We start from the raw sequence: 60,948 nt of genomic DNA, 5'->3' as shown, positions 1-60,948 counted from the left end.
TTGCCATGACTCTTCCAAAGGAAGTGCATCATAAAACACACTTCCATTTAAAAAAAAAAATTCTACCCAAACTAAACTTTTGCTTATGTAATAAGAAAACCAGCTTGTATTATTTTCTGTAAAATTGCCATCTGGGGGCTTCTCATAATATATTTTTGTTTGAAGTGGTGACCATGGATATATTTATGAATGTTCATTTCTGATCTGGGAAGAGGTGAGAAGCAGGAAGGCAAAACTTGCAGACTACTCAGTATTATTTAAGGGAGGAAAGACCTGGAGAGAGAGCAGAGAGTTTTTGAGGGAATATTCTGAAATAATGTGCTCAGCTTGGCCATTGGGTCTAATAAAGGATATAGTTAAAAGAAAAAGGTTGAGAGGTGGGCAGTAAGACTCATGTAAGAATGGAAAACCATGGGTATTAAAGGAAAAATACTGAAACTTAATTTTAGTAGCAGGACAACAAGGGGAGACTATGATGAATTGCATGAAATGAACACTTAAAAGACGCACATTGGGATTCGTCCATTCATGTGCTTTTCACAAGAAGCCATTCACAGAAACAGAATAGCAGTGAGCATGAAAGGAAGGAGGGAAATATTATTTTAAACACTGTATAACCTCCACTGAATTACAAGGTATTAGAGTGAGAGATTAGCTGGTCTTAAAAGAGTATTTTTAATTTTTTAGTTAGTATTTTCTGTATATATTCTCATGAGAAATGGAAACAATCTCATTTAAAGGAATAGTGATGAAACTGTGGTATGGAAGAGATATAAACTCTTATATAAATATAAAGAGATATAAAGAGATATAAAATTCCATGGCATGAATGCAGCCAAACTGTGAGTGAAACAAGGTAAGTAACTCTGTTTTGTTTGTTTGTGGCAGCTGCCTCTATTTCAACATCTATTTAAAAAATAAAGCATGCCAATATAGCTATAATAATTCCTGGGATTAGATTAGAAAACAGAGCTATGCAAATTGTTTTTTTTTACTCAACACCTTTTGAGACTTCTTCTGGTAAATGTTACACTAGCTTTTGGTAAGGAATTTATTACTTTACAAATGACAATGAATCAGAACTACAGTGAATATGAAATGAACACGCACAAGGGGAAGACAGATGATCATAACCAGTAGTCTGATGGCCAGTGCCCGTTTAGCTGCTGTGGGAATCTATGTATGAGCATGAGTATCATTAAGATACTACATTTTCTTTAAATGTGTCCCTGGGCAAAACAAAACAAAGGCTAGACTAAGCAATCACCATTGTTAACAGCTCTTAAACAAAAACAAGGCACTCTTTCTTTTCTTTTCCAGTATTTAAACATCTCATTGTTGAGCCAGGAGTGAAATAATGCTGTTCTGAAGAAACTTATACATTATCCTGATGTACAGCAGCTGAAAATTTAATCAAGGTTGCTGACTGGGACCTTCTCCCTAAACCTGTGGTCTCCTGTTCAGGTAATTAACACACTGAGTATCTTCAGGCAGCTCGAAAATATGCTGATCTCCAGCTTTCTTTGTGGTCTGTAGTCCAAGAAGTAGGCAGGGCTCATTCCAATGACAATTTGAAAATGCAGGCCTAGTATTACCTTTTCCATGTGTCTGTATTGTTTTGAAATTTGACTTTATATATAAGATGGCCAGCTTTAAGTGGGTTTAGATCTACAGATGAATTGTGAGGATGGTGTTAACTGTGGCATTTTGCTATGAGGTCAGAGAAAGTTTGAGTTGTGACTCATGGGCACAGGCAGATGAAAAACGGCTGTGGGGGCTGACACCTATAATATGAACACAGATTTCAATGTCTTCCATTGTGCTGACACTGGAATATCCCCAGTCCCTTGATGAGCTGATTCTGGGCACCTAGTGCTAGGAAGCTACTTCAGTGGAATAAGTGAAAGTTTTCTGTGGATTTATTGTCTTGGAATGGGGTCCTTGAGGGTCATATAAACATGAGAGTTGGCACTAGGAACAAGATGAGATGATTTGGGCAGGGACTAATCAGGCTGGTTTAAATTGTCACCCACTTGTGACCAAAGGTGGAGAACCATGTCTGCAGATGGACTGTGCTCAGCAGTGTTTGCTGTGCTCAGCAGTGTTTGCTGCTGCTTCCAGACTCCTCCTCCCGACACAAGGCGCTGCTGCCCAACATCTGTTTGCAAAGCTGCCCTGTAGGGTCCCAGGGAGCCAGGACACTTCCCATTAAAGTAATTAAGAAACTGAGATATTTGTGCCTGAAATGGGCTGGGAGACAGGTCTGACAGCAGAAAGAGACAGGCAGCTCCAGAGGAGAAATACGGCAAGAGCTGTGATGGGCTGGGCACACAGGATACTGGCAGCAAGTACACTTGTGGTCGTGGCTGTTTAACATAGGCATGCTGATTTCTACATTTAAAAAGTTTTTTATCTCCAAAAAAAAAATATAAATTAAAAAATAGGAAAAAAACCCCCCCAAAACCAAACAAAACAATCCCCATAAAAGCCAAAGATAAATTAGGAGGTAGCTTGATAATAAAACTTATTCTTACAGGGAAGAAATACCAGGTGCCCCTTAATGTCACTAATGGTGGGGGCCAGGCACATTTCACAAGAGAAACAAGGCACAATTGTTCAGCTGTGAGAGTGATTAACCAGTGGAACAGACTACCATGGGAAGCAGCAGATTTTCCATTTCTTCAAGTCTTCAGCTCAGGACTGGATGCCTTTGTGGAAAATACTTTTAATAAACATGAGATTTTGGGCCCAACACTAACTAATTCAGTAAAACTCAGTTGTGCTTATTAAACAGGAGGTCAAGCTGGATGATATAATACCCTTTCTACTCTTAAAAATCAATGAAGTGTAAATGAAGCAGCTATTGAACTCCACTATGGAACTGGTTAGGGAACACATTCCTATGCTTTCCTTGTCAGTGGCAATGTTTTGGCTGGAACATTGCAGCCTCTGGTGTCCAGGACAGCATCTTGCTTCTGCTTAACCCTCCTCTGAGGTCAGCCTGTCTCTGTCTGAAGCCCTTCAGCTATGATTATCTCCAATTCAAAGTTCTTTGTGTCTAGTTCACGTTGTGTTACATAAAAGCAGAACTACAATATTATGGGGAAAAGAAGTATGCTTAGTATCATGTGAAAGGTAAATAGAAAGAAGCTAATTTAGTTAGATACAACAGATGCTACACATGAATGGAGTCTGAGTAACAAGGTTTTCATGCAGTCTTAAGGCTGCAATTCTCTCAGCAACTCATCTCAAAAGTCCCTAAAAAAGCTGGGTTTTTTCCTCCTGAAAGTAATAAAACAATACATAAAAGTTAACTTTTCCTCAAAGTTCATTACTGAGGAAATCTTCATTATTATTTGCTTCAGATTTATAGTTGAAAATGAAAAAAAGTGAGTTACCCATAGGTAGTCAGAAGCTAGTGAGCATGATACTGGTGTCTGTATCTCAGATAAGTGTCTGACAAGATTAGAAGTGTATACATATCTGTATTTTATTGCAAGAAACCAAATCTATTTTCCTAAAGGGTTTTTCTGTGGCTATCTTGACAATAGTCCTGAAGGAAGTGGGTAAAGGGATGCTCTTGATCATAACTGGATCTGATGATTTCCGTCAAATACAGTTGCACACAAGATAATGTATAGCTCAAGCTGTAGGCATTTCTGGTACCCTCTGGAGTGACATTTCCAATCATTTAACATGTTCTTTGGATGCAGTTAAGATGTTCAGAGTCAATCCACATCCAGCAGTGTGGGTAATGTGCATCCCAATGGCAAATGAGTGATACCACAGGTGGGAGAGGAGTAGATGCTAAGTGCCTGGTGTTTAGCCTGAAATTCAGCACACAACTGCACAGCTGCTCTGCATGCACAGAGCTGGTGCCTGTGTGCCACCCACATATTTACATGGAATCATCGTTAGGAACAGTTAGCTTGTACAGACTTGGGTTGTCTGTGCACTTAAAAGCAAGCCTTCAGTCTGAGGATGTAAAACCACACTGCTGTCACCCATGAAAGAGTCACAGCAAATGGGAAAGCACAGGCCATAGTACACAGTAAAGAACTTGAAAGCTTCACAGGTTTCAAAGTAACTTTTTTCCTACCAGTCAACTTTAGAAACCCCTTTCCAGCAATAAACCAACAGGCACACTCTGCAAATATTACCTCTTTAGTCTCTTAAAGATTATTAGAAATACGTAGCTACCCTGAGCCCAAATCTTACCTTGGCACTAAGGGTGAAGGAAATAGGCCAACAAGACTTTCCTCTGATTCTGCTGCAGTGTAATCTGTTAGACTATTTTGTTCTCTACTAATCCCTGTTAATTCTGTGCTTTCTCCTTGTCTGCCCTGCATCTGGAACAGGCCTGTACAGAAGGGAATTCAAGAGGCCATTGGCCTCACTGGCCTTATGTAGGATCAGTTATGCCTAAAATGCTCATGACTGACATTTCTCTAATATTAAAGATTCCATATACTATCCTTCACAACAACCTAATTTTATTAATTATCTATTAGTATATTTTCCCTATTCATAAACTGAATCTTCTTTACTGCAATTAAAGCCCATTGCTTCTTCTTCTGTAGAAAAGAATTTATTTCTTCCATGACCTTTCCCTTTTTTCATGTCTGTTATCGCATCTCTTCTCAGTTTTCTGTAATTAAGGGTAAGAAGTTCACAGTTTGTTCTGTTTATCCATTGCAGGTCATGGTTTCAAACCTATAATTATTCCTGCTGGTTCTTCTCTGGACACTTTCCAACAGAGCCAAATTATTCTTGAAGTGTAGTGCCTGGAGCTGGAGATACAGATAAGATCTTAGCAGCAGTAGTTGACATTATTCAAGTCTTTATCTGTTATAATCCCCTCAGCTTCCTTCTTGAGGCCTGGTCTTTACTTCTATGTTGTCTGTCCCATGCTTGTGCAGTTGAACATTTCTGCCCAAGTGCAATACCTCAAATTATTACCCTCCATTAAAAAGCTATTTTCAGACCCTTCTATAAATATGTCAAAAGTGTTTGGAATTCTAATCCTATACCCCAGTATTTTTTCAGTCTCCTCCCACCTCTTTGTCATTTCCATGTGGAATGTGCCCATTTTCCATTCCAGCAGTTGAACTATTATTGAATAGATTGAAAAAGACTTAACAAGGGAGAGTTCCACGTGCTAATGCTGCTACACTAATAAAGGGTGGCAGCAAGGAACAGTGCAGTGCAGCAATGCAGTTGGGACAGCGCTGCCTAGTCTGGTAATACCCACCACAGAGACAGACCAAGTTTTTCTTCTCCAACCTTATAAGGTCTTCAAGTGAAAAAGTGATGCAAAGACATCTTGGGCCATAGTTTAACCTGTTACTTTTTCAAGCAGCAAAAGTTCATATTTTCTGTTTCCTACCTTCCTTTTGGCACTTGTACCCTGCACAGCCTTTTTGTCAGGTCAACCCAATTATTTGTGTGGCCAAGTGGTAAACCAGGCCGGGGGAAAACTAAGACAGCAGAAAGAGAAGAAACACAGCTCATGGATAGATGTCTGCTCTGAACCAGGTCACTGTGGAGATTGTGCCCATAGAAGAAAAGGGACAGGAAAGCATGACTGGAAGTATATGCTCACAATGGGTTTAAGTAAGACTCAGCCCTTGCTGCTGCTTGGAGAAACTGCCCATGCACCTCTCTGCTCTTGCTCTCTCTCTGCTGCTGGCTTTAATATTTCAAAATATTCTGTTCTTTTTGGCTCTGTTAATTTTGGCTTTGGTTGGATTTCTGAGCTGACTGACCATGAGACAGGTGTTAGACATAGGAGAGAGGCTCCTGAAAATGACTTTCATCGAGCTGAAGTGATGTTTTGGCCCAGAAGCATTTTCTTTACTGTGCCTTCCACCAGCTCAGTGTGACTGACAAAAGGGCACAGCAAGCACCAGCAGTGTGTCCTGGGTTGTTTCACCTGTACCTCAGGCACCTGAGCCTTCTGTATTGCTAAGGCCCTTCCATCTGCAACTCCAAACCTGCCTCCCAGAGCAGTGTCCTCTCACCCTGGCTGCCTTGGCAATGTTCCCCAGAGCTCCTGGGGCAGTATCTTTCCCTTGTTTTTCTCATGCTGTTGGTCTCATGCTGTTATCCTGTTGCTCTCCTGTTGTTATTCTTATGACCTTGCACCTGCAAGCCCCTGATACTGTTCTCAGCAGGTTCTCATGGGAAGTGATTGCCACCAGTGTGGGAATCACCCCTACTTTCCCTCTTTTCCTACCCTTTTGCTTCTGGTTTACATTTTAGAGGGCACAAAGCTTATCAACCACACAGCATGTGACACCCACAACACAAGTGGTTTCAAGCAATAACATTTGAGTGGGTCCCAATAACCATTGTATCATTGCTATGGTAAAAGCACTACAGGGCAGCCTGGAGAGAAGTCCAGGAGACGATGCTCTCTGAGGGCCCTCTCCCCACTTTTTTTTTTTAACAGTCCAAGTGGAAGAACTCTGCCTTTCCTTTCTCTTTCTCAATCTCTCTAGTTATTTTTTGCACTCTTAATTGCAATGTCTGTCCTCAGCCTTGAGCCCCACTAATAAATCTTTGTGCATGTGAACTTGTCGGCACACCCTGTGTGCATCAAAGGAAAGGCTTGTAAGGCAGGAACGCCTCCGACAGTCCCCTTGCAACAGCACCTCCTATACCACTTCTGCAGCATCGTGCAGGGAAGAGTGCAGCTCCATGCAGTTTAAACGAATGGGTTTAGCTGACGGGTTTGCCATCACATGCAATGGAGAGGAGAGAAAATACGGCTGAGACAAGACAGAAAGTGACAGCGGAATGGCAGCTGCATTGCACTTGGAATAGAGTGAAAACATATTCTAAGTAAGGAATAAATATTAATACCCAGGACGTTCCTCTTTGTAGAGAGATAACAAGTTTACATGACCAGAGGAATGGTTCTGGCACTGAAGGCTGCCTGTCACCACAGAGACAGGCAGACCCTGGGGAGCAGAGTTCTTGGGAAAAGAAGCAGCAAAAGAAAAGTGATGAGGTGATAGGACACAGGAGCTGTTCCAGCAGCTGCTGGTGTGGACTGTTGCCCTCTTAAGCACTGCTGGCAAATCTGCCTGCACCCTGTTATGAGGTTTCACAGTTACTTTGGCGTTTTTCCAGTACAACTACTGGAAAATGAAACTGAAATACGAGCTGAGAGAATAGCGCATTTATTTAAATACAGATTAACCCTAGGTGTTGGACCATTTTCCCCAGCAAACAACTCCTGCACCATGCAGCTAAAGAAAGCCTGAATTACAATGCGTAACTGTCTCTAAGGCATTTCTAAATTATCACATTTTGCTGCAGCGAATCATTGCACTGAAGTTTTAGCATTGTGAGGAGCTTCTGAAGGTGATGTCAACACAGTCATCAAGACTGTGTGTGTTTCAGTGGAAAACACTTGGGATCAGCCTTGTTCATAGCTATTTCAATAGAAAAATATTTAAGGGAAAGTGTATTGCCATGGTGAACTACACAGAAAAACTAGGGTGTGGCATGGGAAAAGAGGCAAAAGTTACATACAGAGGCAAAGGCAAAAGCTGCATTTTTGAAAATTTTATTCATTTATCCATATATTTTTTTGCATTAGCTGCTCCTTTGGTGAATGATGCTGTCACAGAACAGATAAGGTAGCACAAGGCTTGAGTCTGTGCTATCTTCTCTAAGACTGGCTGTGTAGCAGAGTGGCTTTTCTAAGAGTATTCCCTGGTATTAAGGAAACACCCAGACCAAGAACTGCCTGCCAAAGGGGCTCCAAGTGGTAATGGAAGCATGGGGTTTCCCTGGATGCTCCTGACCTCTTGTACCTTTCCCAAGTTGAATGCAAATTTTTGTGGGGATCATCCTTGTAGTGTTTTTGGGAAGATGGGGAGAGAATCTTAGGGAGGTAGCTGCACATACTTCTGTGCACTTACAGATGGCAAGTGAAATAATTTAGCTGAATTTTAGTTTTTTATCCTGGCCTTTCAGAATCCTCAGCATTATGGTGATTTAGTGGTTTAATACTCACACTTCTATGGACTAGTTCTGGGATGGCAAATAGGATGGACAGCAGCCCTTAGCATTTAGGGCATTTTTAACTGCTGCTGTTACAGGCCATACCAGCAGCTGATTTCCTGTTGATGGCAGAGGTTGCATCACAGAATCTTTATTGTACTTTGTCACTGTGCCAGTCTGTGGGACTGTAGGTCCCCCCATTTCTTCTGTAAACTGGGCTCCAAAGCCCCTTTGCAAATATGGTTCATGTAGTGCAATGTGCCCGTCTGGTTCAGTGAGAGCTCCTTCACATACACAACAAGCTATTCTGGAAGAAAGGTCACTTTAAACCAGACTAAAGGTTCTACTCACATGGGCTGTGGGTCCATGAAGATTTATTTGGTGACAATACTGGCTTAAGTAATTCTGTTTTTTTTTTTTTCCTGACACCTCCCTTACTTCCCACCAATTGTTCTTGCACCACTCCCTGCACTGTGACAGCAGAGCTGTTTGTGTACTACATAGTGAACAAACAAGGAAACTGACCTAACACAACAAAATAGAGATGTGCTCCTTGTTTCCTTCTGCCAGTTCACTTGACGTGTGTGATTTTTTTACACAGCCATGTAAGTCTTGGCAGAAAATAGAAAGGCAGGTGGAAACAGGAGAAATTATGTGGATAGGGTGGATGGGACTGTCTGAGCCACGCTGTTGCTGATCATGAAGCCACAGACTGAGACGATACTTTAGTGACACAAAACTGCATGTTGTCCCTCTGTCATCATGGCAGGAGAGCTGTTAGAGCAGCACAGAGAATCCTACACCTTGGATCAAACCCTTTCAATGTTGAAGATAAACCATGAACTAAAGTGGCACACAGGCAGATTTCAGGACATTGCTGAGCTGCAGCTCACCACTACCATTGGGATGAGATCTTGTTTCTCTGCCGTCTTTCACCCTTGGCTGCAGCTTCCTTTCTGGTGGTCATCAGAGAATTTGCATTTGTCTGGTTTTGCTCATTAACTAAAGACAAAGGATCAAGTAAGTTACTTCGTGCTTGATCCATTTTCTTCTGGGTTAGTGAGCTGAGTCGGCTCATGGAGAGCATTTTGAAAAGCAAAGCCCATGAAAGAGCAATGGTGGAAAACCAGAATTAGGAACATGAAGAAGGTTTGGAAAGGCGGGTGGGTGAGATATCCTTCCTTTAGTATCACTGAGCTGTCAGATCAACTCAGCTGTCTTGTCTTCTGATTCAGATACATCTTCCATTTTTATGCAGGTTGTTAGCTCTAGCAGATGGATAACGTATGTAAGTTTTATCCATATAATCTTGAACTTCTGCAGCAAGATTTAAATGTGTGAGCTGTTCCTGGCTTTCAGAGTATGAGTCAGCCAAAGGTTTGACCCATTAATCTTTGAAAAGCGAGAAGGGGGAAAAGAACTGCAGCCTTTTCTGTCTGTTGCACTCCCATTACACAAAAGGGATGCTATGGTTTTCCGTGTGGATGCTTTTCCAATTGGTTTCTAATGTTGCTGTTTTCATAAGGCAAAAACTATGTTAGCTGTCAGACTTAAAAACTCAAGTGGTGTTCTGAAAATCCAGCCACGTTTTCAGACTCTCAATAAAAATACCAGTAAAACAGCCTCTTTAATTGAGGATGGACTGACAGGGCTATTGACAATACATGGAGCAAAACAAAATCCACCTCAGTTGCCATGGCTTTATTTTCCCATTGAGCTAAAACCATTTTAAAAATTACCTTTTTTCCAGTTAATTTGGTAGTTTTGATCTGTAGACACATAAAAATCAGTTAACAACAATAATGAGAAGCACTTTTTATAGTGCAGGTCCTGGTGTCAGGTAATTCAGCTGTGGGGCTATCTGCACAGAGGTAAAATAACTGCTACCTAAGGTAGTGTAGTCTCGGGGCAGCACAAAGGCCAGGGTCCCTCTCTTAATGCAGCAGCTCTAAAAAGCCAGATGCTTCACTGAGTAACAGGAGAGGTTGGTAGAAAACAGGTATTCCCTGGGTAAAACACCTCTCCATGCTTCCTGTGTCAGTGGGAACAAGAAGCTTGTTATCCAGGCTTCTACTCCTTGATGTCTGCCCACTAGCTCCCTATTCCATGTATCTTCCTTTCCCAGAATAGCACAGTCTCTTTATCTTTAGGATGGCAAAATTAAGGGCTACCCACATATTTAGAAACCCTGAGCTAATTCTAAGTCTCTTTAGAACACCACTATCTTTTAAATTCTTTCTTACATATCATCTACTGCCTACTCTTGGAGACAAAAATTCTCAGCTACCTGGAGCAGCTGGTTGCCAAAATCACCACTAGAAGAAGGCAGAAGGTATGTGGACTACCTGAAGCATATCAAGGAAGAAAGATGCCAGGGGAGATATCTTGCTGGACCTGCCACAAACAAAAGTGAGCTGGTCAAAGATGTGGCAGCAGCAAACACAAGACGGTAGAAATGAGGAAGCCAAGTAGTAGAATCACAACCCTGGACTTCACGAAAGCAGGTTTTGGCCTACTTGGGAATCTTTTAGGCAGGATCCAATTGGAAGGGGCTCAGGACAGCTGGTTAATCTTCAAGGAGAAGCTCTTCTAAGAAATAAAGAGCAGTCCATTCCAATGTGCAGAAAACCAAGCAAGTGTAGCAGAAGACAAGCACAAATGTATAAGGGACTCCCAGCTGAGCTCCAACACAAAAAGGAAGAGCATGGAAAGTGGAAGCACAGATGGACTGCCCAAGAATACAGAGACATTGCTTCAGTGTGTAGGGCTGGTGTTAGTAAAGACAAAGCTCATCTGGGAGATGAAACCAGACAGAGAGGGAAAGGTTACCAGGAAAGGTTTCTGTACGTAGGGTGGCAGCAAGAGGAAGGCTGAGGAACATATGATCTGCTGCTCCATGGGCAGACATAGTCACAAAGGACACGGAAAACACAAAGGACACAAATTGAAGCATGCACATTTCTGACTAATTACAACTTAAAAAAAAAGAAGATTACGATGGGGGCAATTAAATACTGAACGCAGGAGACCACAGTGGCTGCAAAGTATCTTGCATTGAAGGAATTCGTAACTGGGCTCAATGAGGCCTTGAGGAACTGGCTTTAACCAACCCTACTTTGAGCAGGAGTTAGACATGATGAGCTGTGGAGGTTCCTTCCAACCTCCATGATCCCATGATTCTGTGAAGAAGCTTGCCTGGTAGAGAATGAATGAAAAGGGTGAGACTAGTTTACTTTCAACCCATGTATATAAAAAGTATTTCAATGTCCCTGAATAATCCAGAAATACTGTGGTATGTATTGAAAAAACAACAAACCAAACCAGACTATCTATTAAGACCCCATGTCTTCAATGCACTCCAGAGTTCTTTTGACATTTATTATTGCAATCCTATGAGAACTCATATTTGGCAGAATCTTTGCATATATATTAAATCCAGCCTCCCAAGTACTCATCATGTGTTTTTAAAACATGATTAAATCACTACTTAAAACTGACTGCAGATTAAAAAAAAATTGTTCTCCTGTTTTCCTCTGTGTACTATATCAAGGGCCATATTACTTCTTAGTTAATATATGTATGGTATTTATATAGCAGTATGATACTAATTAAACAAATAATGAACTATAATATATTTTTTCATAGTATGCTCCTGGGATATAAGAAATGCTTCTCCCATAGCACTGTTGAGAAACTGAGTCAGAGAAAAGCAGGGAGGCTTTCCAAAGAGGATCTCAGCAGAGCACAAATTCAAACAAATTCCTTGAACTTTCAAGCTTGTGTTTAAGCACACAACTAATTCTTTAAATAGAAGCTAGATGAAATGTACTATGACATTTGGAAACTGGGCTCCCCGGTACACCAGCCTGTCACGTCTTCTAGGAAAATGAAAGAAAAGCAAGTGGTTTAGACTAAAAAGGGTCTCCAGAGGGAAGCAGAGCTATCACTTTGAGAAGGAAGTTCCCCAGCATCTAGAAGATAGGAGAAGGCATGGACCTGCCAGGACACAGCAGTTTGTAAGGGAGATGAACTGATAGATTCTGGGAGCGGGTGAGGAACCTGTCTGACTGCTGGCCATGAAGCACAGGCTAACTGAGGCTTCCACTTTCCTCCTGGGCTGGTGAAATGTGGTGGAGTTGAACACGCAGCTCAGCTGGCCATCTGGAGCATGTCAGCTGACAGCTGCAGGACAAAGGGGAGCTGTCTTCTCCCCAGTAGCTCAAGGGCACCCACAGGGAGAAGTTAAAAATCCTCTCTGCTCAAAACTTTGTGCCTGCCCTTCTTTCAACAAATCTGCAGCACAGTTGTAATTTAGTCTGAATTACAAGACACCAGTCTAAAAGAAATCCGGCTGAATTTTCGAAACAAGCCTGTATATTTTCCCAACAAACACTTCTATCAAAACCTCAATCCTACAGCACAGACCTATGCAGGGTTTTTACCTGTAAACTACCACCTTTTGCTATATGTTGTGTAATGCTTCATTGGAGCCTACAGTTCTGAACAGAGACTGTTTATTGCTAAAAACACTATAGTACATGCACCATTTGAAGTATGTATCTTCCTCTTTATCTCTGAAGTTCACGCGAGATTAAATTTTATATACAAGGCACGGCTCACTTCTGTCACTGCCCTCAAAGCTTTCTTGAGACTGGAATGTCTCCCTCAGGGAGAAAAGACTGGTTTCTGCCTCTACAAGAACAGAGATAAGATGCTGTGCCTGTGGGCAGATTACTTTCCCCCTTTGTTAAAAGCTTACTTTTTAAAATTATTATTATTTTTTTAACTGTTCATAATTATTATAACTCTGGGACCTGTGGTTTACGAATAAATAAACAAAAAGAACAAACAAAAGCCTGGCAACTGCAGTTATTTAATTGATAGCGGCAAGAGGAGCTTGCCAGGGAGTACAGAAGTAGGAAGTGGAGAAGAGCCTATCTTTCTTATCCGGAAACACTATTTGCAGAACGAAGGACTTTTGTGGAGTAAGAAAACACACAAAAAAATCCCAAATAAACCCTTTGGGCACAAGAAAAGACGGAGAGAGGGGCTGGTAACTCCCGCGGCCAGAGGGGCTGTTTGTTTCTCCATCACCGCGTGTCGGGCCACAGGCAGCGCTGGGCTGGTGCCACCAGGCTGCCGCGCTGCGAACACGCGGCTCACTCTCCGCTCGGCCCCACAAGACCAGCGGGGTCCCCGCGGCCCGCTCAGCCCCTCAGGCGGCGGGCAGGGCGCTTTTCCAGCGCCGGGCAGGGCGCTTTTCCAGCGGCGGCACAGGCGCTCCGCCGCCGGCCCCGGCCCGGGCAGCGGGGCCGCTTTACGGCACAGCCGTTCCCCCCGCGCCGTCCGCGCTTTGCGGCTGCGTGGCGGTGGGTGGGGGGCGGGGAAGATGTCTGAGCGGGGAGAAGCCCCGGCGGCGGCGGCACCGGCGGGAGAGATGCCGGCGAAGAAGCAGAAGCTGAGCAGCGACGAGAACAGTAACCCCGGGGACCTGTCCGGCGACGAGAACGTGAGGCCGGGCGAGGGGGAGGCGGCGCGGGTGGGGGGCCGGTGTGGCGGGAGCGCGCGCGCGCGCGGCGGGCACGGGGCCTCGCGCCGGGGGCGGGCGGGCGCGCGGGGAGGAGGGGGAGGGGGCGGCCCCGGCGTGAGGGGACATCGCCCGCCGGGACCCCTCGGGTGTATCCCGGACCGGAGGGAGAAGGGGGTCTCAACCCGCCCGTCTCGGCTCGGGGGCCGCCCCTCGGGGCCGCGGGAGGGAGGCCCGGTGGGAGAGACCGGGAGGGTCCGGAGGAGAGACTCCCGCTTTGCCTCCACGTGGGTGAAGGTGGATTTGAGGCCCAGACTGTGAGCGGGCTCTGTCTCGAACTTTGCTTCAAAACGTCAGACCTGTTTTAAAATTTTATTTTCCCTGCAAAGCAGCAGCATTTTCCCTCTTTCTTGCAGTTTTGCATCATGCGTCTTCATTGTCACATTGTAGAATAACATGCAGCACAAGTTTATGTGTGCAGCCTCTTGGCGAATGAGAAGTAGGAGATGGTGCTCGTAAACTACTGTCAGCAGAAGGCAGCAGGGATGGGGTCTGTAATCTAAGTTAGGTGAAACTCTAGTGTTCAGAGCAAAGGTAATGTGATTGGTGTAGAATAACTTTATGCCAGAAAGGTAAACTTAATCTAAGGTATTGAACTTTAACCACACTTTATGTGGTTACTGCTGTGGAGGGGGGTCGTGTAGTTACTATGTTTGTGTTTTATAGTGTGCGGAAGTTTTTCTTCTGCACTTGTCCAGCAAGTGAGGAATCTGGACCACATCCTCCACAGCCTTTGGAAGTGGTGTTTGTGAAGTGACAGGCAGGTTTGAGATGTTCCACACCACTGCTCTTGTTTTTTTTTTTAATTGCTCAGCAGCAGTTGTGGATCCAAGTGTAATTTGGTGAAAGACCTTCGGCTTAATTTGCTGTCAGTTGTAGGCTGTCCCTGACTATGGAATAGGTTGTCCAGATGTGTGGATGCCCCATCTCTGGAGATGTTTAAGGCCGGGCTGGGTGTGGCTCTACACAGTTTGGTCTAGTGAAAGGTGTCCCTGCCCATGGCGGTGAGTTAGACTAGATGATCATTAAGGTCCCTTCCAACACAAACCACTCTGTGATTCTCTGATTCTCTGATGTGATGCCTCAGTGGTGAAGGGATTCCTTTTTCAAGAGTTTATTACTGGGCTCCACTACTCCTGCAAGTTGGGTGATTCTGTTTAAAAGTTGACATAATAGTGTGGACTTGGAGAAAGGGTGTGTTTTGCTCCACAGGTGTTCTGTGTGCACGTTTGTTGGTTATGCCGTAGTTGCAGATACCCGGTGTAGTAGCACACACCAGCTGCCCAGTGTTCTCACAGCCAGTACCTGTGTAGTGCAGAGAAAACTTCAACTTGTCAAGTATTAAAATTCTGGCAGGTGAGCTTGGGAGATGAGAATTCAGCCAACTCTGAAGTTTTTTAGGGTAAAGGAGAAGAAACAGGAAAACTTAAAAATTGTTAAACTTGGTTATGAATATTAGTGGAGAGTTGGCTCTTTTAGGGGTCCAATGTGAATGGACTGACTCCAGATTTGGATGGGCAGTACACTTACTTGTATGGTATCTTTCCTCTTGTGTGGCCTCTGTGGTATCTTTCCTCCTTTTCGTCCTCTGAATGTCCCGTTTATCAGAGTTGTTGGGCAAATAAAGACTAGTACACCTCTACAGGCTTCTGAGAATACAGACATGAAACTGCGACAAAGAATAAATGCTTGGTGGGAATTGGTGTATCAATGTTTATAGTTGACCTCATTCCATATTCCTGGTGGAGTTCCTAAATGCAGCTTTGTGAATCTCCTCCAGTGACAGGCTGTTGACTACCTCCCTTAGTTCAGCTCTGGAAAATACCAGACCTGGGATGAGTTGGTTTTGCCCCAGTAGTCTGGTGGAAAGTGAATGGACTATCTTGCCAGAAAAAAATGGGAAAAGTTGATTTTTAACAAGCTGAACATACTTATAGGGAAGCACAGGTGAAGGTGAGGTGCTTTGTGACGGGTGATGCAAGGAAATGTCCTTTTAAACAGTGCCCTGCAGTCAGGCCACATGTGAAATTCTAGTTTCTGCTGATTGTCCAAAGCCAATTTAAAATCTCTCAGCAGCTGGATGGGGTGTTTTGTGTGTCCCTTTTTTTTTTTTCAATCTTCCCCATTCTTATCTCATGCTAAAGATTGGAGGGCCAGTTGGATTAGTTAGCTGATCAGAATTTAGCTTTTAGTGGAAACAAGTAGGTATCTGTGGGGAAGAGCAGGAGGGAGAGGTGGGGCTTTGTCTTCTGATGTCGATGCTGACCCACTGCAGAGCCGTGCTGTGAGTGGTGCTGCTGAGGGTCTACAGAAGCCTCAGAATGGCTTGGTACTTGGTAAGGTCAGGTCTCATGTTTTAACACAAGCAGCTCTTCTTCAGTGCTTCAGAAATGCTCGTTTCATCTGGATCAAAGATGTTTTCTCGAGGAAGCAGCTGCTTTTTATCTCTAGACATTCTCTTAAGAGCAGCTACCAGTATTCAGAAGAAATGTCACTAGATCACAGTTCATATCTCTCCCTCTTGGATTAGTCCTCATGTGATTCATGTTCTGTTTCAAGAGAGGAATGCTATTATGCTGCCATTAGATTTAAATACATGAATCTACATAACACCGAGTCCTGGGAGATCTATTCTTATGAATGGCAAGAAAAAGTGAAAAGGCCAGGTGCTGCCAGATTAGTTGAATTTATCCAGCAGTTAACGATCTCTTGGTGACATTCTTGGTATAATTTGGAATGTTTTCAGGATGATGCCGTTAGTATTGAAAGCGGGACTAACACGGAACGCCCCGATACGCCAACAAACACTCCTAATGCACCAGGAAGAAAAAGCTGGGGGAAAGGAAAATGGAAGTCAAAGAAGTGCAAATATTCCTTCAAATGTGTAAATAGCCTAAAGGTAGGTATGTGTGAGCTTCAGGGAATGCTGAGCACCACTTACTGGCAGCAGTGTTCACGATTGCTGTGACAGTGTCAAGGTAGATCCTTTTAAATATCTTTAAACATTTATGTTCCCTGCTGATTTGAAGCAATTACCTTTCTTACTTGTAATAGCCAAAGTTTTGAAGAAAGAGGATGCTGAGAGATAGGAGGCAGTAGGTAGTGCTGCAATTAACCCTGTTTTTGTAAAGTTTGCAAAGTTTTGTGTGATGCTATGATTGTGTATTTCATTGAAGCTGTGGTTGCTAGAGATAAATATGAGAAGTCGGATAAACAAATTGAACTAAACAAAACCTGTGACAACTCCATGCAAAGCACAGAACCTGCACAGATTATTTTTTTTTCTATGTATTGAAGAAAAACCCCAAACAAATCAACCCAACAATTTTCAAGTAGCTTTTTCCTCACACCAGATCAGGTATTTTCTGTCCTCTGGTAGTATCATAACTAGCATGTAGTGCAATTTGGTTAATTCATTGAGAGTGTTGGGATCACATGTTAGCTCCCGACTTAAGCAGTATGTATCTTCCCATAAAACACCTGTTTTAAGAGATGTGGATTCATGGTCTTTAATCCCTGTTCTGCTGTTTTAGCATAGTGCTGTTTTCTTCTGCACTGGTGACAGACTATGGTGGACTGAACGAGTTTTCTCATTCATGACTATTTTACTCTTTCAGGATGTTCTTCTTTGTCTCATTCCTCAGCCTCATGTGGGATAGTTATGTGGCAAAAACTGTAAATAGGCCTTATGATTTGATTTTTATAAGATTTCTAAATTATGAATGATTGTGTCTGGAACAAGATGGGAGTTATGACAAACTCTGTGAGGATCTGTGTGGCTCAGTAGTGGATATTTCCTGCAGAATTGCTCTAAGACTATTTTTTCCTTCCCTCATGCTTAACTGTGGAGCTGTGCTGATGTGGCTGTTTCTGAGCTTTGTCTTCAGGCTGCCTTGGTGAAACACTGGGTGGGCAGGAATAAAAGGTTTGGAGCATGGAAACCATCTAAACGAGCTTTGCCGCTGGAGAAATTGTGATACGAAGTTACACTGACAAAAGTAGCTGGGAAACAAATTGATCTTATTGTGTTCTTGACGTATAAAAATTATCTCCAGGCCTTTGAGGGTGTAGGAGGAAGGGAAGTTGTTTCATTTCACCAAGGTAGGCAGCAGTTCCTGTGATGCTGGTGAGTCGCCCCCGCGGATGGTGCTATTTGTGGCTCCTATCACACTTCAAACACAGACATGGGGCCTTTGGACACCCAAGCTTTTAACAACTCCTGAGCTTTGTTACTCATATGTGTTTCTGTCTGCAGAAAAAAGGGGTTAATACTTTCCAAGTGTCTTCTGGGAAAACAAAACTTTCCCTCACCCCGGTGTCAATCCAGACCCCACTGTAGGGTGGTCCAAAAGAGCAAGCTATGAAACTGAGCAATCCCTGACTTCTTTGGATTTCAATCAGGGCCTGGGAACAGACTCCTGTGCAAGTGGAATTAAGCTGTGAGGGAGTAAATGTAGCATTTCAATCAAGTGGGGTACTTTTATGAGCTTTTTTCCCCATTTCTCTTTGATCTGAAATTATATAATATGGTAAATATTATATATAAATATATAAAAAAATGGTAATAATAAGAGATGTGCATGTTAAGACGAAGACCAGGTAGCAGCCAAATTTGATGTTTTACTTCATGGTTGAAAAATCCTCTCTTCTTTTCCTTTTCTTTCATACTAACTTTGCAGATACTCTGGAGAAAACCCTAATGATTGAATATTGTATGTGGGTTTAGAAAGACACTTGTGACTCTGAGTAGTACTGTGTCATATATCCCCTAGTTTATGTTTTTGAACTAGGCTGTAAGATGCAGGTATTGAAGTTAATGAAGGCTCAACATGATTTAAAGATCATAGAAATTAATAATCTTTAGGGGTGTATAAATTACGTGTTTTTCCACTTTTGTATGTTTGGTTTTCCCCTCTTATTTTGTTTTTTTGTTTTTTTCCATGGGGAACCAAAAAATACGGCCATTACTGTCTGCTTTGAGTATTAAATGGTTATGACTCAGCCTGAAAAACTCAGTACTTGCTAAATATGCTTTTTAAACACTACTTTGGGAGTTATTTTGGATGAAATTTAAGCATCAGGCAAACAAAAATACAACTTGGAAAATGACAGGAAATAAAAAACTGCCTTTTTTCTTTTTAGAGTAGTAAGTTACTTGTAAGATGTACTGAAAAATCTTCACTTTCTGTGGGTTGAATGGAAATAGGGTTTATAAATGAATGTATACAGCTAACCCAGCTAGCACAGTTGCACATCCTCATATATCCATATATGTTTTACTGATAGATCTTTTAGCAGAAAATCATGTATGTTTTGCTTTGTTGTGCTCCCTTTAAAGCAATGCAATTATTTTCCTTACTGTTTACTTTTGCTTAGGGTGTGTGCTTGAGTTGTAAGCAGCCTGATGTTTTCTAAGCTTCTGCTTGCTGTCCCCTGACCTGGGAACCAGTATCCGATGCCATGCAGAATTCTAGAATTGTGATATGTAATGGAGACTAAATGTGACTAAAGCCACTGCCCATAATGGCTTACTTCCACTTCTGGGAACTGGAAATGCACCTGTGGGCTGTTGGTTCCCCACTGGCAGTGTGGGTGACACAGATTAAAAGGCATTCATGCAGGTGATTATTTTTGGCATAGTATTGACTTCACTGCTTTCTGTCTAAAACCAGGTCTAATGTTACTTTTTGATTGAACCCAAGTTGGCATTGAGTGAGTAAGGCTCACCACTGACTATTTATTTGCTTTTGTAGCAATAGGTCAGTTTTCTTCTCTGCCTTCTTTCTCTAGTGCACGAAGAGCTTGGGTACTTTGGGTTTCGTGCCCTTTATTCACAGCAGGGACAAGGTGGCATTTCACAATTGTACTTTTGGACGGGTATCTGGGTCACCTCTGTCTGTACAAACCAGTGTCAGATTTGTGTCACGTACTTGGCGTCGGAGCACAACCATCGTGTACGGCACCTAGGAGTACAATGTCTTGGAAAACCTCCTTCATTGTTTAGCACCTGGGACAAAAATTAGAGCAGACAAGTATTTCTGAAACAGCTGTGTGCTGTCTCTGACCACTGGGGATATTGGGAGTTTAAACAGGAACAGACCTTCTGCAGATACCCTGGTATCTTCCTGCAGGAGCCTCTGCCTGGCTGCTTCATCCATCAAACACCAGCAAAACTGCAATATGTACAGTCAGGCTCTTGGAGATTGTAGCACTTGGTGTGAGAAATGTAGTGTGGGTGAAGTAAGTGGACTAAATACATTTGTCTTGCAGAGTAATTTTTTCCAGGGAAATAGGTTTTCTTTGAAAAGGCTTGCAAAATACTTTAGGTATGTACTCAAATATAAAAATATGGAAACAGTATAGCACTCTGCTATATATCTCTACTTATCACCTTAGTCTGGGTCCTACCTAGAAAATCAGAAACTTATTGCAACTTATGCTGGAAAAATAGCTCATCTGGAGGGCGAAAAACAAACTGCTTTTCACTGTCTGTATTTTCTTAAATTTATCAGAAACAGGGCATATGACAGAGAGCAAGGTTGTTCCAGAAAAACAAATGCAAAACTCGCTAATATGTCTCTGTAATAAAGCAGTGGGAATCCATGCATTTTACCTGTGTTATCTTCATGTGATATGTCAGAAGTACTCACTATTCAGCAGCAGGAAGTCCTTCAAGCAAAAATTTGAAAACGAGTTATTATTAGTGGAAAAACTTTATTAAGCATTCCGAATTTGATCTCTCAGCCATTCTCTTCAAGACTTAAATAGACTCAAAAATTAAGGCTACCAAGTAAAATTAACAAATGCATTGCAACACAAAAAATCATGGCCTCGTGTATGCAATTTTATGGCTTACAGTTTCCCTCATTCTTCATTTCTAGTTCAGTTGTAATGCTTTACAGATACTGAATACCTGCTTTTCCCTTCTGCCCTGGGGTTACTAATAACTTTGCTACTTTTCCCTTTCCTAATATTCTATATCCCTCATCTCATAAAGCCATTAGTTTGTTCTTTGGTCTTATGATGGTTTATATTTTGAGTTAAGCTTTGAACAATTCTTTTTAATCTATATTGAGCTTTGAAAGTTTTTACCTCTCTTAAGAATTGCAGGAGGGCCTTCATCTCTGAAAGATTTTCTACTTTCTCTTTCTAGATCTTCTAGTTATTTCTGTTAATAACAGATACTGCCTTTCTCAGTAAATAATTCTATTTAAAAATCTTTCCAGACTTCCTTTACTTTTCTTTTTCTAAGGAGTGTTAGACTCCCTGCTCACACCCCCTCCTCGAATTTATTCTTTGGTTTTGGATAGGCCAGAGCTGCCAGGGCTGGTGTCGTGTTGTCTCTGAAGTGCTGCCATTTGAAGGCTGCTGAACAGCCATCATGAGACACTTCCTTCCTGCCTGCACTGTCCCAGACAGTCCCCTGTGGGGAGGCACTTTAGTGAACATTATTCTTGCTGAAAACATCCTGTCAGGACAGGCCAAAATACTGTTATCAATTATTAACAAGCACCACCATATTCATCACAATTCATAAACATACCTGCTTTTTTTTTTTTTTTTCTTTTTTTTTTTCCCTCAAACTGAAGTAAATTGTATAAAAATAGAACTTGGCATTTCTCTGGTAACTATAAAGGCGATCTGAAAACATTTTGTAGACATGAACTTTATAGCAGTATTGTGACATGCTGGAGAGAGTTCCTTGTGTCTGTGACAAAGTTACAAGACCTAACCCTAATGTAAAAGTTAAATGTGGCCCTTCTCCATCCTTACACCGGTATAATTCTTCTCTCTCATGCTAATTCTTCCCTGTGAAGTTGCAAATCCTTATGTATAAGTAATTATGATAGAAAATGCATATAGGTATGACCTTAGATGCAGAGGTTGCCTTATTGAAAATTGTGAAATGAAATAGTAGAGCTGCAAATACAACTTGGGAGTTCTGCCGGCTTCTAGGCATAACTGAGACAACAGTTCTTCCTCTTAACTTTTTAAAAGCTTGATGGAGAAAGAAAAGAGTGGGGTGTGTTTGTTAGAATATTCCTTTAACCTCCCATTAAGACAGCCAAGTTAAAATGTGAAGTTACAAAACTATGCTTGTTAACTGTTCACTATCTAAAATTATACTGGCTGTGAACCCATTAGTTTGAGGAGGGAAACTTGTCAATTAAACTATTGAATTTCACAGCAATGATATGCCTGTGGGTTTTGTTGGGTGTTTTATCTCTAACCTTACTTTACACCTGCAGGAGGACCATGGGCAGCCTCTGTTTGGAGTCCAGTTTAACTGGCACAGTAAAGAAGGTGATCCTCTTGTTTTTGCCACTGTAGGCAGCAACAGAGTGAGTAATGTGTTTTTCATCACACACCCTTCTGTGTGGTTCTGCATGTGTTCCTGTTTTCAAGCAATCCTTTTACCTGTGTTTGGTATGGACACACAATACTTAATATAAACAGATGTATTTCTAAGATGTGTAGCATCTGTTATCTGGGAGAGCTGTATCCTTTGGATTGTTTTATGAAGTCATGTTAGCTATTTGGTAATTAGGCTACGTAGTAAAGAAAAAAGTCCTTCAGTAATAGGCAAGTTGGATAAGGAAGAGAGGTGCTTAAATGTATCTTCTCAATAAAATGACTCTTCATAAATGTTATTATTTTCTAAAGGTCACGTACTCATATATGCAGGATGAGAACCATCTGCAGTTACGCCAGCCAGCTCAGTAGCTAAATTAATGGCCTGTGTGGAGTGAATTTATAGACTTCCTCTGAACAAGGATCAATGTCATTTCAGTCTTGAAAACAACCCCTGAGAAATGTGTTTTATGCAAGTGTTGTGAATAAATAAGAAGTGTTTAATTTCTAGGTTTGTTCTGCCTGGCAAGTCACCAGAAACACTAAACCGAATTTAAGCAAGGTTTCAATGACTCATTACAAGACCGGGTCATGTTAGAGATGACTGCAGTAATTAATTCCAACAAGGGTTTATCTTATTAAGGCAATTCATATAATAGACTTCAATATCTGGGAAGGACAGCTGACAAGTCCTGGAATGGTGCTTTACTGAAACTGCTGTGAGCATTCTTTTATCAAACCATTTCCACCTGTTAAACAAATGGACGATGGATGAAATCTAGACCACAGAGGCACTCTACCTCTCCCCATCAGGCAGTCAATAGATGGATGCATGTGATTTCCTTTTGAAATGTCACACCTAAGCAGCTGTCTCTCCCACTAATTTCTGTTTTTTTTTTTTTTTTCTCCAGGTTACTTTATATGAATGTCATTCCCAAGGAGAAATCCGTCTGTTGCAGTCTTACGTGGATGCAGATGTATCCTTCAAGTTAAATACCCTCGTGTTTGCTTCTTCTTTATGAAAAATCAAGAGGCTTTGTAGGAAAAAGCATGAAAATATTTTGTCTGTGATTTAATTCTTTGCTCATGTGGTGCATTCTTTATGTTAGGTCCAAGTCTTGCCTCTTTCCCACATCCGAAAATTCCTCTTGTTGAAAAAATGTTAAAAACGCAGACTCAGAGACCAGACTGTATTAAAATACTTGAAAACTGATTTTCTGTCAGTTTAATCTTCCCAACACTAATATTTTTGTAATGTTTCCCTGCTTTACAGTGGTCTCAGTTTCCCTGTGAATTGGAACTGGCTTTAAAGCCTAAGAATTGTGTTTCATGCTCTGAAGCATTAATAATCTGTGTTGATCATTTGCAATACACAAGTCATTAACTTGTGAATTCGGTCGTGATTCATTATTCCCAATCAAAGGTGATGCATGGAAGAGAAGTTCCTCCTTGTATGTTATGAAACAGAAGTGGGGAGATCAACATCTGTAGAAAAGGTGATGTTGCTGGTATTTGCAGATGTATAACTAAATATGTGTCTTTTTCTTATGACGTCCAGCAGGCACTTGGCTAAAATAACAACAGGTCTGTTTAAAATAAAATGTTGCTGGAAAAAAAAAAAGAAAAAAAAAAGATTCCTGTTTGTTCTGTGATCCTTAACTTAAGGCATTGTAGGCAGATGAAAATTTCTATACCTGTGCGTGGACATATGATAGCAATACAAGCCATCCTCTTCTGGCTGTGGCAGGATCCAGGGGTATTATTAGGATAATTAATCCTATTACAATGCAGTGCATAAAGGTGAGTGTTCAGAACTTTGAGATACAGCTTGTGTTTCAGTAAGGCATGACACTTTTTTCTTCTAAGTACATGTAAACATGAGAGGAAACAGTAACCTGGTCTCTTAATTCTATCCCAGCACTACGTGGGCCATGGAAATGCAATCAATGAACTGAAGTTCCATCCAAGAGATCCAAATCTTCTTTTATCTGTAAGCAAAGGTGAGGAAAAACCTCTGTTGTTTTTGTATACATGAGGACACTTTGGATTGGAGTTTGGTCTTGAATATGGCCAAGAACCTTCATGGGGTTTTTTTATGAATGGCACTGAACAAGTTCACCTTGAAAGCTGAGGGCAAATCATGCATTTACATGACTATATATTTCATATTTACTAACTCCATCGCCTACAGCCATAACTCTAGCTATGGTGCAAAGGGATTGTGAATAGTGCTGCTTTTTAGGAAAGAAGAATCATGAGCCTTGGGTTTGCTCTTTACTTTCTGACAATTGAATTAAATTTTTTTCAGTTATTGAATCACGTTGCCATCTGGTGGGGACTCCTTAATGTTGCAGACAGCATTCACCATCATGTTCACGGGGAAAACCTTGGCTGTTGCGTGGGAACTTTATTTGGACTTTCTGTAAAAAGCATATTAGTGAAGGGAGTTTTTTGCCTTGTCCAAAAAATTCTAACAGTCATAATTTCCTGATCTTGACTGTTTTGCTAAGTAAGCGAGTGATCTGTCACCAGGAGCTAGCATTCAGGAATGCTTGAGTTGGAAACATACACTTGAGGAGACTTTTGACTTTAGTATATTTGGACTTACTGATGAAGCTTCATGAGAACAGGAGTAGGGAAGCTTTCTGATGTTTGCAACGGTCAAGTTGGTGCTGTGGGTCTGTAAACATCTAGTTTCTGTATATTTTGTAGGTTCTCTTTGTAACAATGTTTTGACATCAGCCCGAGTTACTGCAAGTTTTAGTGTGCAATCTCTGGACCAGGTGCTGTTACTGAGGCAGGAGAATGTTTGAGACAAGGACTGCTTGGCTGAGAGATTAATAAAAAAAGGAAAATATTTGGGACTAGGTGACCATCTATGTCCGTTCTGGGATTTTGGGTGTTTACTGTAATGCAGTGTGATGTACTTGTGGAATCCAAAAGGGAAATACATTAGAGGTTCCCCTTACCAAATGGGAGATACACTAGAGGTTCATCATTAGAAATTGTTAAAACTTTCTTTAAGTAAGTGTATTTAGTCTGATTGATTTTGGAAGACATATTGTTTATATAAACAGTTTTTCCCTTCCTTACTGACCGTGGTTCATAAAGAATAATGTTCTGAAGGTTAAAAAATGGAAGATCACAACTTTTCTGAATGTTGATGTTAGAAAAGCAGAAAGGAATTCTAGAATTTTTTGATACATAAAATTGTTTGACTGACTAAAAGCATATTTGTCTGAGATCAGACTTTTCTTTACTTTTTGGATGATCTAAAGGTCCAAGAGTGTTTTTGCTAGAAACTGTCCCTAGGCGATGGGGTGGGTACACTTTTTCAATTACAGAATTACTTTGAACAGTAAGCTAGTTATAATAGTAATTTTAGTAAATGCAGTTCTGTTGTTTCTAGCAAGAGAAGAAGAATTAAGTGCTTTTTTTGATGTTGACCTAAATACCTGTTACTCAAAGTGGTTAAGCTGAAATATATTACTCAAATGTATAAAAAGCAGCATGTAATTCTATTTGTTCTTTATAGATCATGCATTGAGACTGTGGAACATCCAGACAGACACGCTGGTTGCAATATTTGGAGGAGTAGAAGGGCACAGGGATGAGGTGTTAAGTGCAGTAAGTGGAAGACCGTGGGGCAGTGATTTAGATTTACAAAGGGTAGCAAGCAACTTTTTATCCTCTTGTGCACTGTCTTGATATTATAGGTACTTAAAAATAACCACCTGGAAGTGCATAAATACTGTTTTAAGGGGATAGACAACTTTAAATGTCAGGTGGTTTGATTGATGTGGCCTCCTCTTACAGACAGGATCTGTGTCTTTCAGTAGCTGGTTTTCTTGGGGTGCAGCCAAGAAGTGAGCAAAATAGGGCTCAGTGGGGCTAGAAAGAGTAAAAACATTTCGTGATGGTCCCACTTTTGAAATTCTTGAGTTCTCATCAAGTCAAAGCAGCATATAAGCAAATAAACCTGGAGAGATATGGTAGTGAAAGCAAGAAGTTCTTGGAGTTAAATTGTTTTTCAGTGGCTGTGAACAGACACTGGTACCCAGCAAATATCAGCTAGAATAGTTAACTTTTAATATGATGTTCTTAAGAACTCTTTCCATTCTTGTTGTGTGACCTGTTGTGAAAGGTGAGGGGTGCATCTCTAGGAAACTTGACTGTATTTATTATAAATGTATTTATAAACTGTATTTATTATTCACCCATGTCATTGCCCTGGAATTCTGCCTAAGCTGCTCCTAGGGAACTTAGTGACGGAGGAGAACTAGCTGTAGAGTCACTGTCTGTCAGTGCTGTTGAATATGTCTCTCTTTCTTGAGAGAGATTAAATATAATTACTAAGATGTTGTGCTGCTTTGCAGTGAGCTGGATTCTGTTCTTAGTGTTTTTCTGTTGTAAACATTCAGTTTTATTGCATGCTCTATGTATAAAATGCTGTTTTGATGGAAACGATGGAATAAAATCTGAGTTGATACAATACAGCTTAGGATAGGAGTGCTCAAAATTATTTTATATACATAGGATTACGATCTTCTTGGTGAAAAAATCATGTCCTGTGGGATGGATCACTCTCTAAAACTCTGGAGAATTAATTCCAAGAGAATGATTAATGCTATCAAAGACTCTTATGAGTACAACCCAAATAAAACCAACAGGTATGTAGTCTTCCTCTCCTTATCTGTCTTTGCAACACATGAATACTCCTATCAATGGTCCAGGTTAATTCCTTTCCATATTGGGAGTTTTTGGGGAGTGACCTGAATGTTGTGCTGGGCACTAAATCTCACTAGATTGTGTGTTTGACTGATGTTTGCTTCACTGGAATTGTGTTGAATTCTTATTCAAAGTCCTGTTTTTTTTTATTTTTAAATATCTCAATTATTTCTTCTTTGCTTGACTAGAAAATGTCTAGAATTATTATCTTAAAGCTTGTATTTAATGCACTTCAAGATGTCACTATCTTTCTTCATCTCATCTCATCTCAAAATTTCTAGAAGGGAATTAAATCTATGTAATTAAATTATCTTATATTGAGTAGTTAATTTTTGTGTATTACTTGACTTTGGGGTGGGGACAAAACTGTTCACGCAGTAATAACTTTAATTTTCATCATCCTCTGATTTGACCTCAGATATGAGTAAATTATCAAGTAAACATAGCAATTAGATACATGATAGATAAATCCTCCTTTATGAAGTTCTTCAACTTTTTGATCTTAACTTCCAGTTAAACCATTGAGAGAATTGAAGAGTCTAAAACACAGTGAACATGTTCAGCAATGAGCCTAGCTGTGAAAATACTCTCGCTTTTTTTGGTAATGTTACCAAATATTAAATGATGCTTTTTAGCGTGCTTTTTTTTAAATGATGATTTTTTAAAGTGTGCATTTCGATATAACAATTTAGATGTTGCAGAAGCAGCATCAGGAAGACTGAGCTTTAATTAGTTCTTGAAGTATTTGATGACAGCTGTTGTATTCAGCATCTGAAGGAGTAGTTTTACTCAGCACAGTCTTTTATGTGGGAAACTTAAGTTATTTCATTAGGAATGAAGATGAAAACAGGGATGCTTCCTAGTACTATTAAAAAGAAAAACAAGCTGCATACAAAATCTACTTTGTTATAAAACTGTTAAAAAGTTGGGCTTGTTCTTTTAACATGGAAACATGTTAAAACTGCTTATTAAAAATTACACTTGTGCTTCTGTGTTTGTTTTTCTGAACCTCACTTGGCAATTTTCTCCATAGGCCTTTTGTTTCCCAGAAAATTCACTTTCCTGACTTCTCTACAAGAGACATACATAGAAACTATGTTGACTGTGTGCGGTGGCTGGGAGACTTAATTCTTTCCAAGGTAATGCTGCAGCTTTTTCAGCTACATGGCATTGATTTGCTGGTCCTGAGGATCCTAAACCTTAGAAATTTTATTATTATTTGGGTCTTAGGTTAAATTACTATCTTGTGTCAAATGATTTTGTGGAGTGTGCTGTGAATTTTATCGCCTGTCAGCCTGTGTGGGTAAGCAGCTTATACCTAAAAAGCAAAAATTTTACTACAGCTGGACTCTGCTACAAGTAAAAGGTTTCTGGCTAACCAGAATCTGCACAGAACATATGGAAGGGGAATCTCTAAACACTGATTAGGGATCCTGCTGCTACAGGGTGAGATGAGGGTTACCATATGGAGTAACTTTGATTAACGTGTTGTGCCCACTAGTAACATTGGCTTGCAGATATTAAACCGGGCAGCCCAACTGCCTTGATGCCACCAACTGGTGAGTGCACCATCCTGTTAGTCAAAGAGATTGGGTAAACAATCCTCAAAGTAAAGTAAGGTTTAGCTGCTTATGAAATTGTGTTTGAGCACCCCTGATTGACTTCATCTGAAGCAGGTGAGGGAGGGCTCCTGCGGTCCCATTACTTGGCAAAGCTGTGAAGGCATCGGGTTGCCAGCAGTGGACAGTGATTATTGATGGTGATGTGGCTGTGATCTAAGACCAGATTTTCAGTTCTGCTTTTTGTAGTGTCATTGGGGAAGCTGTGAGACTAAGTGTTTGCTTATAGTTATATAAGTTATACTGATTCTGCAGTATAAATTACAGGTGATTTTTCTTTTCATTGTCTCATTCCAGTCTTGTGAGAATGCCATTGTTTGCTGGAAGCCTGGCAAGATGGAAGATGATATAGATAAAATCAAGCCCAGCGAGTCAAACGTGACCATTCTTGGGAGATTTGATTATAGCCAGTGTGACATATGGTACATGAGATTTTCAATGGATTTCTGGCAAAAGGTACGTGCCTGACTTGTCTGTATTTAAAAATGTGTGGCTTTTCATTGATTTCATGTTTATGGGCATAGGAAGGGTCTTGGTTCACGTCATGTTTGAGAAACAGAGTGGTTTGCTGTAAGGGGCTTTATATGAACCTGCAGGAGCTCCAGATTTTTCATTCTGGGTTCTGCCTTTGGAAAAAAAAATCCATCAAATAAATATTTATTTTCCTTCAGGAATATGTTTTCTGATGTCTTCATCCCCTGTCTGTAGATAGTGATAAAACGGAAGAAAGGAGGCAAATTCTACAGCCTTTTTGACTCCTCCAACAAACTCATTAAGTCATTCTTGTTTAAATATTCACACACAATTTATCAGCTCTAGAGCTTTTATAAAATTCTGACTTAATTCTTTGAGGGAGTACTTTAAAAGTTTTTTATCCTCTGCTTTCTTTTTAAGATGCTTGCTCTGGGCAATCAGGTTGGCAAACTTTATGTTTGGGATTTAGAAATAGAGGATCCACATAAGGCCAAGTGAGTATTTTGTTTTGTTTTTGCTAAGACGGGGAGTTGGGGTACTTCTCCTTATCCTTTCCTGATAACTGGAGAAATTCTTTACAGTACTACTTTCCATTATAACTACTAGGGAAATAAACACAGTGAGCCCCCAAAGGTTAATGTTTATTATATCTCACTGATTTATAATTTATATTATAGTAGTGCCAAGAGGGCCCAGTTGGATTGTGCTGACTACCATGTGTAGATATAGTAAAAGGCAATTTGTTTCTCACAGAGTTTTTGCTAATTGGGTGGAAATTTTGGAAAGCCATTAGGAGAAGCTGTGCTAGGTGGGTGTAGCACATCACACAGGCAAGGTGGGTGACAGGACAGGAGTAAAAAAAGGAGAGTGTAAAGATGAGGTATGGGCACAGTGTGGAGAAAACACTTCCTCACCTGTGTTGCCAGGCAATTTCACAGCATGTCTCTTAGATACATGTGTATGTGTGTAAACAGACAAATGCAAAAAGACCCTGAACACAAAAAAAGGCTCCAAACAAACCCATTCCCAAAACCCAATGTTTATAAAATGGATATACACTGTATATATAAATACTTAATGCATTTTATTTTTATATGCCCAGTAGTTATTATACATATCTTATATATTTATATATATAATCCATGTAAATATGTAGCTATGAATACATTAATGTATGAAATTCCTGGAAGTGCTGCAGTCTTTATAATCACATGATTCTGATATTTTATTCCTAACCCTGGGAAATAACATTGATTATGAAGTCTTAAATAATGTGATTCAATAAGCATTCAATTTTTGCTTCAATAAAAACTGAGTGGATGAGCCACAACTGTGGGTGAACAGGAAACTGCTTTCCCAAGTCCTCAAAAAAATACACCATGAAGGCCATAATCCTGTTGCCTTCACTTCCTCCTGGATCACATAAATAAGGGATTGCTGAAACAGTGCTCCATGATGTAATAGGAAGATTTAACATTGCAGCTGAATAATTTCTTTTTTCTTTCTTTTCCTAGGTGTACAACTCTTACTCATCCTAAATGCGTTGCTGCCATCCGACAGACCAGTTTTAGCAGGGATAGCAGTATCCTTATAGCGGTGTGTGATGATGCCAGTATCTGGCGCTGGGACAGATTACGATAAAAGTACTTTTTCTTAATTCATAGAAGAAAATATATTTTCAAATTATAATATAGTCTGGTAACCTGCTAGCACAGTAGATGCATTTAGTGTAGACTTTCTCGAAGGTTCGGCAAGCTGGAGCTGGACTTTAGTGATGTTTACATTCTGTGTATTGTTCTGCTTGGAATTGCTGCTTTTAATAAAAAGAAGTATTTTTGTAAAGTTTTCTGAATTGTCCACTTTAATTATTTCCCACAAGAAGTTTTCCCTTACAGCCTAGGAAATTTCTTTGTGTAGAGCTATCACATGAGTGTACGACAACTTGCTAGAAATTTGGTATATTTATGCTTGCAGTTGTATTTTCTGTCTTTTGAAAACCTAATGAAGCTTTTATTCAGGGACAACACAAAGGAAATGCTACTCTTAAGAATATAATATAAATAATGGTTAAACAATTTCTAGAAATATTTTGAACTCATTCCTTAAGTTAGTTGCAGATTGAAATTGATTTAATTTTTTAGTAATGTCCAATTGAAATTTCCTTTTCACCATATCTGTTAATGACTAGGAGAAAAAATATAACTGGCTTTGTTTTGTGCATCACATTGTTCTGTTGTTTGAATTCTGCCTGTCTAGTTACTGCATTTATCTAAAAGTTAGGTTTTGGAAACATTTTTAAATTGCCTCTATTATCAGTATTCCCAAATAGCCTCCTCAATGTTTTTACTTGCCTTAGGAATAATAAATTCTAAAATCAATCATATTTCATATAGATTTAAAATGTGTACAGTTAATAAAAATGAAGGGGAAAATGGACAAGATGGCAGAAATTATTAGCAGTGATAATCTGTGTTTGAAACAGTTGTGTTTTATCTGGTCAGCAGGTAGCTGAAATGCGGATGTCTGTATTAAGAAAATGGTCCAGGACATTTCTCAGTAGCAGTGTGTACCTAAATGAGGAAGAAAGCAAATAACATTTATTGAGGCTGAACCATTTACATACTTTTTTTCCCTTTCCCTGCCCTTATCCTTCAACATGTTACCTGAGAAGAATGTTTTATGATGTAAATACAAGTGCATAGTAATTGTCAATATTATGGTGCCTTTCTGATCAGTAGATTAAGTAGTCTTGTCTGCTACTGACTTCTTAAATGCATATCTCTCTTTTCAGCTTTCAGAATGTTGCTTTTTTCTGTTTGTTTGGGAAGCTTGTAAATGCTCTGGTTAGATACTACCTGTTCAGTCGGAAGTTATATGACCAAACCAGTTTTGATTTGTGTCCTTGGGAACCTGAAAAAAAATGAAGCCCAGAACCGACAAGCAGTTTACAAATTTTAGTCTGTAATACATAGTTGTTTTCCTTTTTTTTTTTTTTTTTTTTTTTTCGCCCTCTTTTAAATCCTTGTTCTTACCACTGGGAAAAGTTCAGTAGTACTATGGGTCTGTTCAAAATTAGTGTTTAATTGAACTGGATTTTGGACCTTGTTTTTCTTGTGCAAGCCAAATGGCCAGTATGGTCTTTCTTGTGCCCCTCTCTGGTCAAGAGAGGTGATCAGGAAGCCAAGTGTAAACCCACAGAGTTGGGCAGAACCATGTGGAAGCCTGAGTTTCCTCCAGAGGGAGGAAACTGAAATTTCTGCAGAATTGAACACAGATCAGCTGCAGAGGGAGACAGGTGGGACTGGGAGCTTGGGGAAAGTTTAACTTCCTGCATCTACAGAACTGCTGTCATAGTGTGAGCCAGTGTTTACACAACAGCAATGGCCCATAGACCTCATAGATCATTCTGTGGAAAATGTATGAGGTTGGTAGAATCTGAACAATTATGGGGCTGGGGTGTGGTTGGGAGAGCACTCCAGAAAAGCACTGGGAGTGCTCAGGCTTCCTCAAGGAAAGAGCTTTGATTGAATTAGCTATCCTAAGAACACTTGGGTTGGAGGCTGGTGCCATTTAGCCTTTGCAAATGCTTTCCAGTAGCATTCAGAAACTAAGAAATTGCATAAATGGTAGGCTAAGACTACAGTTCTAACTTTAGGCAGAGACTTTGCCCAGAGACAGCAAGAAGGTTTGTACCACAGCTGGACGTAGAAATAGAAAACAGGTTCCTGATTGTTAAACCACTGGTTCACTTAAAAGGTCTCTGTTCTCAGAGCATGGTCCTGTTTCCTGGGGTGCTGCTGCTCCATCTGGTGGTGAATGAATAAAGAACGCTACCACAATGCAATTTTAAATCAGGTTCTCCTTGAGGTTTTTTAACGTTAGGCCAAAAAAATTTTATGCAAATACAGATGAAATTTGCCCTTCCTAGTATAGGCAGGAGTGCTGGTTTTCTCTGGTGCATTTCATGCTCATGTTTCACCACTGTTTGTATTAGGGAGCTCTGGTTCTGTGGCTGAAAGTCAAGGAATTAACTTCCTCTCCAAGTGCTACAAGCACAGTTAGGTTCACCTGGGAATACTTCGCTGTCACCATGAGCTGTGTCAGGAAAATACTGTCAATAAAGAAATGAAGGCACTTTTTAAAAACAAATAAATCCTTTGCATAATTAGAATTTTGACTGCTTGCCATAAATCTTGCATCTGTTTCTGATAAGCCAGCAGCAATATATGCACTTTGTTGCTTCCTGTATTTTTAAATTTTTCTCTGGGCATGGCGGTGAGGTGAGGGCAGATTGTGAAAAGAATCCACTCTACTTAGCAATTTCTGTTGGCTTGGGAAGGAAAACAATTGGGAAAATATCCCAAAATCAAGGGAAATATATCTATCCCTGTCATGGTTATGAGTTTGGCATGGAAGGGTATGTTTAGCCTCAAAACTGAATGATCAGTAGACAGGTTTTTTTTTTTTTTTTTTTTTTTTTTTTTTTTTTTTTTTTGTACAGGTTTTCTTCAGGACTCTAAATGTAGCAGGATCATTACAAATAATTTATATTACATTGAAATTGTTATTATTACAGGTATTACACCTCTGGCCTGATGTGAGGTAAGAAAATCTAGTATTTTGTGTGTGAAGGAAAGAAAGGATATATATATAGATAGATACATGTATGTGTGTTAAAGGCCAAATAAATGAATGTATGTATCTTTGTTACTCCTCATATTTATTCCTATAATCCTGTTCTTTTATTTTAAAACCACGATGTTAATGTCAAAAGTATTGCTAGGAGACAGAATTGAAGACCCTGGAGTTTCTTACATTAAATTTCCTTAAACAAACTGAATGCCTGTTTCCTCAAGCATCCTAACTACTGATCATATGATAGGATCTCACAGAGCTACTGCAACTCATCCACCATAATCCTGTGCTTCAAAGCTGAGAAACAAAAAGCACTTCTGCTTGAGAAGCAGTCTGGCCATCCACAGAAATGGCCAGTAGAAATTAATCAGTTCTTATTTTCACAGAGGTTGTGGAAGGCAAAATACTGATACTGAAGGGGGATAGAGTTTTCCCTCTGTGAGTTTCTGATCTGTAAGCTCAGTCACAGCAGGAAAGAAAAGTAATTTACAATAATGCTCTCAAGCATGTGCCACATTCGGTGAGCTCAGAGACAACACCTGCTGAACACACAGTGGCTACAGCACTGGGAAAAGTTCATAATCTACACTATTGAATTATTCAAACCCCATATAATCACAATTTTTCACTTATAGCCTTAATGACTGGAGCTGGGGCAAGAGCAGCCACAGTGCTCATGGCTGGACTTACTGATCCCACCCACATGGTCTAGTCTGGTGTGTCTGGCTTCCTGAAGCCCAAACATCTGGAATAACTGGAATGCAGCTTTGGTCAGAACACAAGTAGCTTGTTATAAACTAGAGAAGACTGAACAGCAGAGTGACAGCCTGTGCCCAAACAGGGCCCTTGGGTTTAAATACCTTAAGGTCTATGACTCATTCTTCACCAAACCATGTCAGAATGCAAGGGCCATAGAAAGTTGCAATAAGGAGTAGTGACATGAGGATTATTTCACAGTGGGCAGCTCTGGCCAGTCAGATGAGGAAGTTGTAGCTAGTACCTCTTTTTTTACAATTAAATCACTCCTTTGTTAATTAAATTGTGCTGATGGAGTGAGTTTGTTACATGATGTAGACACATTACCTAACTCCTGATGCCTTGCTTATGAAGTGTTAATCGCTTATTTCCACAGCAGCCAGATGCTTCTTAGAAGTGTGAGAAGCTGAGCAATGACCATTCCCAACTTCCATTTGGCCCCTCTTGTCTCTTCTGAACCACTTCTATCACCAGCTATGTGAGGCATCTGCCACCTGTGTGACAAAACTACCACACCATACACCAGAATTTGACAGGTCACACAGAATGATCCTAATGACCCCTTCTGATGAAGTTGAGCCTGGGCCTCTGCTAACTTCCCTCTTTGCTGCTTCTCCACAGACATTTGGCCTACAACTGTATCTTCATGAAAATTAAGCCTTTAGTCATGGAGGCAACCCAAATTTTTCAGGGCTTGGTCTGTGCCATGGCTTCTGGGAAATAATCCTTTTTTCCATAAATTACCTGGGGGGAATTAGTTTTACGTTTCAAAAGCTGTTCTTACACAGCTTTCCTGGGTTTCATTACTTTCCTTCTCTTCTGGGCTGCAGGTTGAGCTCATTCCTTTTATTCCTAGGGTCCCTCTGCTTTTATGCAAGGGAAGAGTCCATTTTAAGCTGAGGCAGAAATGACATAGGTGTCATTGAGCACCTATGGAGGACTGAGATTCCTTTCTCAGGACAAGTGTACCTAAGGCTGACTTGACTTGACAAAGGACTCCTTCAAGGCATCATTTCCCTGTCAATTAAACCAGTTAAAACTTTTATTTTTATGCCAGTGGTTTCGGAACAATCTTAGTCCTTGGTTACAAAAAGTAACATACAAATATCAAGATCTATTGTTGAAAATAGTATTTCTGATCAACCTAATCTAGTGAACAGAAGGGCCAGCTGGAGCTCACCTGTGAGATACCTGAGCAGGCTGAAGCCATTGCACTAGCAGAAACTGCACTTGTCATGAGAACCACTCAGACCACCCCAAAACCCTATGAATTTATGAGCAAATGCGACAGCCTTGGGTGCCAATAACCTAGACAGCATTATCAGATACCCCACATCTGTTTCTAAGAGAAACATTATTTTACTCTCTTATTACTGGAAATAATTCTTCTAGCACAGCCAATTCCTCTTCATTACACTTTCATACAGGAAAAGCTAAAGACATGTACTCCAAGATTAAGCTCAACAGTGTCTTACTGCCAAAGAGGGAAATACTGCTGTACCTTTTATATGAGCTGGGGACAGGAATATTGATTGTCCACAAAGTGGAAGAACTTCCTGCAATTTACAGCAGGAAAACCATCAGCATATTCACAGTTGCCTGATCACCCCTCAAATGAGGTAAAGAAGGAAAAACTGCATTTGGTTTATGTACATCAGAAACATCCCAAAGCAACACACAAGTATGACACAATGCTGCCATTTTTCATCTTGTAATTTTTCCACTTTAAATGCAGTTCCAAAGAAGTATTTCAACATGGAACACTGATTTCTTGTTGAAACCAAGCACTTCAATTAAATAAACCAACATGCAGACTAATAATTTTCATTGATTTTAATTTTAAATACTGTTCAAGAGTAATATAAAAGTTCCTAGTTTGTCTATTTAGACTAATCGTTGTTTGGTTTTCCCCTCCTCCCCCCCCAAAATCTTCAGTGGAGTTACTTGATGCATCTTTCAGGTAACACTTTACAAAGAACTCCAAATGACAGAATTTAAGCTTATGTTTTCCAAAAGAGAGGGTTCTGTGTCAGACGTCTCTGGAAGTTTTCATACCTAGAAAAAAAAAAAAAAAACAACCAAAAAGTAACAGCTGCTGCATATAAAATTGTATTTTTAAAGAGTACAAATAATTTGGTCTATGCAGAGAACATGATAAATTACGTCTACTTCACACCAGGAAATTAGCAAATCCCAAACCCATTTGCATATCTAGAATATTTGCAGTTAGCCTTGTGTATTTCACCAAGACGAATTTCATTAAAGCAGTATCCCAAAGGAGACTCATTCAAGCTTAGTAAAATTGTAAGTTAATTTAGATTGGATATGAGGAAAATTTTCTTCACTGAAGGGGTTGTTCAGCACTGGAAGTGGTGGAGTCACCATTCTTGGCTGTGTTTAAAAGAGGTGTGGGCATGTTTTATTGGCCCTGGGTTTGTGGTGCACTTGGCAGCAGGAGATGAATGGTTGGACTCCATCTTAAAGGTCTGTTCCAACCTAAACAAATCCATGAATTATAACTGGTTGTTTTACACATAACATTTTTTGGACTAGGAAATCAAAGTCTGGGCAGGTAGAAGTATGAACTGGAGCATGGATGGTAATGTTTTAGTAAAATCAAATGAGGAAATGTAATTTTCTAACACATAATGCAAACATCTGTTATATGCATATATATGCATATATGCACACATAGGCACATGATGTCCTAATTTCATTTTCCATACACACAAAACCAAGCAAACCATAAACAAACTGAGCATCAGAATTCACTGTTGACACACAGTGAAGAAATAGAAAAATATACAATTTCTGTGCCTTTCTAAAAGAAGAAAAAATAGAGAAGCCTATAGGCTTTGAGCCATGAACGTTAAAACCCCTCTTTTAATCCTCACAAACCCAAAACGTAAAGAATCAAAAGGTATTGCCAATGAAACAGGAAACCATAAAATGTTCTTCTATACCTCATAGTTCACAGCCCAGTTCAAGTCAGAAAAGACTGAAGGGTTATTCAAACACTTCAGCCTCACCCAGGCACTGAGCAGTCACATCAGGGACCCCACCCACAGACAATTCATGGAATTTGTAGTTACCTTCTAAACACAAGGCATCCGCACCAAATCATACTCTCAAACAAAACATATAACTCTCATCAACTGCTTGCATATTCATGAGATCTTACTAATGATAAAACTGTATTCAGATAGTCTCAAATACTGATTTAAAAAGAGCTTAGGTTAATACTGCAGAGGCTAAATAAATAAGGCCAAACTGATAGGAAAGACACTTTCATATAACCTAAAGGATTGCCTGCAGTTCACAATTTATCTCCAGACTACACAGGCTATCTCCAGACAGTTATTAAACCAGTCCCTGGAAAACGACTCCCAGAGGGACTTGTGGATTTACACTCAAGGGTCTTGGTGACAGAACCAGGTCAACAAGTAACATGATTTCATCACCTCTCACATATTCTTAAGTAAGGCAGCTGTGCTGGAACTATGTCTAGGAAGAGACCAAATAAAACAAGCACAAACTGACAAGTATCATTGTGCTCTGTCTTCCAACAACTCCAGAGCATTTGCATTATCAGCAACACACTGCAAATGCACATATGTCAAAGGCAACTTTTTTAGAACCAAAAAAGTTTCATTGGTGGCATGGCACTTTTCTAACAACAACAAAAGCTGACAAATAAATATAAAAACAGCAGGCAGGACCTCTCTATACAAGAAATAACAATTTTAGAACACTTCAGCATCACCTCACTGAATAGCAGAACAATAGTTCAGTGCTTAGAAATGATGGTCTAATGCCTAGAAAAAAAGAACATTTTTTTACTAGAGATCACTGCCATTACCATTTCAGAACTACATTTGCAGGAATGAAAGCTTCAGAAGGATTTGGGGTCATCTGTGCCTGAGTAACAGCAAATGAGGAAGCAAAGTTATAGAAGTTATCCAACATCTTCTGAGTGAACTGGAAAAAAAAAAAAGAACAGATATTTTAAGGAAGTTCTTTCTTCAATTTAAATTTCTGCGTGAAAGTTTAGCAGATATACAGCTCCTGCATGAAGTAGTTTTAGCATTGCCATCTATCCACAGTGGGAAAGTGGATACAGTAGCTCCACAGACAACGATCAAAACATCCTAAGCTTTGGTCTTGCCCTTGGATCCATCTGGCATCCAGAAATCACTTTAAGCATCTTCATTTGCCCTCTCTCTGTGCAATTTCATCCAACTGGACAAACAGCTTTGTGAAGAACATTTTCTGTTTGTGACAAAGAAGTGATGCAGTGATAGGAGCTGTCCCTCTCCTCCAAACTGAATAATCAGAAACTCCAGACTGGGCCAAAGCTGCCATTCCAGCTCCCAGAAAAGCACTTGTTAAACGATCGGAAAAGTCTGCAATCTGTCTAGTTACAACTCATCAGATTCCAGTGACAGGGCAAATTCCTTTAGCATTCCCCACAGAATCTGCCCTGGAATCTTTTCCCCCAAGATCTTGTGGGGAAAACACCTAAAGGATGCATAGAGTGCTCCTGAACACTGTAGGACTAGAAAAGAAGAGAGTGAAAGAGAGCCCAAGGAATAGCTGTGTGCAGAGGATGAGGTTGTAGGACATTCCCAGCCAGTCCACAAATATACAAGTCTACAGTACCTCCTTATTTCTCCCATTCTTAAAAAAAATAAAAAATTACACCTTGTTTTGATGAGAGAACAAAGAATTTTCATTAGAACATTTCATAGACAGTGAAATAATGCAAGAAAACAGCTTGATTTAATAAATGCATAGTCTCGTGCTCCCCTCTGACAAAATGAGCAGAAGCAATCATATCCCACAACTCTACCCTCAGTCTCACCCTACTCACATGCAGAACTCTAGGGGTTTTGTCCTACTTCTTTTTTATAGGTAAGTTTATATACATAAAAAAGACATAATCCATCATAAAAACTTCATAAAACTTAGTAAAAATGTAATAGGAGATCAACTCCTTAACTTAGGGTGGCAAGAGATGATTTCGCCATTAAAAAATACTTTTCTTGCTATAATGTAGCAGTTCCAAAGAGCTGATGTCAAATATTAAATGACAGCCATTAGTTATTAACAAATATGTTCCCAGTCATATATGCCCTTCGTCTGAAATCTCCCTCAGAGATTTCCTTTACACTTCGACCTCAAACATTTTCTCTATAGGAATAAGTAGAACTTTACCCTTTGGGCCAAATGCATTCCTTGAAGGCAATTACAATTTCAGTTAAGATGCTCACAGTTAGATGCTGCTCTGTTTTGAACAGAAAAATTCCCTTAGCTGAAAATAACATTTGTAAAAATGTTATGCAATCATGAGGTGGTTGTTTTTTTCCTTTAAATAATACTGCCAGAAAAATCCATAAGCCACCTTGCAAATTACCTGATGTGGCACATTATTCCTCATAACTTAATATAACATAATAAAAATTGGTAGAATCAGAAATATTTATTTAGGTGTCCTTTGCTCCTAACAAATCCAGAAAATCTCAATTAACTGTACTATACAAAAATAGCTGTTGGTCAACTCCTAGTCATGGTAACTTTCTGCAAGAAACATTACTTATTTGGAGCTACAATGTGTATAAATTGCCAAAGAACATCAGCTACAGTATCAGGATTACTGTACAATTACCAGTCTCCCTCAGCAAGCGCCTGGAAAATAAAAAAAGGCCTGAAGAAAAGCCTCACCAACTGCTGAAATGTTGAAAGAAAATGCCAGAGCCATCAGAGTTGGGGAAATCAAGACCCACTAAGCAGGTCTAGCTTGCCTTGGACTGCTGTTAGACTGCCAGCTAAGTGCCAGAGCTGGCTGAGGATTTCCAGAGGTTCAAACTAATGGACAGGCTGGGTTAAAAAATGGCACATCTTGCAGCCCAAGGCCTGAGCCACAGAGAAGACACTGGGGAAAAACAAATAAAAATCTTTCTGTGGGAAAGGGCATAATTCTGTCGTTCTGCAGAGCTACTACATCAGAAGGATTTCTCCAGGTAAAATGGTACACCTGAATACCACTCTGCACCCATGCCCGCATTTGCCTTAACTTGGGAGTAATTTTGGCCATCCCTGCAAGTCTATGTACTGAAGTTTCAGCACCAATCACCAGATATCCTCTCTCTAACATGTATTTAGTCATAGCTGCTCCTATAAGAAGCAGCTTATGATACTTCTATATAAGAAGTATCATAAATAATTTTACAGTAGAGTGATACTGACACAAATGAATCACTTGGCCTCACAGGAGACAGTTTTTCAGTGTAAGAAAAAGCAATTTCATAGTTTCAAAGCATCCAACCAAATGATTTGACAATTATTAGGTTGGTTACAATCCTACTGCCACCCCCAGCAGCACCCCCTACCCACTCCCCAATTAGTGCTTCAGAGGCTCAATGAGACTTCCATAGAAGAGAGAATTTCTGAGAACGTAATGTTCAGGCTACCTCTGTGAATGAATCTACTGATGACACAGCAGCACTTGCAACAGGAGTCTGCTGGGCCAGGTTCTCCAGCAGTTCCACTGAGATTCCAATCTGAGCCACTGTTGGCGTCTGTGGGAGGTTCATGGCACCAAAGGGATGTTGACTTCCCTTCCCTGAAAGCACCACGAACAGCACACGTTAGGTTTGGCACACAATTAAAGGCTGTGTAACTTCAACCACTGTGCTTCTCCTATAGAAGGTACTCCCCAGCTCCCACCAGAGGCACCTCCCTGTCTCAGGAAATACAGAAAAACCACAGCCCAAGCACAGGCACGAGTACACACAAGCACAACAGATGGAACAGTGTGATTGGGACATTTAAAACGCACAACAGATCATAAGGAAATGTCTAAAATACAGAAAAACATGACTTTACAGCTCCCTGGGAAATAAATGGATTCAAGAGGGAATACGATTGGTGAGTAGAAGACAGCAGCAGAACCTCTCTCTACAGGAACCAAGCTTTTAATTCACTTTTTGGCAATTGCAGCTAAACAGGAACAATTGCAGCACTGCTGCAGTTGTTTGATTCACTCATTAAAGCCAGGTTCTAGTGAACCTGTTCTGAAAAAGTAGAGAGCACTAGTTTATGATCCCTCTGACCCAGGGAGCGCTGGGCAGCCCCAGGTCTCATCTGAACTGCTAAAGCCCACCAAGAGCAGCAAAGGTCAAAGAAATCAAGGTCATGGAACAGAAAGGCCTCTGAGTTTGCAAGTGCCACAAAGACAACAAGGAACCATCCCCAAACCGCACTCTCTAAACGCAGGCATCATCCCAGCCCTCTGCCCTCACTTCTGACCTTTCTCAACCCATACTTTCAGTCCCAACTTCCGCCAACGTCTCTGCACACAAGGACAGACACTCAGAGTCACTTAAATCATGTACTCTTCTGTCAGCATCTCTAAAGGAAAATGCAGGAAAATGTCTGTGGGACCACAATGCGATCAGTAAATGAACACTAATACTGCACCTGTGTTTGTGAGAACACAATAGTCCAGTACCCTCTTAACACAGAGGCAATCTCAGCAGCACTCTCTGGCCTCTTAACTAGCAGGAGAAAGCAAAGCTAATCAAGAGCTGTCCTGCACACACCAGTCAGCACTATCTTGAGCTGCAAGGAAGGCTAATGGAGATTATAATGGAGATTTTGACTTAGTCAAAAACTCAGCCCACAAAAACAGTCTGACAAGTTGAACTGAGATGAAGACTGAAGACCTCAAGGAACCTGACTATTCCTTTGCAGAGACACAACGCACAAAGAAGCAAACAGCCAACCCAGAAAGTGCACTCATTAACTCAGCACCCTTTTCAACTGAGGCAAAGTGCTAGTCCTCACTCCAGATCCCACAACAATATAGTGCTACCTTAGGAGTAAAGCACTCCTATTAAAGTGTTGCTTTAACACAAGGTAAGCAAGAAGAGCATTCATCCCCTGAAATGCTATTTAGAACCTCTTTGAGAAATGTCATTCCTACATGATCTCAGCATTTGCTGTTGACAGAGGCTTGCTTGATACAAGCAATCAGAAACCAAGTATCAAGTTCATTATTAAAAAGTCCAATAGCAACTGAGCTGGTACAAGTTTTGCATCTTGTAACTTCTTCACCTAAGGAACTGACATTTCAATAAAAATGTAACATCCTCAAGCAACAGGATCTGTTACAATGTATGATTACTTTAGACAGTCATGATCCAAACAATAAAACATATCCATTCCATTAATTTTCCATGAACTCCCACAGAATCATGGCCTTGGAAAGATGTCTGCCTAAAAGTGTGAAATAAAAGCATCCATTGTCCAGGAGAAATACACTCCACGTTTTCCATGCTCGGCTCTTGCAACTAGCATTCCAAACCTTCCAAATGCAGAGAATGTAAATCAGTACTGAAATACAGGCTCAGTTTTTACAAGCTCAGACCCTGCACTCTCCAACACATTTCATCATCACAGAGCAACTACTATCAGAAAAGTATTTTTCCACCCATTTCCTTCCCTTCACTGAACCCTTAATTCAGTGATTAAGCCCTCATTACCTTTCAGCCCAATCACAACAAAACCCTTACCCATTTGTGGGCCTCAAATGCAGACATCATTTTAGAGCATAAACAGTATCACAGCAGAAAAGTCTGTCATGGAAAAAGCTCTGCTGTAACTCTTACCCACTTGTCAACATACTTCCAGAGTAAGGATGCAAAATACAAGCCCAAAGTTTCTTTTCTATTTCTACCACACCTTCAGGCACAACTGAAAACCAAAAAAAACCTTACAAATCCAAGGCAGGGAGCATTTCTAAGCTCCTTCTTTAAATATAAACAAATGAAACTTTGCTACAACCACTGCTTCCCTGGGAGCTGACACGGACACACTTTGGTCCTCTCAATCAGGTGTTTAACCAAAAATGCAGAGTTCAAGTATCAGTAATGTCTCTCAATGATTCCAGCTGTTACAGTCTTCTTCACCTTAAAAACGTTTACGGCCATGGAAACTTAGATTGTGTAGCTTAGATTGAGTCCACAGTCAGAGCTAAGCTGCAGGCAATGGGAACAGCAGAGATCTCTGCTGCTCAAATCAAGCACAGCAGTGCCTCAAGGCACTGAAAACGTGTTCAACTATGCCACTGACTTCTTCCTTGAGAGCAGCCCTTACTGGGAAATTATGGCTAATTATGCAAAAAACATCTGAAAACACATTTTCCTCCAAAGCTGTCGAAGAGCACACACCAGTGAATCGTTCAAGCATGAGAAACATATGCCAAAAGCACTGGCGATATGCTTTACTGTTGCACTAACCACACAGCTTTGGGATACACAAAACCACATCCCCCCAAACCCTTGCTGCAGTTGCTCCCTCTTCTGAAGAAAGCCCAAATTTTTGAGGAATGTGTATGGTCAGAATCCATTTCGCTCTGCAGCTTGAGAGCCCTTATCTCAACTGTACTGCCACATCCAGGACTGACACAAAAGAAAGCATGCCATGTCATGTCATGAATGCATACATTTTAGCAGAGCAACCTCAAAGTTTAATTAAACTGAGATCCAAGTTAAAGATGTAGACTACATCCAAGCACATAAAAGATGTGTACTACTTTATTCACTGTAACACTTTAAGCTGCTTGACTGATGTATCTGTTCCTTTCATATGCCAAAGGTGTGCCATTGGAATGTCTCATCTTTTTGTAAAACACACAGCAAACCCCACATGTATTTAGGAAAACACATGCACACACATACATGCACCCCCCTACTGAATGTACCAAAAGTATTAAAACATTTGGAAAGCTGCTTTCAATGAGGACACCCTCTATTGGACAATTTTATAGAGCAACTGGCCCTGGCTGGGTAGTGCCAGCTGTCAGAAATCACTGCTGGGCTCTACTCACTACAAAGCCTGTCTGTGCTACAAAGAATACAGCTGCTTAGCAGAGGAAGCTGAAAGAAAATGCTGCTGGCATCTCCAGACAAACACCTAAAAACATGGCAGGAAAGTTACAGGATCATGTCCTATGCAGAGGACAAAACCACATTAAGTCTCCTTCAAAGAATTTCCAGATCAACACCACGCACAAGAGAAGACGAAAGAGAATTTTCACAAGAACAGTAACATACAGACAGATTTCCATGAAGCTGACAGGCTGCTTCAGTACTATCTGAAACCTGGATTGCTGCCTTTTTAAGTAGCTTTTTGTTCAAAGCAACCTTCACACATATATCCCTTATACATTCAGGAACACATCTGTCGCACCGATTACTATGTTCTACCAGTCTTACCAGATTTCAGACCAGAAATTTTGAAGATGGCACTTGGCTTCTCATTAGTGACAAACCCCAGCAGCTGCCACACTGCCATCCCACTCTGGTCTGGGTAACAAAAATAGACAGATCCTCCCATTCCATCTGGAAATGGTATAGTTCCCAGCATGAAGACCACTACATGGTTGATGTTTTCATAGTCTGGTAAATCAAATACAAATTTGTCTTCAGCCACTTGTTGAGGTGCAGCTTGTACCTAAAGAGAACAAAACCTTTATTAGTATTAACACGATTTTTCATCTTCATCTGTCTGTGAATTTCCTTTTACAGAAACACACCTAAAGTGGTACATAACAAAAAAAGTGAGGAACGTACTAGCCTAAAGAGCAAAATAGCCAGATAAAAGTCAAACACAGCAGAAGAACAACTGCAAAAAATATTACCAGAAAGACACAACAGTCTTGTTCTACCTGCACTGAACACATATCCCACCCGGGACTACAGGATCAGAATACCTTCGCTCCCCATGTGCGTAGGAGGAAAATAGGGTGCAGAAGAGGTTGCCAAGTCACTAAGAAGTGGCTGTTGACCACCTGGCTGGCACAACCCCAGGATCATGGAAACCTGTTCACATAGGAAATACAATAGACCTTGAGAAAGGCAACAGAAGGATGGCTGAATGCCAGAGCAAAAGATACCCTCCTCTTTACCCGAGATGCCACATCCTTGCAGCCAAGGCACAATCTAGCCTTAAAAAGCTTCTGTTAAGCTCCCAGCTTGTCTCTGAGGAGACAACATTGGCAGGGGGATGGCAAGCACCTCCCGGCAAGGACGCTGGAGAAGGCAGCTGCCTGTGGGGACGCGGGGCCGGAGCCAGCCGAGCCGGGCGGGCTGGGACCCTGCCTGCGGCTCCCAAGGGCCCTGCGGCAGCTGCACCCCGCCCCCGAGCGGGTTTGAGGGCCCCGCCCGGGCCCGGGCAGCGCTCACCAGCCTGCCCGCCACCAGGCAGCCGAACATGGCGGCGGCCGGCGAACCCCTTCAGACGACTCGCTATTCCCGAGCCTCCATGAGCTCCGTCCCCGGAAAGTCAACACGCCCCCGCTCACCCCGGCGCCGCCGAGTCACTTCCGCGGCGCCGCCACCACGGACTACAACTCCCGCCGTGCAACGCGCGGTCGCGCACAGGCGGTGTAGGCGGCTCGGGGTAGAGCATGACGGGAGATGTAGTTCTTTCCCCTCACGCCGGTGATGGGCCTGATGGGCGGGGAGAGGCGGTGCCGCCCGGCACAGCCCCGGGCCCGTGTGCTTAGCCCAGGTGCCGCCGTGTCTTTTGCCCTTGTGTTTTAGCTAGGATGGGTTATAACAGATCCATGATAACGGCATCTAGACATGAGCTGAAATCAGACCACAGAGAAAGAAAATGAACAGGGAGACGAGGAGAACCAGTTCATCTGGTAAATCTCTATAAATCGTGATAAAAGCTCCCCTCTGCTCAAGACACAAAGATTGTTTTTCAGTCTCTTGTTTACAGGACAGTTCTCTTGCAAGTTAGTGCGATATAAGCTGCACCCGTGTTCTGTTGGCTGAGGGAGGCTCCATGCCCCATTGCTCGTGGTCCCCCGGGTGTCACTGGGTGTCACTGGGTGTCACTGGGTGTGTCACTGGGTGTCACTGGGTGTGTCACTGAGTGTCACTGGGTGTCACTGGGTGTCACTGAGTGTCACTGGTGTCAGAGCACAGGCTGGCTGGGCTGGCTGGAAACAAATCACTCCTTTCACTGGGAACATTGTTCTGCACTTTCCATGGAAGCCATTCTTTTAAATCTTCCTCTCATGTGTCTTCTGGTGTTTACGCAGGTATTTTAGTTCGTGCTTCAATCTTAATCATACCCATGTTACCATTTCTGTCACAAATCTTTCTGAAACCTCTCCCCTTTTACTGTGCCGATGTGCTGCTGTGGACTCGGAAACCTGTGCTTGACTCATCTCTGTAGGAAATGTGAGGAGGGTCTTTCCTGCAGCCAGGATCACATTTGATGGACGGCTTCTCCTGTCCTCAGCCGTCCCAGGCACTGCGCCTGTGGCTTATGGCAGAGGTCAGTCACTGGGGAAGCTCCCAGAGTTGCTTCTGTTGCCCACTTTGTGGTAATAAAGTTTTAGCAAAGGATTGTGCTGCCTTTCCAAATGCTAAAAACTGAAACGGAATGAAGATCCCAGTGCCTGGGGCCAGATGGAGTAAGCAACCTCTCCTTTGCAGTGTGAAAATGTGAGGGAATTACAAGAGCAAGACCTATGGTCTGCTGATGGTAGCCCACAGTTAATTTTACAGGCAGGATGGAATATGTGTTTTTGCCTGATTAACCTTGCATTTAGTGAGAAGCCCAGGTGTAAAAAGTATTGAGGCAATAGTGCAGAACTGCTTAGTCCCAGGCCTCATTTTGAATTTGAGCCCTTGCAAGTGAGTTCTCCGCTTGGCAGATGCTTTTCCAGCTGGCCCTGATGAACTGGAAAGAAAGAAAGTCTTAAAGCTTGAGATATTCCAAGTTAGTGGAGGGTGGCCAATCTCTGCAGTGCAGCCACTGAGACAACAAGAAATCTACTAATTAGGCAAGAGCTCATCTCAGATTGCCAGTTTGCTGCAAACCTCTGAGATTACACCATGTCTAAAAGGCTCAGGGCGACCCCATCTTGCGGCCTGATCCCAGCAGGGCTCTCATGCACTCTTGCTTAGGCAATTTTTTAATTTAAACCTAATTATTTACTATTTATCTAAACTTGTGGAGCTTTCTGTACAATGACAGCAGCAGAGCCATTGCTGCTCCCTCTGCCAAAAGCTAATTTCAGCTTGGTTTTGAAGTTGCTCTACAACTTATTTGTCACTCGGATGTTCACTTGCACCCCTACTAACGTCCATGCCTTAATGCCATTTAGGTACAAGAAGGTAATTATGGATCAAGCACATTCCCTCTGTGCAGTAAGGGAAGGTATTTCCTATTCCATAGTAACAGATAGTGGCATGACACAGAAAACAGTTATTTGTAGAAAACCTCTGAGAAGTTTCTGTTTCTGAGTGAGGCAAAGGCAAGACTAAGAGGAAGAAACCTCAGGCAAGTTGAGTCCAGACTGACCAAAACTTCACCATGCAGTGGTGGGTGGTGTGCCAAAATATGTGCTGGGATCTCACCTGAACACACAGACCAGAAGCATCTACACGTGTCTGAACATGTGTGCAGCAAGCTGTGGATGCTGGATGAGCAAGAACTGTGAATTTATTTTTTCTTGAATAAAGAGTATTTTCTTGTACTTCTTTTCACATTAGTCACAGTTGCAAAAGCAGCAATAGCTTGTAAAATATTCGTGTGGCAGGGTGGGGTTTTGTAGTTCCCCATTTCTCTTTCTCTGGACACCTTTTTCTCTTTGTTTGCCAGTGTATTTTTCTGCTGTCTGTCTTGTCTCCAGGCCATTAAGGCTTTCATGAACTTACCTTATTTGCATGTTTTCCAGCCTGAGGAGTTGTACCTGTGTAGTCATTTATTGTGCAGAAGTTGTTCCATATTTTTTGATCATTCTTGTCATTTCTTGGTCCATTTCCCCCAGATTCTCTGCAGGAGAGCAGTCAGCCCTGCAGCCAGTTCTAGCTGTCAGCATTAAGGAAGGCACTGGACAGATTTGCCCACAGGTACACATCTCTCCCATTTTGGGAAGGTAGCAAAGCTCTTGTTTTTGGCCACGTGAGATCAGATGGTATAGAAGAATGAACTCTTGACCTGTTCCCCTGACTTAATAAGCCTGAGACGTTTCCGAAATTGTTTTCTCTGTGTAGCTGAGGAATCTTAGAGCTCAGTTTCTTGAGAGCATGGATGAGGCTGCTGTTGGGTACCAGGAATATTGGGATATTTGGGATAGTGGAAATGTGTGATAAGAAGGACAGGGTTATGTAATGGTGAAGAAGAAGCTGCCTCATGGGACAGAAAAGGAACAAGGCTAACGGAGCATACAGGAATGTGATGTCAAGTGGTTCAGGGTCAGTGACTCTTAAGGCCACTTCAGAAAGAGATTTTAATTGTCTTTGTGCTGAGCAGTGGCCTGTATTTGTTGTGTAGCTGCTTTCCTCAGTGCTGTTGACCCATAAGTGTTAATCTTCTCCCTTTCAAAGTCAGTGAGCATTTTGTTGGCAGAAAAAGTGATCAGGAAAAAGTTACTAGATAAATCTACAGCGGTTGAATATTTACTTGGAGACTGAAAAAAAGAACCAAAGTGCCCGACTTACCTGCAGATTAGTTATGCTCTTTTGCTTATGTTTGAATAGCTGCATAAAGCAATCAAAATCTGGAGACAGTGAATGGAGGTGCAATTGGTGGCACTGTTTTATATTAAAAGATTTTAATTTGCATTACAGCATTGCAGTTTTCCACTATTATGACCTTTGCTTGCCTGCTTCTCAACTTTTTCAAACTTTAACTGTTAGGACTAAAGTTCTTTTCAGTAAGTGCTTCCATTAGTTTATATTTTTATATATGTAAAAGGTTCACTCAGAATGTTTCTGTTGTTTCCAAGACATGGGTCAAAAAATGCAGTTTTGCTCAAAGCAAAAAATTAAAATTTGGATGACCCGTTCTTTCAGAAGCCCTAATTCCCTCATGTTGTAAGAGGAGAGATTTTCAATTTGCTGGCAGGTAGTCTTGAGTCAGAAAAGGTGCTGTGAAAATAAGCTCACCTGTATCAAGATGTGAAATATTTGGAGAATCCTAGTTTGTACGTGCTCAGGAGAAATTTATGTAGCACCACAGGTTCCATCCATGCTGAACAAGTCTCTCTGAGGCTGCAGAAGTTTGTCTGTGACAGCCTCTAGGTTGAGCACCAAGGCAAGAAGAGAGGATTGAGCCCTTCTTACCCAACCTAACAACCTGAGGGAAGTACCTAAATTAAAAACAGTTTTCTTCTGTTCTTTCTAGACAGTGGCTCCCCTAAGGCAGAAGCTGTCTTCTGGAAGAGCATCTTTGTTGCCAGTAATTAGAGAAGACATCTTGGCAGTTCAGCCATTTAACTGAAGAGCCTCAGTTACTTGAGAATTCAAGTGGGAGAAATCCAGACTCTTCTCCAGCTCACAGTGCTGATGTTCAGGTATGATAGGAGGTACAAGGAAGGAAAGAAAGAGTAGTGAAGGTGGGGGATGGCATAAGGGCAGTAGGTTGCAGCAGAGGGCAGGAAGGAGGAAGACTATAGTTTACTTTTTCAGTAGTGCTGATTTTTTGAGATCTGGGAAATGGTTTTAAAACTCTCTGGGCAACTGAAAGAGATGACGACTGGTTTGGTCAGAAAAAGTGCATGGCATATTGACCTTGCACGACCTGTTCTTTGCCAGTGGTAGAGAGGAAATTGGTGTCTGTACTGTGAATTTTATTTCACTTACCAGCAAGCCTCTGTTAGTGTTATCTGACAGCACCTGGCTGGGGTTCTGTGAGAACTTTAGCTATGACAGAATATTTGTAGAGTATAGGAGATCATGTCATCTGCTCCCCAGATCACTTTCTGGGATTTGAGTTCCATGCATGTCTTAGTAGTCTTTGTCGCATTTAAGGTATCTGAATCTTTATGGGGAGAATTATTTTGTACATGCTGAGACTGAATTTTCATTTTTTAAGTGAATGACATTTTATCACCAGCAGATGGTGATAATATACCAGGGTTTGGCATTTTTAAAACCACTTTGTGTCTGAAGCCGAGATTGGCTCTGCTTGTATCTTTACTGAAAAACCTCTCTGTTCAGTTTAAACCCTAATCAGGATGAAACAGTTCATAAATATATTAATGATATGTCATTAACTGGCAGGCAGTGAACTATACTTTCAGGATTAAAACTAGTAATGGAACGGATAAACCAAATAATCCCAAGGACCATCAGTCTCCCACATGCCATACACATGTCCCCAGGACCTGAGGTACAAGTAAACCAACCTTTTTTTTTTAATGACATCTGCATTTGGAATTTAAAATCAATCCACTTCACAGCAAAATAATTTTTTGTAGATCACTATGTAAAGGTTTTTTTTGAAGACATTTCTGTTTGGTTATGTAAAATCTCATTAGAGACCTACCCTGTTTGAATGTCTCTCCAAGCGTGTCTTAACCACTTCAAACGGACAAGTCTGGCTTCCCTAAAGCTATCAGTTTAATTCTGTTTTGTCTAAAGTTGGTCTGCCTCTTTCTTGTATGCATGAATAAAAAGAAATTAGCATACAATTACTTAAGGAAAAAGTTTCAGTTGATTTATAGCATAAGCAAGATACTTATTCTCTGGATTTTATTGATGAATGTTAACAAAAGGTATTGTCCAAGCATAGCTTTCTAGGTCCAGCTGTGCTAGTTCCATAGGTTTGTGTTTTCTACTTAACTTTACATGTTAATCACTCCTCTTGTTAAAGTGTTTTGCTTCTTTAGGTTGCTTTCTAAGTGTTCCTGAAACTGTTTTAGGCATAATAATCTGGATTAGTTTAAACAGATTCAGTATTAGATCTCTTAACTGGGGATGTTGTGAATGAAACGGTGTGTAGAGCAAACACAGGACAAAGTGACACTCCAGCTTCAGGTGGTGGTGTTGATCTACAGCACATATAGAGGCTACTCACCCTTAGTTCTTGCTTGCACTGTCCTGTCATCTACAGCTCCTTAAACTCTGTTTCTCAGTTTTGATGACGGCCAATCCATGATGTTCCTCTTATAAGAGTATTCACGAGAGCCAGCACATCTTAGGTGCCTGAGATCCTCTGATACATCAGAGATGGGCAAGGCATAGCTCACTCCCAGTGAAGAAAACTGCTTCTCTAGGAGCAGGGGCTTTCTGCCTTGAGGGCTGTTGGTGTTGCTATTCTGTAGGCAAAATTGCCCTGTTTTTATTAAAGTCTGAAAGAAATGAGTAGGAAATTCTACACCATGATGACTCAGTTCATTGCTGGTGTTGGGAGGTGAGAGGAGTATGGAGCTACTGAAAGGTGAGGTGTGAACTGATCTTGAGGGTTGTTCACAGGACTGCAGGTGGTTGACTTTGCTTGTCTTGGTCTGTTACAACTTGACATTGAGACATCATAGCTGAGCATTTCTGAACTCATTCTGTCCCAGGTGAGAAGGTAACCTCCTCTTGTTTCAATTTACAGCATGGAGTCAGATCAACCATGACAGCTACATGTCTCAAGTAACACATGCTAAATTTCTGGCTTGCTGTGTATGGAATGGACTAAGCTTTGTCATTGTGCTCTTTGTAATTAATTGCACGGGTTGTTAACTCCTGCTCTTAGAAACTGTAGTAACTCTTCATCATACCTGACTATATTTTGCTTCCCTGTTCAGAATGGAGAACCTCTCTGCATGGCCATTTGGATGTGCTTTGAGTCCTCAGTTTTGCTGATATCCCTCCCACTACTGTTTTTCTGGTTCTCCTTCATGACTGGAGACAGCTGCTGTCTTGGTGGGGCTAACCTGGATGTCCAGAAAGGTCCCATTACATTTCAAAACTGTCCAAGTGCTTTTTGTTCAGTCTCATCTCACTAGATACAGTAGGGGTGAGATTAGTGTCAGCTTAAGCCAAGGTGCATTTGGATTCAGGATCTGTGCTGGCTGTTTGTGTGGACTGGAATACTTCCATGGAGGACAGAACTAGAAGCACCACCTACTCTCATTATTATGCTAAAAAATCAGCTTTATACATGTACTCCTATCTTTGCATGCAGAAATGTGGCATGAGGGGTGTGTTTTATTCAACCCAAAAGAACTTTTTTTTAAGAATAGAACTTGCTTTTTTGAGTTGCTTACATAAAAACTTACGAGTGAAAATACAGACTATAACCCTATAGCCCTTCTTTGTGAAAGCAGTCTAATGAAGTTCTGTCAGGGTTACATGATTTCCCTGTTTTAAAGACTTGATCCATAGGAACTAATCTCTGCCTATATGCTAATTAAAAATATGCATTAGAAATGTGGTTCAGTTTGGCTTCCAGGATTTGGAAAAACATACTGAGGTACATGATCAATCCTGAGACACCCTGAGATTCTTCAATTCCTAGGAAGTTCAAAGGCTGTTATGGTTCCCAGCAGCCCTTGGATGAAAGTCTGGGAAAACACCAAGGAGAAAAGAAATGGGTTTTCCTTTGTGAAACCATATCTGCATTTCAGACAAGCCAAGCAGGACAGACTAATGCTTCCTACACAGTGATGGTGAAAGGTCATAGTGCTGAAGGATGGGTAGGAAGTATTACACCTCTGTAGGCATTGGCTTCAATGAAATGTAGTAGTTTCCATCAGTGGAGATTATTCTTCATGTTCTCCCAAGCTTCCTTCCAAAAACTAGTGCTTGTGCTTCTGGGGAGCTTTGTAAATTAAAAATCTGCACTACCACAGTGCTCATTAAACAGTTTGATTGGTATATGTGGACACAGAAAGAATCAGCCTGAGTTGAGAATTGCTTTCAGTTTTGCAGCCAAATTGTGCATCTCTCCCATGAAGACACTTTGATTACTTTCTAGTTCTTTTTTTCTTGTATTTCAGCCAATCCTGCTGAACAATCCCTCAGAGCTCACTATAACTTAGTTCTGTTTTAAACTGTGGGTCTGTATTTCAAATACTACCAATGTTATTTAAGAATTTGCATGCACCAGTCCCCTAGAAGAGATGGACAGTCTCACCCAGCTGATATTTATAAGCTCCCTTGGGAAGAAGTGATGCTTTTTCTCCCTCATCTGACACATCCCTGTCTTGTCAAAGATGCTGTAATTGATCTTTGTCATTAAATTCAATAATGTCCAAATTTACAGATCTACCTTGTTTCAGGCTAATGCAGATAAATGAGGTTCATGGTAAAATATTGACTTTTACTTGGCACCTATGCACCTCAGCACTTTATGCGTTTGATTAACATACAAGCAAGGCTGTAAAATCAAATAAATGAATGCAAGGAGTAATGTTTTATTCTCCTTAAATGATATATGAGACGTAGCTATTTATAGCAAGGGATTGGGAGAGAAATGTAAGGCTAAGCCAATTCTAGGAATGCTGATACAGGAGATTCAGTGAAAAATTGATATTTGTATGAGGAAACTTCTGTAGGGAAAGTCAGAACACCATGTAGTGGTGTAGAGCTCATTTATTTGTGCCTTGATCATGGTTACTACCCAGTGCAGCCAAACATTACATAAGAAGCATTTTTTAAAAATAAGGCACATGTTTTTAATGCCCAGTTACTGGAATTCCTTGCTAGGGACTGTGATAGATCATTTATATGGAAGTCTTTAAAGCAAGATTTTATACTTCTCTGCAGGCAATGCTGCAGCTGAGCTGTGAATGCTGGACTTACTAAAGAAACTTCTCTAGCAGATTATCATTATGCAGGAGTCCAGGCTGGATGGTCATGCTGGTCTCTCTGTGGATGTGACACCCTCAAATTAGAGAATGCTTATTATGCAAATGCTGTGATGAGTTCAAGCTACTAAGAACCACCAGATATTTTAATAATTTAAAAGAGAATGTCCTCAAGAGAGATGATTCCCTTGAAAAAGTGTTGATCCACTGCAAAGGAAACTGTTCAGATCTTACTGAACCCACAGCCAGGGGAATTTTCAAATTATCTCACTTGAGCACAGCAAAAATACTGACTCATTTCAGACTTATTCCCTCCCTGTGCAAAATACATATGCATAGTGATCCATGCAAATTACATATAGGCAGATCCTGAAAGGATGTAACTCACAAAAGCTCTGTCAAGGGAAAATCTTTAACAGATGAGAAGATTGCTGCATCTGTGAGAATGCTGCATATGAAACATCTTTCTCCACAAATAATAAGGACAATACAGTAATGTGAAAAGTGTGACCAATGTAAACACAGACCATTTGTCTGCTTTCCTTGCTGTCAGAATCACTGTGGATTTAGACAGGAACCACAGAACCTTGTTCAGCTTTCTTCTGAAGAGGGGAGGTGTTATAGCACAGATGCTTTGGAGAATGGCTGAATGGGGAATGTGAGCAGAGCAGTTTTCCTGCTAGGGCAATCCAGAACGAGATCACTATGGGGTACTCTGATTTCAGACTGAATGCTGTTTCATTGCAGGTACTTAGCTTGCTCCCAGGATACAATCGATTTTCAGGAATAGGAACTTTTATTTTGGAATAAGGAGTCCACAAGGGAAGATTCTGCAGAAGAGCAGTCATCTGCCTGTGTATTTTGGCTGGCCTGTATTTACAGAGCATCAGAAAACTGAAACAAAATGCTGTAGTGGCACTGCTTCTTTCCACTTCCTTAGTTATGTGGCTGCCCTGTGCTCCAGAAAAGCTTTCCTAGACCATTTTCTCATACTGCCAGTCTCTGAAATAAGGAGTACTTAGTTAAAGATCCTCTCTGACATCAAACTATAGGAAAAAGCGAAGAAGTTTTCAGGAGGACTAGTCTCCTCCAGAACCCGTTTTTCAGGTAAGTATCTCTCTAATATCTTACCATAAGGTTTCTCTTTGTCATAGTGTTGCTTCTGGGTATTTTGCTGCTTGTTGGATTTCCCAGCTCTTACAAAAGGGAAGTGGCTTTGCTTCAACAGGGAAGTTAGGATATCTTGAAGTGTCATAGAAGTCAGCAACATTTTCTCTTCTGAAGTTAGGAACAAAATCACATTTCCCAAATGGATCCTGGGAGATGTGAGTACATTACCAGGTCTGACAGAGACATCTGTGAATACCAGAGCAAATTCATGGGATCCATCCTGACTACCAAATATAGACAGCTGCTGAGTCACTGGATTCAATACTCTGGGCTGCCTTTACAGCTAATGGAAGGAAATATGTTCTTTCATCTGAGCTGTTCCAGATACTTGACACACGTTGCAATACCCCACAAAGATAAAGTGCCTGTTTCTTTCCACCTGTTACAAAGCTAACCCAAGATGACTACCCCAGGTATAGAGATCTAAACTGTAGAGATGTACAGTTAAGTGATTTAGGCTGAAGCTATCTTATCTTTTAATACATTTTATATAAATGTGTATCTTTTAACTGTAATCTTCGAAGAGGAGTAAAAGGGCATGAACACAGATCATATGCTCTCTTAAAGAAATGGGCTTCAGGACACTGAGAGACTCTGAGAAGGATTATATCCTCTTCTATTGTGAAAAATGTTTAATGAATCCTGAGAAATTTTGTACATTTATGTATGGGGAAAAAAAAAAGAAAGCCTGACAGTCCTTCACACAGCTTCTTTGTTTCAAGGTCATCGTGAATTAATTTTGGAGAACCATGGAATCAGTTGTGTATGTCAAATAAATTAGGGAAGGTAATTAAGCTATTCATTTTAACTTCAGTGCTTCACTTTATTGTCCTTGTGGATCTGCAACACTGGGTGCTTTTTTTGCAATAAAAAAACTTGGATAGGCCCATTAGTCTGATAAAGGCATTGGTGGTATGCTGTCACGTGATTTTCTTCTGGGAGGAGTTACTGCAATTTGTTCTGTGAGCAGACAAACCCGAGTTACCTTTATTTTACAAATGGAAAAGCAAGACACAGTGGCAGCAGCGAGCTTTGTATCAGGCTGCAAATGTTCAACCCAAGATGTCACAAAGTTTATGGCACATTTGGGAAAAGAATCCAGAAAATCCAAATCTCATTGAATGCATAGAAAAGTTAACACAGATCATGAGGATGAATTAAGATGGCAGATTGCACTCAAGGTTGTGTAGGCCTTGTCTTCTGGTTTAGATCACCGGTGTTCTCTACACAGGTACATCAAGGGCTAAAATATTGAGACATGCATTCATTTCAGCTGGTGCGCTTTTGCTTGTGTCTCTGGCTGTAGTAACATGCCAAACACAATTGCAAACCAGTTTCATAGAGCAAAGGGACATGAATCAAGCAGTCTTCTCTCTCTCTGGGTTCTCAGTGTTGGCCTGTTCCACAGCCAGTCATTTTCTGAATGGCTTGGGTGCCAATCCACACCAACTGCAAAAGGATTTGACCTCTAGGGACTGTTCTGCAGGGCATTTGTAGTGTGCAAAACAGGTGTATAAGGATGATGTAAGCAGAAGCTAGTATAGAAACAATGCTAGCAGAGATCATGTAGGATCAATGAATCCTCACAGGAGTTGCCTTTCTGGTCTGCTAGAGAAAGGTTGTGTCCTGAAGCCCAAGGGCAGTGAGTGCCTGGTTCATGACAACACAGTCACAGTAAGACATTCCACCTGTCTGGTGGCTGTCCCTCAGACTCTGACCTCCTCCAGTTGCTGGCATCCAGACCTAAGAGCCCCCCAATCTCATGGCTGGCAGACATCAGCCAGGGCCAGGGAAATTGAAGTTCAATGGTGGATCATGCACAGAGGGAACAGGGACCATGCTCACACAACTCACTAAGGAGAGTTTAGGTGTGATATTGTGGTGGGGACTGGATGAAAATACTGACCAGCAACATGTAGGTGGCCTTTTTCCTCTGTATACGCTTGCTCCTCCCAGATCCAACTAGTTCTCTCCCTTTCCCTACTTTTCATCTTTTCTCTAAACATCCCACAGTATGTTTTGTATCTTTCACAGTTCATTTAAAATATCCTATAATAAAATTTACACAGTCTTCAAACATTCTCTGGTCTATCCCCATGTCTCCCATAATAAGTCTTACACAGCTTAAGGCAACAACCCCTTTCAGTTTGTTCAGTTTTCCAGGGAGAGGGTTTTCTTTGGCTGACACATCTTTCATTCAAGTACAGCCAAATATGCCCAAATGCAGGTATAGTCTTTCTGAAAATCTTTTTCTCCAGTCCTTTCAGCTCCTTCCTGCTTTTGATGTCTGAAGTTGAGCAGGCCTAAACAGTACTGTTCACCTTTCATAGACTATTATTATCATTATTATTGTCATTCTTTTGGCTCTTTTTTGCAAGCAGAAGTCTTAGTCTATTAAATTTCTCTGTGTACAGAAACTGTTCTACATCTTTCTGTTTGTCTCTGTGGATTTCCATGTTTGTCTCTCATCTAGCTGAGACAAAATGAAGGTGCAGTATTGGCAGTGCAATTTAGCACTGTTCAAATAAAGGAAAGCAAAAGGGCCTTACTCTTTCCAGGACTGGGCTGCTTCTGCCCTAGTTTGGCCTGAAAAAGTTCACTTTAAACTAAATAAAAATAAGGACAAAAGATCCAAGTGAACAACATCATCTTCATCATGACCTCATTAAGGTTAATAAAATGTTAAAATGAGGCAGTGCTCACTCACTGTTTTATCTTTACTTCATTGCTTTTTCCTACCAGCAGGGCATCAATAACTTGCAGTATATTCTAACTGATTGAATAAAAAGTTATATTTAATTGGGAAATCAATGAGCAGGAATAGGGCACTGAGGTCATATAGATTGTATCATCCTGACCAATCTAACTCACTTGCCCTTTGAGCTGGTCTTTCATCATTATATTTCACTTGCCAATTCCTCAACAGTCTTAATTATGGGCACAGCAATTTGTCTTCAAATATCACACTACAGTGAAATCTATGCATCAATAAATACAGCTCAAAAGTGGTTTTCCACACTGCTGGAGACTTAATTGCTTCTATGGTTAAAGCAAATGCTGTAATTCTTTACATTTGTGGTGCTTTTGAACATCTTCAAGTGACTGGAAGCCATTCAAGATGGATAAATTAAAGGAAAACATGAATTTAAATACGAAGATTCATTCTGAGTAATTTTTACACTTTATCTGTACAGAACATTCTTCTCAGTGCTGCAGTTGGAGCATGGCTAAGAAATAGCAGAGGACACATCAGAAAGAATAACTGGTGTCGTTGGAAAGATCTGCTGGCTGTTCAATTTCTGACTGCCTCTTTTAAACCCCGCTATATGCAGGAGAAGTGGTGAATACATTTTCAAATTTTGCCCAGTCTGGGAAAACCAGCTTTTTCTTTTCAGTGAAGTACAGTTTTAGTTCTGTCCTTGTGTTTGCCCTCTGGGGAAAGCAGGAATGTGGGAATACCACTTGGAAAGCATGGGAGGCAAGTGAGGCTTAAAAAGTCATTGTGTGAAGAAGACTTATTCCACAACTGTGGAATATATTGTCTGAGATCAGTGGCATCCTTGTAGGATTTCATTGAGCTACTGCAGCCAACCCTCCAGGTGATGTGAAGCATCTATATTTTTATTGTGCTGTTCTCTTTGCATACAATATCTGTTGTGCTCCCTGATTCCTAAACCAGTATTGGTTTCTGCAGTAGCAGCTTGCCTGATTTCTGAGTGGCCGCCAATATTTTTTTGTCTTTATAATAGGTAGCCTAAGTCCTACTAGAAGAGATTCTTGCATCTCTTCTGCCTGATATTGCCTGGGGTGGATGGGACAGGGGCAGACCTAGGGCCACTCATGATGCGTTTCAGGTGTGCTCTGGGTGCTGGCATCTCCTGAGTCCCTCTGCCAGGAACACCTGCTCAGTTGCTTGAGAAAAGGCATTTCATGGGAAGCAGTGTGCTTGGGTGATTATTTTAATCTGGAGCCCATGGGACATTCCAATCCACATTGTACTGTGGATACAAATACAAATAAGGAATCAGTTTTGGGGCAAAGACTTCAGCAGTGTGCTCAAGGGTGAAGAACAAGATCTGGGCATTCTTGTTATCTCAACTCCTTGCCTGCAGACAAAGATAGTGATAATCCCTTCTCTGATGGTTTAAGGCTGCCACTTCAGAAACAGATGAAGAAATATTGTTTAGAATTCTGGTTTCTGACCTATTCTACAGTATTTCCATCCAGTAGTTTCATAATGGTATGTGAGTAACTAAATATGCATTGGTCCCAATTTGTGCTACATTCCAATATCTGTGTTTGGTGTTTACATGAGCCAAGGTCAAATACTAGCTCTTGACAGAATTGGAAAAACATTCCTTAGTAGGCAGAACATGCTGTTTTGCTTTCTCTTTATCTAAAACTTCAGTTGTGCAGCTGGGAAACCTCTCCTGACCAAAAGTTTTGTGGAAACAGGTCAGTGGTTGTGAAAAGTTTCAATTTTGATGCTTCATCTTCTTCTGACAAAACCACTCTGTTGAGGCATTTCTGACAAGCTGTAAATTGTGTCTCTGAAATATCTGGAGAAATTTGTTATCTTCTGAGGATTATTTTCTGTGCAAGATGTAGCATGATCTGAGCTGGTGCTACAAGGGCATCTGGAGTACCTGATTCTAGAAAACACATGTAGAAATAATCCTTAAAATATTTTTTCAAATGAAGTTGCTATTCAATGTCCAAGATATAGTCTCTGAGCCAAGCAGAGCAGAACTATTGAATAACTGTGCCGTTGGATGCATAAATTTTGAGAAGATAAATCGATTATATCTACTTAGACATAATGGAAATAATGCTACTATAATTGAACATTATCACAGGTTTTGATGTTCTTGGCTTGGAGAGCAAATATCTCAGCTTCTGCTTGGAAGATTATCTTGGAAACCCATCTGCCCACACAGGGGTTCTGACGAGACATACACTTTGGAAAACCACAGCACAGTCTCTGTGCCTAAGAACCTATCAGTCCCCAAAGTCTGTCACAAAAATTGACAGCCTCAGGAGAGTTTTGTGCCTTGGCTGTGTATTTCAACTTTGGAAAGTCTGGACTTTTCATTCACAGAAACAATGTGTTGGACTTACCTCATGTGATGCTCGTGTCTCTCTCTAAAAAGAATTTAAAAACTAACTTCTTGCTGTAGTGGCTCTGATACTGTTGAATTTCATCCCTAATATATTCACAGTGCATTATCAAGGATGTCAAGACCAGTACCTGCCTTCTTGTGGATAGTTTTGAAAGCTCTGAGGGTTAAGTGTTGCCTCCAAGAAACCTCAAAGTAACATGAAGTCTGTCTCCAAATAGACATGTACCATTTAATCACTGTACCTGCCATGGGAAGTGGTGGAGTCCACAGGAAACTGAGCAGCTGGTCAGAACATGTGAGAATAATCATAGAATCACAGAACGGTTTAGGTTGGAAGGGACCTTAAATACCATGTCATTCCCACCCACCCTGCCATAGACAGGGACACCATCCACTAGACCAGCTTGCTCAAAGCCACACCCAACCTGGCTGAGGTGTACATGATAAATAGACTTTTATCTAGAATTTCAGGTGCCTTCCAAAGTTGGTTTTTTACCCCCATTTTCTGAGTGTTTATGCCAGTGGTTCCCAACTGTACTGTCCAAAACTCAGCAATGCTGAGAGAGCAAGACACTATGCGCAGTCCCCCATTTTGAGCTCTGTATTCCTGGGGACCTCAAGAAGCAGGGGATCCCACAGCTACTGAAGGATCTTGTTCTGAGCTTAATGTCTCGAATTCCAGGGATGGGGATTGCTTTCTACATGAGTAATGTATTTGTTTGCACCTAGTTTATGGATGGAAGGATTAGGGTTAAATGAAAAACCTGTTGCTTCTAGACAGTGATAATGCTAAAAAGAAAATGCAAACCATTTGTTTTGGACCTGTGTCCTCCTCTCAACATTCAGAGCTCTGGCTGATACACAAAAGAAAACAAGTACTTCTTT

General features: G+C 40.9%; 2 protein-coding genes across 4 annotated transcripts; one reads left to right on the top strand and one right to left on the bottom strand.

The window, feature by feature from the left end:
* The first annotated feature begins 13,391 nt into the window (after window positions 1-13,391).
* Window positions 13,392-30,993, top strand: EED (embryonic ectoderm development). Its single transcript, XM_066341261.1, has 12 exons — window positions 13,392-13,522; window positions 16,347-16,499; window positions 21,850-21,942; window positions 22,864-22,929; window positions 23,627-23,752; window positions 23,871-23,952; window positions 25,488-25,579; window positions 26,489-26,622; window positions 27,714-27,819; window positions 28,597-28,755; window positions 29,194-29,267; window positions 30,288-30,993. The coding sequence occupies exons 1-12, from the start codon at window positions 13,403-13,405 to the stop codon at window positions 30,412-30,414; spliced, it is 1,332 nt and encodes a 443-aa protein (XP_066197358.1). The 5' UTR covers window positions 13,392-13,402; the 3' UTR covers window positions 30,415-30,993.
* A 4,866-nt stretch (window positions 30,994-35,859) lies between these two features.
* Window positions 35,860-45,523, bottom strand: HIKESHI (heat shock protein nuclear import factor hikeshi). 3 transcript variants are annotated; one of them, XM_066341258.1, is made up of 6 exons: window positions 45,411-45,520; window positions 44,939-45,047; window positions 44,442-44,679; window positions 40,635-40,786; window positions 38,024-38,142; window positions 35,860-36,219 (listed from the first exon to the last, which is right to left on the bottom strand). In XM_066341258.1, exons 3-6 carry the CDS (start codon window positions 44,590-44,592, stop codon window positions 36,165-36,167), a joined length of 477 nt encoding a protein of 158 aa, XP_066197355.1. In that variant the 5' UTR covers window positions 44,593-44,679; window positions 44,939-45,047; window positions 45,411-45,520; the 3' UTR covers window positions 35,860-36,164. The 3 variants fall into 3 exon arrangements, with proteins under 3 accessions (XP_066197355.1, XP_066197356.1, XP_066197354.1); XM_066341259.1 differs by lacking the exon at window positions 45,411-45,520 and adding an exon at window positions 45,134-45,298; XM_066341257.1 differs by lacking the exon at window positions 44,939-45,047 and having other exon boundaries at window positions 45,411-45,523.
* Window positions 45,524-60,948: the final 15,425 nt, after the last annotated feature.

The sequence above is a fragment of the Sylvia atricapilla genome, chromosome 2, assembly GCF_009819655.1.
Source record: "Sylvia atricapilla isolate bSylAtr1 chromosome 2, bSylAtr1.pri, whole genome shotgun sequence".
NCBI classification, from domain to species: Eukaryota; Metazoa; Chordata; class Aves; order Passeriformes; family Sylviidae; genus Sylvia; species Sylvia atricapilla.
The sequence above is the reverse complement of the archived record's forward strand: the minus strand, read 5'-3'. Positions and strand labels throughout refer to the sequence as shown.

Excerpts from the sequence above, each read along its gene's own strand:
- EED (XM_066341261.1), top strand. The coding sequence starts at position 13,403 with ATGTCTGAGCGGGGAGAAGCCCCGGCGGCGGCGGCACCGGCGGGAGAG. Across the intron at positions 21,943-22,863 it reads CCACTGTAGGCAGCAACAGA|GTTACTTTATATGAATGTCA; the intron begins GTGAGTAATGTG and ends TTTTTTCTCCAG. Across the intron at positions 22,930-23,626 it reads AGTCTTACGTGGATGCAGAT|GCAGATGAAAATTTCTATAC; the intron begins GTATCCTTCAAG and ends AAGGCATTGTAG.
- HIKESHI (XM_066341257.1), bottom strand. The coding sequence starts at position 45,440 with ATGTTCGGCTGCCTGGTGGCGGGCAGGCTG. Across the intron at positions 44,680-45,410 it reads GCCTGGTGGCGGGCAGGCTG|GTACAAGCTGCACCTCAACA; the intron begins GTGAGCGCTGCC and ends TGTTCTCTTTAG. Across the intron at positions 40,787-44,441 it reads AATTTCTGGTCTGAAATCTG|GGAAGGGAAGTCAACATCCC; the intron begins GTAAGACTGGTA and ends TGGTGCTTTCAG.